The 72,089-nt window shown below is 34.9% G+C and overlaps 3 protein-coding genes across 3 annotated transcripts in view; all 3 read right to left on the reverse strand.

Annotated features, from left to right (window-relative positions):
- Positions 1–1,290: 1,290 nt before the first annotated feature.
- On the reverse strand, positions 1,291–27,260 carry LOC138328967 (synaptic vesicle glycoprotein 2C-like). The gene is made up of 13 exons (XM_069275673.1): positions 27,139–27,260; positions 20,297–20,445; positions 14,097–14,141; positions 13,715–13,876; positions 12,990–13,152; positions 12,435–12,556; positions 11,322–11,479; positions 10,980–11,060; positions 10,582–10,686; positions 10,171–10,259; positions 9,674–9,897; positions 4,392–4,551; positions 1,291–3,970 (listed from the first exon to the last, which is right to left on the reverse strand). Exons 2-13 carry the CDS (start codon positions 20,373–20,375, stop codon positions 3,787–3,789), a joined length of 1,572 nt encoding a protein of 523 aa, XP_069131774.1. The 5' UTR covers positions 20,376–20,445; positions 27,139–27,260; the 3' UTR covers positions 1,291–3,786.
- Positions 27,261–53,506: 26,246 nt separating this feature from the next.
- LOC138310539 (uncharacterized) lies at positions 53,507–58,572 on the reverse strand. The gene is made up of 3 exons (XM_069251797.1): positions 56,140–58,572; positions 55,598–55,653; positions 53,507–54,325 (listed from the first exon to the last, which is right to left on the reverse strand). The coding sequence occupies exons 1-3, from the start codon at positions 58,444–58,446 to the stop codon at positions 54,175–54,177; spliced, it is 2,514 nt and encodes an 837-aa protein (XP_069107898.1). The 5' UTR covers positions 58,447–58,572; the 3' UTR covers positions 53,507–54,174.
- A 4,227-nt stretch (positions 58,573–62,799) lies between these two features.
- LOC138329135 (large ribosomal subunit protein bL21m-like) overlaps positions 62,800–72,089 on the reverse strand; it is a 10,257-nt gene continuing 967 nt past the window's right edge. Inside the window, exons 2-7 of the mRNA XM_069275894.1 lie at positions 69,674–69,761; positions 68,952–69,004; positions 68,119–68,282; positions 67,879–67,931; positions 66,517–66,620; positions 62,800–64,416 (exon numbers count right to left, since the gene is read on the reverse strand). Of these exons, the coding sequence (XP_069131995.1) occupies positions 64,349–64,416; positions 66,517–66,620; positions 67,879–67,931; positions 68,119–68,282; positions 68,952–69,004; positions 69,674–69,761 (530 nt within the window). The 3' untranslated portion in view covers positions 62,800–64,348. The remainder of the gene's footprint in view (positions 64,417–66,516; positions 66,621–67,878; positions 67,932–68,118; positions 68,283–68,951; positions 69,005–69,673; positions 69,762–72,089) is intronic.

A 72,089-nucleotide genomic window follows, 5' to 3' on the forward strand; every position in this document is an offset into this window, starting at 1 on the left:
ATAATCTTTATAAACCGCCTATAATATACAACGGAAAATAATCTTTATAAACCGCCTATAATATACAACGGAAAATAATCTTTATAAACCGCCTATCATATACCACAGAAAATAAACATTATAAAGCGCCTATTATATACTATAGAAAAGAAAACTGTCCATAACAAAGAAAAGCACCTGTATAAAGCGTCCATCACAAAGAAAAGGACCTGTATAAAACGTCCATCACAAACGATAGGCATGTATAAAGCGTCTATCAAAAAGGATTGGACCTTTATAAAATGTCCATCACAAAGAATAGCACCTGTATAAACTGTCCATAATAATAAATAGCACCTGTATAAACCGTCCATCACAAGGGATTGGACCTTTATAAACCGTCCATAACAAAGAATAGCACCTGTATAAACAGTCCATAACAAAAAATAGCACCTGTATAAAACGTCCATCACTAAGAATAGCACCTGTACAAACCGTCCATCACAAAGAATAGGACCTGTATAAAGCGTCCATAACAAAAAATAGCACATGTATAAAACGTCCATCACAAAGAATAGGACCTGTGTAAAGCGTCCATCACAAAGAATAGGACCTGTATAAAGCGTCCATCACAAAGAATAGCACCTGTATAAAGCGTCCATCACAAAGAATGATACCTGTATAAACCGTCCATCACAAAGAATAGGACCTGTACAAACCGTCAATAGCAAAGAATAGGACCTGTACAAACCGTCCAGAGCAAAGAAAAGGACATGTATAAAGCGTCCATCACAAAGAATAGCACCTGTATAAACCGTCCATCACAAAGAATAGCACCTATACAAACCGTCCATAGCAAAGAATAGGACCTGTATAAAGCGTCCATCACAAAGAAAAGGACCTGTACAAACCGTTCATCACAAAGAATAGGACCTGTACAAACCGTCCATAGCAAAGAATAGGACCTGTACAAACCGTCCATAGCAAAGAATAAGACCTGTATAAACCGTCCATCAAAAAGAATATGACCTGTATAAACCGTCCATCACTAAGAATAGCACCTGTATAAACCGTCCATAACAAAGAATAGCACCTGTATAAACCGTCCATAACAGAGAAAAGGACCTGTATAAACCGTCCATCACAAAGGATTGGACCTTTATAAACAGTCCATAACAAAGAAAAGGACCTGTATAAACCGTCCATCACAAAGAACATGACCTGTATAAACTGTCAATAATGGATATGATCTGTATTAATGCTAGTCTTGAAATATCACTACAGGGTTCATTAAAGACACAGAAACACACATCAGGTTAAATATATGTATCAATTTATTTTATAAAAGTGTTTTATGCTTCAGTGATTGTGTTGTTTTTTTTTTAAAGTTTTTTATATAGAATATAAATCCTCAATTTCACAAAGGTGAGATAATCCAATATCACAGTCATTGTTGGTTTGGAGAGTTCCAGGGACTGTTCCTACACTACCAACACAGAGAATCCTTATGTACACTGATGAGGCACTTACAGACGTGGTGGTCATATGAGCACCATACAACAGCCATGTAAGAAACAGTCCAGTGGTTCTGATAGTGTATCTACAGATCTGAAAGAAACACCCTCCACAGTCCTGTCCCCATAGATAAATAAGTATAAATGATGCTTTAATAAGAAATATCTGGATCCTAACAAATTGGAATGTTTCAAACGAGATCTAAAAGACAAACTTACAATGTAAACCCTCCTTAAACACCATACCTGTATAGTGTCACATGTGAGGTTTGATACCACAGTAGAAGGTATAATAAAATTACATTTAGGATTATAATGACATAGAGGAAATGATTTACTGACAGCTTTCTGTGCTTTAGGATGTTATTTTAGGGAAAGTGAAACAAGAAGCCTATGAATGTTCACTGTCATCGTGAAACTTTGCAACACAAAATCATTTATACAAAGTGTAGATGGCAATGATATTGATTCCAATGAAAATCTTTGAGCAAACAATCAAAACTAATTCAAGTATGTCAGAATGAGTTCATGTAGGCAAATGAAAATTGAATCTATTGGGTAAATATGTGATTTTCAAGGTGGCAGCCATTATGATTTTGAACAGTTGAATCCCACTAGTACTGCTGCAACTTTAATACAAGTGTGAAATATATTTTGTTTTGGAAAACTTATATTGAATTTGAAAACTGTTACAAAATATTTGTTGCCATCAATCGTGTTTGCCATCTTGGATTAGAACCAACCTGAAAACGGTACTGTACTAAGGCCAAGTCAGTATCATTCCAATCAAGTTTCAGCTCAATCAAAAATATGAAACTGTAGAAGCTTGAAATGTGAAATATATGAACATCAAAGAGCTGATATCATTCAATGATGAATGAAGCACAATGACAAAAGGTCATCCTGACCCTTCTGATTTGATGACCTATAAAATGATGGCAAGCTTATTTGTCTTAATTTCTACATGTACTAGTGTACATGTACAGTGACATAATTAACCAAATACCGGACTAGAGCACCCCGGTAATAGAAGGTATAAAACAGTCATTTAAATCACAGCCACTGTAATAGAACACTTAAGTTATGTAAGACAGTTATACACACTTTTATCATACCTCCACACATAATATATAAATAGTGATTTTAAAAAAAAAATTGTTCAAAAAATTCTGTCAAAGAGAATAGTGATTATTAATATTTTGACTTATCACAAAATAAAACCATGTAGCAATGCAGTAAATTATTAAACATTTACCAACAAAACCTATATAACTGCGATGCCAAAAACAAAAAATTAACCTTAAAAGATTTAATATAGACCATACAGTGGATACAAATGACAGAATGAATTGAATGTTTCTTGTAAAATGCATAAAAAAATATCACAGAAAAGATTTATTCCAACAAAAATCAATCTATAGCTTTTCTCATTTCACCGTTAATTATTTATCATGACAAACAATCAAATTCACTCTCTTTTAACGTTTCAACCACAGTATCAATCTTCTTTCAACTAATCACAAAGTCTCTCTCTGACAACCTATCAGATCATTTAATCTGTTAACCAATCATCTCTCTTTGTATGATACAAATGCCACTATCTGATTTAAGTCACTCTCTGCCAACCACCTCGCAAACCAATGATGAAGTTTGTTATAAGCTACTAACATTGTATGCAAAATAATTCATTTTTATGGAAAGATCAGTTAAGTTATTTGCAATATAAAGTTTGTTAGAAAAATGTGCAAAATAATACAATTTTACTGAAAGATTATTCAAATTTTTTTAGGTATAAAGAAATGTGCAAACCCGAAAAAAATACATTTTTTTGTTTTACTTATTTGTACTTGAATCATAATGTGAAATTTAATACATACAAGTACATGTAATATAAAAAGCAGATATAAGATATGTTGAAAATACCAGGAAAATACTTACTGACAAAATACTTCTGCCTTGATAGAAAATCCTTACAATGAATCTGACATTGTATTTATGTCCTTAACACACACTGACCTAATTTCCCAGATCAGATAAAGATCATCCCCATAGGGGATACTATAGCCAGGTGAGGCTATGTTTATTAAACATTGCACTATCATTTCCCGTGGGGATACATACTTATGCAACAAAGGTCCATCAATGATGAGGAATAATTCAATAAGATTTGTAAAATTAGGACCTTTGAACTGATAGGGACTCAAAGTCATCTAAATAAATACTTTACAGATTTAAGGCATGACCTCACATACAGTTAGTATATATACATATACTTTAGTTTGAACACACCACGTCAGTGAATATCAACTTTGGTTGTATTAGGCAGTTTAAGGGAAGTAAGTCCACCCACGACCAAAAGTGCTGACACTAGTATCATAGGTACAGCACAGTGGACATCAACCAGTTCACCAAACGCTAGATTTCCCAGAATTGCACCTAACCTGCTGGCTGCTGAGGATAATCCCATAGCCGTTGATCTGTAAAACAAAATGGAACCAAGGATTAATCAGAAAGACTAGCTATAGGTGAATGGTCTTATCAGAGACTTGTGTCTGTCTTAATTGTGAGTAAAACTCCTGGACTTTTAATATAACAAGTATATAAACTATACAAATTAATAGATTTTTTTTTTTGATTTTTTTTGTCATACTGAAAATTTAAATTGAATGAAAAAAAAAAGAGTAAAAGCTGTCTCTAAAGACCATCCAAAGGACAAAAAAGATATGGTCTTTATATAGGCAAGTTGTCTATACACAAGTCGAATGTGTGTTAAAATGAAAGTGGTTCATCTTTAAACTTAAGTGGTCACAATATCATTACAGCTAAATATTAGCAGAAATAGAAGAATGTCCATGACATTTCATCATAGACTGAGGTAAATTCATAATTGGTACTTACCTGACTCCAGTGGGAAAGAGTTCTGCCTGAAGTACGTCTAAAGCATTCCATGCTAGTGTTGATATGAGTCCGAAGGCACAGGAGATTAATAGATTCTCCACCTTATTGTGGATCAGAGGAATGAAGAAGACGGCCAAACCTGAACCCAGCATTCCTGTCACTGTCAACACATACAATATCAGTAAATATAGGTAAACAGACTAGGATATTCACACTATTACACAGAGTAATACAAGAGCCCTATTCTTATAAACAGTTACCTGCTTCCTTTATCAATAGAGGATCTTACATGAGTGACTATGTGATATGAAATTTATCATTTATCATGAATTTTCCGACTTCCGTTCGGCAATAATCGTAACTTCTATGGCGACCAGTTTACTGCCGTTCTATCATAAGATTGCACGATTGTGTTACAGTACTAGTGTATCGACTCACTGTAGTAGATTACATCGTTACATGTTATAGGTGAAGCGTCTATGTAACATGCATTGTGATTGGCTGAGTGTGTATATGAATAAACTTTACACAACCTAATTGTACATCCCAGTTTAAAATCACAGGGACTTGTAACGTAGGTTGTGAGAAAGTCTGCTGTGTATACATGTGTACTATATACTATATAAAAGGACAAGGGAACCAACGACTCGCTTGGAAGAGGTACACCTGCCTCTACAAAAGTCGCCCGTATTCCGTCAAACATTGATAAATATGTACATATCTGACTGCATTTTCCACGTTCATAGTGAAATAAAGGTATGTTAATATATTATTTCGTGTTTGAAGTTGTGTTTTCCATGTCGAAAATTTATTTAAGAATATATTGGTATTAAATATGTACATATTTATCCATGTTTGACGGAATACGGGCGACTTTTGTAGAGGCAGGTGTACCTCTTCCAAGCGAGTCGTTGGTTCCCTTGTCCTTTTATATAGTATATAGTACACATGTATACACAGCAGACTTTCTCACAACCTACGTTACAAGTCCCTGTGTTTAAAATGGCCCCTATTTGTGCATTAGGGACGTTGTAGGTACGTCGAAACAATTACAAATGTTCAAATAGATAAACATCTGAAAAATTAATACCAGGTATTTGTAAAATAAAAGTATTACGCCGTAAAAATAAATCACGCTGATATATAGAATTCGCGCTGCAAAAATATACATGACTGTTTTGATACGGGGTGTTTTTTCCGTGGTACACCTTGTACATGTGACGAACTTGACGGACCTAGTTTCTTGAAATAGCTGTTGTAAATATATAAATAATATGATTGGAAAAAATCAAACATAGAAAGAGATAACACACAATCAGGTTATACTAGCTGTAGAAGAATACATAATATTAATTTAAACATAATAATACTGGTAATGAATAAATATGAAGGTCAAGAAGAAAGAATCTGCTAAAACATAACTGTTCAGTTTCACAATTATGGTAAGGTATATTAAAAATGTTAATTTAACTCTTAATTTGAACATTATACTGAATAATAAATGGTGGAAGTACCAAAAATCGTCGATCGCCAAGCTGTCAACACGTGCATATTATAAGTTACCGGTACATGTGTGTTTGCACATGTGTACATGTACGTTAGGCTACTATTTTGATCTCTCGCTAAAAATGCGCCAAAAGTAGAAGCCGTCCTCAACCGATCATATGTCGACGTGTCAAAGCCACGAACCGATCTAAAAGTACGCGAAAGGGTACAGAAAATGTACAATGATTGGGTGTCATATGGAAATATATATCTAAAGCCGTCGGCGTTGGTAAATCCACCTGTCGAAACATTGCAAATTTGTACGAGGAACAGCATGGTTCTCTGCTTCCACGTGTTCGGCCTATCAAGACACTAACAAAGGTCAGTGAAGAAGTTGTTAAATTCGTTGAATATCAGAAGGAAATAAAACAAAGTATTTATGGTCGTGAGAGAGAAACTTATTGGGGCAAACGTGTGTACTTGTATGTACAATGTAAATGAAAATGTGCCTGCTCTGTCGCAGGTGAGTAAATGTTAACAAATAGTCTTGAACAACGTGGACTAAATCTTGTCTTCCAACCACCATACTCTCCTCATTACAGTGTTGCCAAGTACATATTTCATCCATGAAATCCAGGCTTCGTAAAAATCCGTCATATTCATCCGAGTTCACAGAATTAGCTATCATGTGCATTGACGGCCTGTCTGACATTCCTAGTTCGGAACTAAGTCGCTATATTATGGACTGAGTGGTTATGTTTGAGATTAGGCCTAACATAAAACAGAGAAATCTCTGGTAAAAAGAACTGTTTTATATTTCGTATTTCACTGGAAAAATAGTGTTCTGTTCGCCATAAAAAGTCAAAACGAATGGCAGGCTAAACAGCTTTATTGTGTACACACGTTTTTTCTCTTCTATTTTTAGATCAACTCAGCCAATCACAATGCGTGTTACATAAACACTTCACCGGTAACATGTAGCGATGTAATCTACTACAGTGAGTCGATACACTAGAACTGTAACACAATCGTGCAATCTTATGATAGAACGGCAGTAAAATGAAGGCATGTTTACATGTATCGACTTTCAACAACTGCTGTTCCAAAGTTATTAAAACAAGAGGCCCATGGGCCTTAACGGTCACCTGAGTTAGAATATATAATGAAACAAATAATAAAACAAATTAAAGACATAAAAACACTATATGCTCTATTGCTGGGCCTTGAAGTTGGTCAGTGATTTATAAATTTGACCTTTTTAGACTATGAAGAGTATTTGCTTCCATCAAACCTGTGAACTTAGAGGTATTTTTTGAAATTTTAATCAATTTGACCCTGTTTGGTCCTGCCCCTCTGGTCCCCCAGGGGGTCATCGAGGACGGATATGGATGTTAAAATGCTATATCTTAGGCTAATAATTCTAATCAAGTTTGACTAATTTCCTACGAAAATTGGGCAAATAATGTTCACAAATATGTTTTTCCTATATAAACTATAGTAAACTTTACCCCTCCCCAGGGGGTAACGTGAGACCCCAAGGTCATATAATTCACAGTTTTTATAAAACACCTGAAGACCTTTCCATCTATAATTATTTGATTCTACTATATCCAGAATTTTAGAAGATTTTTGAAGTTTTAGCCTATTTGACCCTTTTTTAGCCCCGCCCCTCTGCCCCCTGGGGGTCGGCCAGGACCAATGTGGATATGATATTAAAATGCTATCTCAGGCTAATAATTCTAACCAAGTTTGACTCATTTCCTATGAAAATTGAGCAAAAAATGCTCATTAATGTGTTTTTCCTATATAAACTATAGTAAACTTGACCCCCTCCCCAAGGGGAAACAGGAGATCCCAGGGTCATATAATTTACAATTTTTATAAACAAACTTTAAGACCTTTTCATCTATAAAGTGTATTTGATTATACCATTTCCAGAATTTTAAAAGAATATTTTTGAAGTTTTAGCCTATTTGACCTTTTTTGGCCCCGTCCCTCTGCCCCCAGGGGGTTGGCCTGGACCAATATGGATATATTATTAAAATGCTATCTCAGGCTAATAATTCTAACTAAGTTTGACTCGTTTCCAATGAAAATGGAGCAAAACATGCTCATAAATGTGTTTTCCCTATATAAACTATACCATAGTAAACTTGACCCCCTCCCCAGGGGGAAATGTGAGACCCCAGGGTCATATAATTCACAATTTTTGTAAAGGACCTTAACACCTTTCTATTTATGAAAAGTATTTGATTCTACCATTTCCAGAATTTCAGAAGATAATTTTTGAAGTTTTAGCCTATTTGACCCTTTTTAAGCCCCGCCCCTCTGCCTCAGGGGGTCGGCAAGAACCAATGTGGATATGATATTAAAATGCTATCTCAGGCTAATAATTCTAACCAAGTTTGACTCGTTTCCAATGAAAATTGAGCAAAAAATGCTCATAAATGTGTTTTCCCTATATAAACTATAGTAAACTTGACCCCCTCCCCAGGGGGAAACGTGAGACCCCAGGGTCATATAATTCACAATATTTGTAAAGGACCTTAAGACCTTTCTATTTATGAAAAGTATTTGATTCTACCATTTCCAGAATTTCAGAAGAAGATTTTTGAAGTTTTAGCCTATTTGACCCCTTTTGACCCCGCCCCTAAGGCCCCTGGGGGTCAGTCATAGAAAATTTGTTAATAGGATTAAATGGCCATCTCATACTGATAATTCTGACAACATTTGACTCATTTCCTATTACAAATGACCAAATAATGCGCAAAAATGTGTTTTCTCAATATAAAGTATAATAAACTTAACCCCCTCCCCAGGGGGAAACTAGAGACCCTAGGGTCATATAATTCACAATTTTTGTAAAGGACCTTAAGACCTTTCTATCTATGAAGAGTATTTGATTCTACCACATCTGTGAGTAGAGAAGAAGATTTTTGAAATTTTACTCAATTTTACCCCTTTTGGCCCCTCCCACAGCCCCCTGGGGGGTGGGGACCATATAATTCACAATTTTGATTGGCCTTATGCCTTAGAAGGTTTGTGCAAAATTTCATTGAAATTGCTTCAGCAGTTTTGGAGAAGAAGTTGAAAATGTAAATTGTTTACGGACATACGACGGACGACGGACGACGCACGACGACGGACAAAAGGCGATTAGAATAGGTCACTTGAGACTTCGTCTCAGGTGACCTAAAAAACTTATAAATATTCTTTAATATATCTTAATTTCAACTACATATACAAATACTAACAATATCGGAGTCAATTTAACTTGAATTTTTGTTGATAGTTACGTATAGTGTGGCTTTAATAGTAATATATGCAAAACTTTAAATTTCTGCTTTATATAGTAGAAATCCGGCTCAGATATGATATTTCCGTCGACTGAAACAATCATGCGATGTCATATATATATTATGACGTCAAAACTACAAGTAACGTCATAATAGTGTTATTACACATGTGTCTTACGATATTTAGGACATGGTCATATGACATGGCTGGACAGGCCAGTTATGTGATAAAGAGTATTAAAGGTTATCATGTCTGGATCTTGGTTGACCTGTGGCCATGGAAGGTTTCTGTAATTTCAAGTAATATTTTTCAATGATTTCATAAAAAAAGTTAAAAAATTGTAAATGGTTTATGAATGTATGACATCAGATGAAAGGCAATTTATTAAAATATGCCACTAAAATCTTTGTCTCAGGTGACTTATAACTACCCACAGAACACCGACTGTAAACCTAGCAGTAGGCAGAGTCCTGTAAGCTGTGATCCAGTGACATACTAACCTAATATTGCCTTGCGACCCAGTTTGTCCATGAGGAATATGGTGAATAAGTTTCCAGGCAGGTTAGACAGAGCTGTGAGGAAGCCTGACTGATACGTCCAGTTATCAGGTATGGTACAGCTCTGGTCCGTGGAATTTGTCTCCTTTATATGGTCACACGGCGATCCACCATATTTTTCTACGCGAGAAAACAGCTCTGGAAACCACATCCATAGTCCGTAGTATCTGACACAGAAAATCTTCTATTATTAAAGCGATAGTCAATGAAAGTATTTCTTTCTTTGATTTTAAATTAATGTCAGACATTTGAATAAATTGATTTTACTTTCAACAATATAAAAGCAAAATCAATTTTTCTATATCTCAAAATGGATTTGGTAGCTTTGAAAGATCGACTCCCTGCTCAAGGATGCATTAACCATATAAACGTCAACTGAATAGCACAAGGGAGGTAACTTGTTAATTAGTTTGATGGCAGAGCTAGAACTAAGTATTTACCCAAAACTGATGGTGAACGAAACTGTGAGTATAATAATAGTGGAGCGACGAAGAGGGGAACGAAGGAGCTCATATGTTGTGTTTAGTAACTGAAACAAAGATTATAATTAATTATTATCCATGGGCAAAACCATCATCTAGGTCCATAAAGTATTCTGTTGGACTTTTGAACAATATCAATTACTGGTTACATTTTTTTAAGCTGTAATTTCTTATATATTTGAAATTTTCTGTTCATTGGAAACAAAGTTTAGCAAGATCTTTTTAACATGTTCTTGTCCAGTTAGAAGTTCAAATTATAATAACTTTATAACTTATAAAGCATGCTTAAATTCAGACACCCCATTTGACATTTCAGGTGGAGTCTCATACATGACACTTCTGATGGAAATATCTCTGAAATTGAATTACCTGAGTTATAGACCTTGAACCACATGTCTTGGTGATATTCTTGTGGGCATTCGATCGATGAGCAGAGTCGGATTTGTTATCTGATGATAGTACAATGGTCTCAACCTAATAAAACATCACATTAGTTAATAAATGCTTTACTGTGACAGAGCAAAATCGATAAATCACATTTAGTCAAGTATTCTGGATATGCATAATCCAGAGTTGTCTATCCCTTCAAGTAGGTTTGATTGAAATGTCATGTGTTTGTGAGCGTAACATCATATTTTTTTTAGAGAAAACGACATAAATTTCACTCACAAATCAATGATGTCACAATGGATACCTACTCACAAGGGGGATAACTTTAGAAAAGACAGAATATGCTACTAAGACAAGATACAGTAACAGATACTTACATCATAAGGCAAAATAGCATGGGGATTATTGACTTCGTAAACTTTTTTTAGCACTGCAGCAGCCTGCTCATCTTTACCAACCTGCAATGTAGAAAATATATGATGAAAGCGTATATGCATAACCTAAACAGCTTTTCACTTTTAAAATGTAATAGTTACAGCAGTTTAATTATTTTGTAGACATCTTAAAGTTATTAGCTTACTATCAATACTACACTTATCATAACTTCCTGAATAAACTTTCAATGCAAAATTTTGAATTCATGGACATCACTATTTCCTATATTGGTGGTTTTCAAGCTAAATTGAGTAGCACTTTAAAATCCCTGACAGAACACTTACACTAAGTAGGAATTTTGGACTCTCGGGCATCAAGAAGAAAAGTGCAGCTGAAGATAGACTGGGAAATGTACAGATTGCAATAAAGATTCTCCAACTGTCATAGGTAAAATCTGGTGAGGAATAGCCAATGTCCAGAGGGACAATGATCCACGCCAAACCTAAAACAACAACATAGGCAACATCAAACTCAGAACCCATGGTGATACAAGGTTTAGATTTCAAACACAGTTACCATGGTGATACAAACATAAAACAATAACCATTGTGACACAAACATAAAGTAGTTACCATGGTGACACACACATAGAACACACACATTAAACCCACAATCAGATTCCTAAGGAAGCTACATAGGAAATTTGAGACAGATCCCTTGAGTACTTTCTGAGAAATAGCAGTAACAAACTTCAAGTACCAAAATCCAAGATGGCTGCCTGTTGGTCATCTCCAAACTTCAACTAATGAAATCCAAGATGGCGGCTGATTCGGCCATCTTGTTGACTGATCAGTCCCAAAATGCAATATGCAGAACTAGGACCCTAGAGGAACCTACAAATGCAATATGCAGAACTAGGACCCTAGAGGAACCTACAAATGGTATGTAAGACAGATCCTTTCAGTACGTTTGAGAAATAGTGATACTCGAACTATCAAAATCTAAGATGACTGCCTGTTGACCATCTTATTGACTGATTGGTCCCAAAATAAAATATAAACAACTATAGGTCCTAGGGAAACCTACATATGAAACTAGAGAAAGATTCCTTCAGTATTTACTGAGAAATAGCGATTACAAGAATTGCAAATGGGCAGACAGATGGACCACGGATGAAAGGCAATATGAATAGACCATCATCTGATGATGGTGGGATAAAATGTTCAAAATGTGAAAATTAACAGTTACCAAGGTAATGCAAACATAATATTGATATTATTACAATAACTGAATTTAATTACCATGGTAAAAATACATCTGCCACAGCTGTGACACAACTAAACACAGTACATCCACAACTTATGGCCATGGTAATAATAAAAACAACATTAAAAAGAATATTTAATATTGGGCAAGTTATTTCATTTCCCAACAGAAATTCAATGCATCAGAATTACCTGCTGCAATAATGTTACCAAACATCCAGAATGTAGCTAGGACACTGATCATAGTTCCTCGTCTGTCTTTTGGCTGGAACTCGGTGAAGTATGAAAAGATTACAGGAATACTTCCCCCAACACTGAAACAGATCATACAGATGTCAGTAAGCATAGAATACCATAACAAAAGAATAATAGGGACAAAGTGATTAGTGTATTTAGAGGCAACCTTTTGTTATTATGGACATACATGCATAACAAGGAAAAGTTACAAATTGTTATTATTTTTATAATCATTTCAAATATTCAATGAAATTACTTCAATTAAATTTTGAACTATACTTTTATTTTCTTATATCATTTAAAGAATCAGATACAGATGTGTGGGTTTGGGTTTCTCTAATTCAACAGACAGCTATTTAAAGACATACATAGTTAGAAGATGGACGAAAAGTGTAGTAACCAGAGAAAAACATAAGCCTACAGTCAGAACCTGGCACTGACCCATGTGGGGTTTTTGAACTAATTGGTACAGTTGTATGGTGGGCTAAGGTCAGTAATTAGCTTCATTACCCTATCCCACTGATCAGCCTCATCAATAAGAACACCCAGAATCTTTGACAGAAACTTGAGGAAAGTGCTCCGAGGCCATTGACAGTGAGTGAGCCTAGTAAGATCTGTCTCCGACCGAAATGGTCTGCCAGGGATCCCCAGCCATAACCACCTATCATCATCCCTAGAAATAAAATGATTAATAAATAGAGGATCTTACAAGCGTCGTAAAGTGTGGCTATATGTAATATGAAATTTATCAACCAAGTTCAATGATTTGATTTGTCATGACCCATACATTATAGAAATACAAGTAAAATCCAGCTGGACTGTTATGCTGGTTGTTTCAGTGGAGTTGTTATTTCGCAGTTTTAAGGGATTTAAGGGCTTTATGGCTGCGAAAATTGTATCCATGAAAAAGGAAAAATGGACTAATTATATACTCTTAGAACCAAATCGCAAATTATTAAACCGTAAAAATATAATTTTCTCGCTTTTAATCCAAATCGCTAATATTTTAATTTGAGAAATGAATTGACTATACTGCATACAGTATATATTAAGAAAATGATAAGTAATAATGACGCAGTGTCTGAAAGTGACTGTGGATTTTCTATAGACAATCAGTCTACAGAAAAATAAAACGTACTCTATGGCCCCAGTCATTTTTTCATAGACCTGTTTTATTATCACATATTGTTACCAAAGTAAATGAAAGAAGACTACCTTAACTTTTGTGGACTTACCAACAAATATGATGGAGTTGAGCCATCCCTTGTCGTTAGAAGTGAGATTTAGATCACACTGGGCTGCTGGTAAAACAAAGGAGATGGAGAGGACTTCAATGGCGTCACTAGACACGGCCCATCCACACAAAGCCAGCACCAGATAGTGAAACTTTCCATAGCCTGGTTACAAAACACATAGGAGTATACACCATGTCATTAGAACCTGAATATGCTAAGAAAACTTTCTACTATGGCTTGTAAAATTCTGACTTCAAATCATGGCATTTAATTGTCTCCCAGCATCTACAGATATCTGAGTTTCTGTATATTTTAATTCTCACAAGCATTATGTCCATGAGCATCAAAAGCATCAATGCAAAATAGTGTATACTCTACAAACCTGTTTTGGTTATTGCCTCCTCGTAAGTAGTTACATACAGGTTCTCTGTAAAATAAAACATGCAAGTTTTTAGATGGATTTTATAAAAATTGTATAAAATACATGCATACATACTAAACACTTACAATCATAATTAAAATTTGTACCTAATCTTTATTTGATAATGCTGATAGAAAAAGTAGACATGCACACTGTATAGAAAACTTTTGTACTGTGTAATATACTTTTATACTGAATACTAGAATATAAGAAATCATTTGATGTTGTAAGTTTACAAAGTTCTTGTGCTTCTATAGAACTGGAACCTGATGAGTATTTAAAGTGCTACTGATCAGTTTCACCTCCTTCCATAGTAACACACAATACTATATAGGACACACTGACACGAACACCAACAGGTGTTGACATAACAATACATCTCTTCAACATCCATGTACAGTGTATATGATGATAATCAGTAAATATGTATGAATGCCATGGTCTAGATCTGGTAGTTACTATAACAAGTCAAATCTGAGCCAATCTGTGTTTATATAAATACATATGCCTGTATACGGTTGACCTACTTCACAAAAACTTTGTATTTTATTTACCACAGGCTTTGACTCCTATGCCATATATAGTATTTTACATACCCGTATATAATATAGATGTGATATATATATTAATGTAGCATGTACTTGTAATGGATAACAAAAATTTAACAAAAGAGTCGGATAATAATTTGTCCCACAGCTGTTACTGCTCATCAGAGTAAGTTTTTTAATTAAATTAATCTATGACAAAATTGATAAATATACTACATGTATTTTAGCTATGAAGCATTAAGTTTAGCTGTAGGAAGTCATTTCTAAACCTTTACTTAATACTTGTTATATGTCTTCAAAATTTAACTTTCTACTTTTTTTATTCATAATTTTTGGTGATTTATCATCACCTGATGAAGCATTTGGGACAATTTAAGCACAGTCGAAGCACCAATTGAAATTAGTTTTTTTTTTTATCTGAAATAAATTGGTTCTAATGAAATATATATACATGTACATTGTAGTTAGTATATCCCTGTGACATGCATGCTGATGTCCAATACAGCCAGTTTGTGCAAAGCTAAAAATAACTTGCTCTCTTCTATACACATTGGTGGTAGCTATACATGTCTTGTAGCCTTACCACAAACTGACATCAGTAGAGTAAGGCAATTTTTGTTGTATAAGGAAAATGAAAATAGCACTAACAAGTAGATCTGAAAAATCATATAACTGATCATATAAACGATAGTTATGTTAGAAAATTAACTCCAGTGATCATGTATTTTTCCTTTAATACAAATTATTTACCAATCCTATACAATTGTGATATGTTTTTATTATGTATATATTCACAGCTAGACAAACGGCTGTGGCCAAACATATACCAGATATGATATATTTGCATGCAATTTGTATAACATACATGTCTTGTAGTGTAGTGTTCTGTATATAAACTTCTCTAAATTGTTTCTCTAAAACAAAGAGTTCCATAAAACACATCTGGACCTAATTATAGGTTAATAAAAAGAATTACTGAACACAAGCTGAATATCCATAGTGAAAACTGACAAGCTTAAATCTGATATTTATTGATAGCTTAATGATAGCAGATCAAGCAGCCATCTCCAATTTCAGACTGACACTGATACTAGGCCATGGCTCAATACCATTTCAGACAGATTTCCACTCAACCTCTCCCGCCTCCCTTTGAAATGAATGTATTGCCTGTGGTGGATGCCTGGGTGATGGTTTTGGGAGGCTGTTGTATGTTGGTGTAGTGTCTTCATGTAATAGTGGTATCTTGTATGTTTTATAAAAGCACACTGTCATTAATATTGATCATGATCAGCACATTGAATTTTTATGCAGAGGCAGTTTAGAGTTACTACAACTTTTTTATCAACACTCTAGTGGAGGCTTCAGCCTTCGGCCTAACAGGGCCGGGGCAAACACTCAACTTGAGGCCAAATTGAGGCAGTAAAATGTAGTAGCCAGTAGCCTTCACCTCTGGGTTCAAGTTGGAAACACACCTAAGACACTTGTGAGGTACTGATCAAATGTCAGTGCTTTTTCTTCAGGTACTCCAACGCTAGCCTTCCTCTAACCTGGCATATCTTTATGATCAGGGTTACTAATGGGGACATACATTCAATCAGGTGTCAATATCATTACCTATGGGCCCCGTAGTACACATTAACATACAATGACTATGATTTATAAACAAAGAAACTCCAAACAGTATTACTTGTCTTCCCAAACAATTTTAATGTGATAAAAGTTTCATCAACATGTTTAGTCGAGTATCTACATATATAAGTTCTCTGTGATCACAGCCAATGAGAAGCCTATGACTCATCAGCAATCAAAAACATGTTATCAAACAAACCCATAACTGCCATATCTGGTTATGGTATCTCTAGTATTAAATATATACATTTGCAATTTACAGAGTTATCTGCCCTTTGGTAGGTATTAATTGTAATATAATGTTTAAACGAGTTTCTACCACAATAGGGGGTGTTATTCAACTCTCATGACATTGAATAAACACTGCAGCTGTTGATTAACAATTTGTTTATACCACACGTGGTATAAACTCTGTACGCATTCTGATTGGCTGACACGATGAACTTTGACCGAACTACTTCTTTCCCAGTGTCACGTCATCATTGTCACCGTCATCAATAATCGATTGACGTCATTCTATGTTGTGATGGCCGCTTGACGTCCAAAACTGCTGTTGGAAAGCGTATGCGCCGTGGTCATTGTGTCATAATACGTGACGTTTTCATACATGTTAAATTGACCTTTATTACTAATTATACATCTTGCCGGACAAGAATTTTACTGCTGAGTTTCGTAGTTTTAACGTTTATGAACGTTTATCTTGACGGTAATGGCTTGATGATTATCTGGCGGGAAATAGACGATGCCATGTCGTGCGAATGCTTTTACATGTATACATGTAGTCCGACATTGAGTTTTATTTTCTGGAAGCAATTTTGAAGATTTGAACTCAATAAGACGTTAAATGAGTATTTTTTGACCCTAAAGATTAGAAGAATTTGATATCGACGGATTCTTTATCAAACGATGACTTTTGAATACTAATTAGAGTCTTTTTGCTGATGAAAATATTACTACACCTTATTTGCATATCTCGGTAAATACATGTTACCGTATCCCTGCCGTATTTCTATCGGCTAAAACCGAATATTATTGTGGTAGAAACAGGTCACACTACTCGTGGTTGTTGAATATTGAATTTATTCCACACTCGTAAGTTATTTTTTAAAAGTTACAAAAGACACTCGCTAATTAAAGCTCGTGTCTTTTGTAACTTTTAAAAAATAACTCAATCGTGTGGAATAAATTCAATATTCAACAACCACTCATTGTGTAACCTCTATGTAACTTCGTATTATTTAGAAAAAAACAACACAATTTTCACTTACAAAATAATGATGTCATAATCAGTATACCTATCAATACACTAAGACAGCTGAATTGCTATTTCATCAAGTGCTCCATTCCTTATAGAATTTTTATTTACTGTGGCAGCTATGTAATATAATGAATACTCTTGGTTTTAACTTAGAATTCTTCAATACCATTGTAACATACTGACATGCACATATATACATATATACTTATATTCTTTTCTCTGTTATTTATTTATGTTGATTATCTCGTTTCAATATTCAATAATCGACTATTATCTTGGAACAAATGAAAGTGACCATCTGTCACCTATCATTATTTAGTTACATAATATATTACTTTAATTGCTAAATATAACGGTCGAGCCACACATACCATAAGGCAATTTAATTAGACATCTATATGTATTCATTTGTATATACAGTCTTCTATATTTATCTTTGATAATGAATATAGACAGATGGATAATTATCAATCTAATTGAATTGAATTTTCATTATATCTACTCCATAAACAATGTTGTGGAATTTCCAGAGTAAATATATATAATGGACATCAAATTTTACTTAAATTGAATATTTATCATTAAGGAAATCCAGCAGCACACATTATCTAAAGAACAACCGTACCTATTCAAATTATGAAAGTTGAATACATTGTATTTTGTCATTTAATTGCTTTTTGTTTTTAACTGAACAGGTCGAAGAATAGAAAAATAAGTCGAAAATTGATTTCATTCCGCAAATAGAAGTTGGATGCATATAAACAAAATCAGCCACATCTATGAAAGATAACTATATATCCACTCTATGATTTTGATGCAGTCTGTATAATGTAATTGTTAATAATTCATACATATTTCTCTTACAGTAATCAAAGTCAACCATTATTCTAATATTTTTGTTTCATTTCCAATGTGCATTAAGTTTATTATTTGTTATAATTCAGAATAATTGATTAGTAAATGTATGTGATCAAAATTATAAACACGTGGAACTGTTCAAACATTTTATCATTCAAACTGATGCATATCTAGCTATAGAAATTCCAGCACTTGACCTATGGACTATTTCAAGTATGAGACTTTTAAAAGTGCTAATCCCCAATTCAAGTAGTCTTCAAGCATTGACCTTATATTCAATTAACCCTCCTGTTCAAACTATGGTTGAACAAAGTTGATCATCGTGTGGCTGCATAGCTTATACCCATAATTATTAATTTGAGCACAACGGTTACCGTTTATTTCTGTAAATAGCAATTAAAACGTCACAATATCAAATTGCTATTCCTATATAATTCTATCATTAGAAGACAACAACGATAAAATTTTGAAATAATTCTTATTTACTCAAATTACTATTGGCTCTAACCAATTTTCATATATGATAGTTTATACTTTCATAAATGAAGATCAATATAGGTGCAGGCAAAGGTTAATAAATATGAGATGTGTGCTATATACATGTGATATGGGTCAACAAGTGCGAGATGTGCTTCTACATTTGTGATATTGGTCAATAAATGTGAGATGTGTGCTATATACATGTGATATTGGTCAATAAATGTAAGATGTGTGCTATATGCATGTGATATTGGTCAATAAATTTGAGATGTGTGCTATATACATGTGATATTGGTCAATAAATGCGAGATGTGTGCTATATACATGTGATATTGGTCAATAAATGTGAGATGTGTGCTATATACGTGTGATATTGGTCAATAAATGTGAGATGTGTGCTATATACATGTGATATGGGCATTATGGGTCAATAAATGTGAGATGTTTGTTAAGTGATATGGCTCTAGTCTGGCTGAATAAATATGAAATGTGTGTTATGTGAAATGGGTCAATAAATGTGAAATGTGTGTTTTGTGAAAAGGGTCAATAAATGTGAAATTTGTGTTATGTGAAATGGGTCAATAAATGTGAAATGTGTGTAATGTGAAATGGGTCAATAAATGTGAAATATGTGTTATGTGAAATGGGTCAATAAATGTGTGTTATGTGAAATGGGTTAATAAATGTGAAATGTGTGTTATGTGAAATGAGTCAATATGCAAAATATGTGTTATGTGAAATTGGTCAATAAATGTGAAATGGGTGTTTTGTGAAATGGATCAATAAATGTGAGATATGGGCTAATTAAAGTGCTATCGGGAAAATATGGCCAGAAGGCTGAAGCAACGTTGTTTTTTTTTATAAAAGCAAATGCTAAGCTGTTTAAAATGATGCACCACTCCAGATAAAATTTAGTGGTCTGTAAAAAACAGAAAATAGTGATGAATTAAATTGATTTAAAGTCTCCACATGTTCTTTGCTTGTAATGAAACTTTAAGCTTTATAGCAATAGAGAAAGCTACCAGGTACATTGTACTTAGAAAATTTGAGAAAGATTTACAGTAAAACCTGCCTTAGCGACACCCTCAATATAAAGACAATGCACTTGCCCGATAAGAATTGTGTGCGATTGATTTTTGCAAATTTCGTGATGAAGGTAAGTTCGCAACAGTTTAACTTAGAGTGTTGATATCTCCAATAATTATGTTTAAAGGCATTTCTTTTTTATTTTAAATTTGCAGAATTAAATATTCACAAGTATACATCCTGTACTTTGAAATGGAAACCTCAAAATTTTAGTAGTCATGAAATTGAGTTTACAGTAGCTAAGATAATTAAAACTACACATGCAAGCCATATAATGACTGTAACAGTTCTAGTATACTCACGTTGTCCTCTGTCTTCAGTACTATCCATCAGACGGGACCGCTCATTAGAAGGTATCTCATTATCATCCATCATTATCATTAATTGTAAGACTGAAATATACCTGGGGAATCTTTTACTGATCCAGCTAGTTCCATATCAGGATCACAACCTACAACAGATACATACAACATAGTAAATATAAGCATTGAACATCTTCCATTTGGCATTCATAGCCAATATCGCGCTTCATGGAATTTGCTACTGTCCCATTGGCATTCATATTGGCTATGAATGCAAACTGAAAAAGATATTCAATGCTACATAATTTTTAAAGAATATTTTGCTGGATACAGAACCTGGGTTGATCAGTGTTTGAGGGCGAACAGGTTTTTAAAGGAGGGAGTAATGCAGCAAAATTTAGTTGTAATAATTAATGCATATTATTATACCTCACTTTCATTTAGAATGTTCTGATTGGATCAAACTTGATAACATGACATTGAATAAGTTAGATGTTTCCCCGGAATTGGAAGGAGAGGGAAATAACCCCAGGGAAATAACCCCTTTGAAGCTCGCCACGTTATCGGAAGTTGACGTCATCTGCAACGTCAACCAACAATAGCAACGCTGTTGCTCTCTTTTTTTTACAGCTGGACTAATTTAGCAACGTTATTGTTGGGAAATATCTTCGTGAGTTATTTTACCAGAGATTTTTTCTTTTAGTTTTGTTTAGCATAATAAAATAATTTTGTCCCTATATGTTTGGATACATATTGAATTATCTCCGTGGAAATGATTATTTTCTCTCAGGCATTGCCCTCAAGAAAAATAATTCTTTCCAAGGAGACAATTCTAGAAGTATCCCTCCACAGAGGGCAATAATTGTATATTAAGGATGTTCCGAACAGTCATCGAATGCGTCGATCGTTCGGACCTCCTTGAGTCAATGAGTGCATTCGGAACTGCACATGAAAACTCTTTTGTGACTAAGATTATGAAGAATAGCGATCTATATGTTATCTGTCTAACGATATATTACCTTTTAACGTTTTAATCAGGATAGTATAGTTGATAAACGAAGTATTTGTCGATATTGTACTTAGTTCGGTTTGCCGAAAGCTTGATACTGGGTGAAAATTTAAGTTTGTACTGAAGGTGTAGGACCTAGTTTCGACAAACTAGAAAAAAATGATATCGTCATATATCATTGAATTTGGCTAGGCTAATATAACATGAAGCTACATGTATCTTTTGAGAAGCAAATTACACAACTCATACAAACGGACTGATATATATATGCCAATATGGTCTTGTACTGAATAAAATGAGATTTCATAACAATCAAGTGATTAAAACATTTTCTGTTTGACTCCATTAAACTGTGAATATTTGACACTTAATATACATGTATTTTAAGGGAGATGCATTATTAAATCAAGATACTCCAATTTTGCCGAGTAATCCTCTAGTATAAAACTACAGAAATATTTTCATCTCTACATTGCCCCAGCCCTGCTTTTTGTCCAATTTGTACAAGTCAGTATATTTCATGAATAGGTAGATGTCTATATGTATCATGTTTAGCTAATGATAAATATGATCTTCAATAAGCATAACATGTTCAATAAAAAAGACTTTATTTACTGTACGATAAGACATAAACTGTATATATAGATGATGCATGTATTTCCTGTTTTGAGAAAATGCATGGAAGTACTCATTCAGTTGATTAAATACTATCTTACGAAAAAGTACATGTAAGCTAGTGTCAACAACAGTATTATATCTGTGATATAGAAACTAAAAATGTACATGTAGGCATAGACTAATTATTTTCCTGTCTACAGTAATCAGCTGAACGTAGATCAAGGATTCAGAATAAGAGATTTTTTTTCTTAGGCATACACTTGCATTTGCAGTACAGGTAATCTTGAGGATCCAAAAATCTGTTTTAGTTTACTTTGAATAATAAATAAATATCTACATGTATTAGATATGCAGATAAATCTCCTCAAAACAACATACGAAGACATACAGTTGTGTACGAGGACATCAATTATATTGACATTTTTGTGATCAAGTTGAAGTTATCAACTTAGATCGTTGTAACGTAGACGCTTTTCAACGCTACAATTTTGGCATCAAATTCAAATTTATGCTTGAATATCTGCCTCAAACGACTATAGAAGCTAAGATTTCTTGACGATGGAAAGATAGATTTTGATAAAATATTTTTCTGCTAAAACAATATAAAATCATGGATTATCTAACGGGTAATTGAAGTGGAATCTTTACACGGAATTTTCAATAATCATTTTTCAGATATTATATCCAGGCAAAATAATGACTTAATTGTGCCATTTCTTAGCTTTGTATATCATCAAATCGTTGGCATCGTGACATAAAACAGTTACAACAATTTATATTATCAGACTATTACACATTATAATGTTGAATTTATAAGATGTTTTTTACAACAAGAGGCCCAAAGGGCCTTAACGGTCATCTGACTACCTTGACAATAGTAAAATTAATTATATATAGTGTCACTTTGTCAGGATCATGTCAGGATAATTTTCAATTTCTTACAACAAATTTTATTTCAAACAAGAGGCCCAAGGGCCTTAACATATAGGAAATTACTTAGATATAGTGTCATGGTAGTCATCTTCGATTTGGGATCAACCAGAGATGTAACAATACTTTGTCGGGACCATGTCAGGATCATTTCATGTAAGTTTCAGCCAAATCCCACCGGTAGAACTTGAGAAGAAGTTCAAAATGTGTTTTCAAGATGGCGGTTGTGGCGGCCATCTTGGATTTAGGATCGACCCGAAAAATAACAACACTTTTTCGGGACCGTGTCAGGATAATTTCATGCAAGTTTCAGCCAAATCCCAAAGGTAGAACTTGAGAAGAAGTTCAAAATGTGTTTTCAAGATGGCGGCTGTGGCGGCCATCTTGGATTTCGGATTGACCCGAAAAATAACAACACTTTGTCGGGACCATGTCAGGATCATTTCATGCAAGTTTCAGCCAAATCCCAAAGGTAGAACTTGAGAAGAAGTTCAAAATGTGTTTTCAAGATGGCGGCTGTGGCGGCCATCTTGGATTTCGGATCGACCCGAAAAATACTAACACTTTGTCGGGACCATGTCAGGATCATTTCATGCAAGTTTCAGTCAAATCGCACCGGTAGAACTTGAGAAGAAGTTCAAAATGTGTTTTCAAGATGGTGGCTGTGGCCGCCATCTTGGATTTCAGATCGACCCGAAAAATAACAACACTTTGTCGGGACCATGTAAGGATCATTTCATGCAAGTTTCAGCCAAATCCCACTGGTAGAACTTGAGAAGAAGTTCAAAATGTGTTTTCAAGATGGCGGTTGTGACGGCCATGTTGGATTTCAGATCGACCCGAAAAATAACAACACTTTGTCGGGACCGTGTCAGGATCATTTCATGCAAGTTTCAGCCAAATCCCACTGGTAGAACTTGAGAAGAAGTTCAAAATGTGTTTTCAAGATGGCGGCTGTGGCGGCCATCTTGGATTTCGGATTGACCCGAAAAATAACAACACTTTGTCAGGACCATGTCAGGATCATTTCATGCAAGTTTCAGCCAAATCCCAAAGGTAGAACTTGAGAAGAAGTTCAAAATGTGTTTTCAAGATGGCGGCTGTGGCGGCCATGTTGGATTTCGGATCGACCCGAAAAATAACAACACTTTGTCGGGACCGTGTCAGGATCATTTCATGCAAGTTTCAGCCAAATCCCACCGGTAGAACTTGAGAAGAAGTTCAAAATGTGTTTTCAAGATAGCGGCTGTGGCGGCCATGTTGGATTTCAGATCGACCCAAAAAATAACAACACTTTGTCGGAACCGTGTCAGGATCATTTCATGCAAGTTTAAGCCAAATCCCACTGGTAGAACTTGAGAAGAAGTTCAAAATGTGTTTTCAAGATGGCGGCTGTGGCGGCCATCTTGGATTTCGGATCGACCTGAAAAATAACAACACTTTGTCGGGACCATGTCAGGATCATTTCATGCAAGTTTCAGCCAAATCCCACTGGTAGAACTTGAGAAGAAGTTCAAAATGTGTTTTCAAGATGGCGGTTGTGGCGGCCATGTTGGATTTCAGATCGACCCGAAAAATAACAACACTTTGTTGGGACCGTGTCAGGATCATTTCATGCAAGTTTCAGCCAAATCCCACTGGTAGAACTTGAGAAGAAGTTCAAAATGTGTTTTCAAGATGACGGCTCTCTGGCGGCCATCTTGGATTTCGGATTGACCCGAAAAATAACAACACTTTGTTGGGACCGTGTCAGGATCATTTCATGCAAGTTTCAGCCAAATCCCACCGGTAGAACTTGAGAAGAAGTTCAAAATGTGTTTTCAAGATAGCGGCTGTGGCGGCCATCTTGGATTTCAGATCGACCCAAAAAATAACAACACTTTGTCGGAACCGTGTCAGGATCATTTCATGCAAGTTTAAGCCAAATCCCACTGGTAGAACTTGAGAAGAAGTTCAAAATGTGTTTTCAAGATGGCGGCTGTGGCGGCCATCTTGGATTTCGGATCGACCCGAAAAATAACAACACTTTGTCGGGACCGTGTCAGGAACATTTCATGCAAGTTTCAGCCAAATCCCACTGGTAGAACTTGAGAAGAAGTTCAAAATGTGAAAAAGTTTATAAGACGGCGCACGTTTTTATACTGACCCTTCGGGTCAATGATAAAAATACTGCTCGATTTTTGTTCTAATATATAATTGTGAAAAAGGTCATTTTTAGGGGGTAGGGGTATAGAAAGGCTAATTACCGGTACTCAAAAATTCCACGGTCAATTTTTTTTTATATTCTTTCATTATAACACATATAACTGTCTTATTATGTGGACAAAAAATAAAGAAAATTAAACAACACAATTTTTTGAAATTAGGTATTTAAGTTGGAATTCAAATGCGAAAATTGATCCTTTTTAGGCCTCATCTATACGCATTCACGTAAAAAAATCACAATTAATGTATTTGTAAGAGTGGAAATGACATTGAGGTCATTGATAGTCATATAAACTTACATATTAAAGATAAAATCAAAGTACTCAAAGTACTGCAAATACAACGCAGCAGAAACAGAAAAATAGAATGAAATCAAATGAATTTCCAAATCAAAATATATCAACCATATTATAAAGACTTTAATATCAATTATTTCAAGAACATTCAACTGATCACAGAAAATGCATATGTTATGTTTGACATTTTTCTTAATTAAAGTTCCTACATGAAAATTAAAAAGAAAACAAAAGTCTTCATTAAAATGAGTTTTTATCCTTAATACACTCTTGTTTCTTATGTTGCATATACACTTATTTTGGTAAAACCATGTACATATGAGGGCAGCCTTATAAGTTATTTTGCCTTTACCTCAGATCTGTGTTTAACATTCATTTAAAAACATTATTTTAAAGTACACAAAAAGGGCATATGATTAGTTTACTTTAAAACTCTTATGTCTATAAGCCTTAGATAGTAAGTCCAATTTGAATTATCATTAACAGAGATTATGTAAGTTGGACAGAGGAGTCACCAGCAGGCAACAGTTGACCTAGATGGGCTGTGTATTATATAACACTCTGTGTATTCTATACACACTCTGTTTTACCAATCAGAAGGTAGTCTTCCGATGACTACTGATTGTTCCAAAGGAATATTATTCAATGAATAGGAAATTTATGAATGGAAGTTTATGAATGAAATGGTTCAAGAGGTCACCACTAGATGTCATTGTAGGGCAAGTCCAACTCAGTCCTACACATCAATAGTAAACCGGATAGCATTAATACAAACGCTAGTCGCATTGTATTAAAAATGTTGTTTGTAATATTTCAGTCAATAACCAAGCTTCGAAGATAAATGTGTAAAATTGTATTTTGAGAAAAACAGACGGTAAAATATGGTAATTGAGAGTACAATATTACCAAAACCACTTGGTCAAATTTCAAATAAAAGCCTTAATAAACAGTTTATCAACTAATCTTTCAGTCAGCAAATTTTAAATAAAATTAAACAAGGTGAAATTTTTAGGCCTAACTGTATGGAACCACCTTAATACATGAACAGTTACCTTCTACAATTTAAATTGGCCTAGAGGGAATTCCCCTTTAGAGATGTGACCCATTAAGTTCGGGGTCGTGGGTTCAACTGTATAAAACTTATTGATATATATACATGTATCATATAATGCAGCTGCATCAAATCAGTTCCCGTTCAGGTCCATTCAATTTTTACATTTGTATAGCCATTGTTATATTGTTGTAAATACGCTGCACTGTAATATTCTATCAGTGACCACTTTTCCGGTCTCTTTTTCGCTACAACAACAGCTAGGCCTAATCATTAATTTTTCAAATGACCTGGGTCTAAATTCAATCGAGGCTATAACAAGGTTGAAAAATGTAAGACTTTTTGCATAACACACACTGACACAGAAAACTGACCAAAGCTTACTGTATACAAACGATGATAAATACAAACCGATACTGTAACATTGTAAGCTTAGAAATAGTATTACTAATCAAACACACAAAGACGTAGACATACTTTTTTTTACAAAATAGTTTATCTACGTCAGAAGTTTTTAAGGACGCGTTGCAAGATACGTTACATATAAGCTCGAGGTCGATAATTAGAACTGTCAATCACTGTTAAGTTTTGTTTTGTATTTTTTAGTTTCTCCGATACAAAACAAGACACTAGTGACTATAGTACTCATATACCTAGATTCGACCATACATCCCAACCAGTAAAATATCCGTACGCTAAACAGAATTTGGGATACCAGGACACATCTATTTACCTTTCGACCAAAAGCAAGCACAGCTGAGTTTCTTCAACGTCAAATCATATGATCAGGGTCGATGAACTTATGATGTAAACGTGTTCTCCCTGCAAGACCTCTAGCTACCTTGATTTTGAAAGTTATAATAAGATGGTCGGTTTCCGGAGAATTTATTTCCGTCAATTAAATAAAAAGCGCAATATGACATGATATCATAGAAAATAACAAAAAAATAATCTACAATGTAAAAAAACACCAAGTAATTTGAAATTAAGCCTGAGCATAATCAATAATTTCTTGAACTTTGTCAAAAATTCATCATCTCTGTTTTTCATATTATTCTCCATAGGAAAGCATTACGGATTTTAGGAAGCGCTCCTTCAGATATTTTGTAACTGTAACTAAAAAATAAAATATGTAAAAATATTAAATATGCATAGGGAAATAATTGCAGTTACGAAACACGTACATGTAGTTTACAGTTTATAGTGTACATGTACGTCATATATCATGTAGACCACTACATAGAGCACGGGCATTTGCAGACCAAAACATAATCGCTATGTTACAGAGCTCTGGTAGTGGTAATAAGAGATTTAAATAGACTTCATTTGGCTATCTAAATCTCTGTGGTACATGCAATTAATAAAGCCATAGATCATACATAAACTGTTATATATGCAATGTGGCTATTTGGTAATGTTCAATATCTGGACATATGTTGCATTTGTCAATCTACCACTTTTGAATAAATAAATCTACTCTTCCATTAATGAACTCATATCCAGTTCATTTTTTGAAATCAAACTATACTATTCAAATAGCCTTGTCACAAGAGGTACATAACGGCGATAGTCGAATTGGAACATATCCATAACCATAGCACACTTGTTAAACATCTTTGTTGAATTCCAAACGGCAATTCTCATCACTATTGTTTTAACTTTATGATTGTTGAATAGACTAACTCCTTCATATTTGAAACATCGTACGCGTACAGACTACATTGTAGTTATATTTTCTACATGGAGAAATAATATTCCCTATAAAAATAATTTTAATGCACTTGATGCGTGTCCATTTTATTCGAGAATTTACGAAACGAGAACTAGATGCTAGGTTGTTAATTTATTTATGCGAGCCTTAATTAACTGGCAAAATGCGTTATCAAACAAATTAAATCCAGCGGAAGCAGACATGCGTCACGCCATTTTTTCTGTCCCCAGGTCGTTGTATCATGATCATGGATTTTCATGTACGGCCATTGAAAATTGCTCCAATTACACTTTAACAAGAGGCAGTGAGGGCTTGTATCACTCATCTACTTTTATTTTCTAAATAGTTAAAAAAGTTACTGGTAATTTCCACGTAGCGAATGAAAGGATTGATTACTTTTTTACTCTATTGAGAGATGCACCTCCTGGCCTTGGGAAATCAGGGTCAAGATTTATACAAACCCTGATCCCTTTCCTACAAGGATGTTCTCTGCCAAATTTGGTTGTAATCCATACATAACACTGTGACTAGTAGCGATTTGAAGAATTGCTCACTGTTTACCACTATTGGGCCCTGTCCCTCCTGCCCCGTAACAATTTAAAAGATTTACCACTGTTTACCCGTATCAGGCACCACCCCTTCTGTCCCTGGGGGTCAGAGCCAAGAATTATACAAACACTGTTCCCATTCACCCAATGGTATTTCTGGCAAAATTTGGTAACAATCCACGAAGAGCTCTATGACTAGTAGCGATTTAAAGCCTTTACCACCGTTTACCATTATTGGGTCTTGCCACTCCTGTCCCATTCTTTCCACAGGTATGTTTGCTTGTTTGTTTGATTAATTAACGTCCTATTATCAGCTAGGGTTATGTAAGGACGACCTCCCATGTATGCGGTGCGTAGCGTGTACATGTATGTAGTGCGAGGTGCGTGTTTTGGGAGACTGCGGTATTTTTGTGTTGTGTAGTACATAGTGTAGTAGAACTCTTTACCGTTTTATAGTGCTATGTCACTGAAGCATGCTGGTGAAGACACCAAGCAACACACACCACCCGGTCACATAATTCTGACAACGGGCGAACCAGTCATCCCAATCCCTTTATTTTGAGCGCTAAACAAGAGCAGAAACTACCACTTTTATACAATTTTTATAGACTTTGGCTTGTCTCGGCCAGGGGACAGAACCAAGGGCCTACCTCAAAGGGGTGAGCGCTCTTGAAACAGAAGGCCAAAAGTAATGCGGTGTCAAAGAAGACGTTATGAATAAGAAAGTAAGTGAGGAAAGAAGAAAAGATAACATCTTAAATTTAGTCGCCCTTTACAATCCTTCTTATGCCCTTACTGCTTGGCAGGATCTTCATGACTAGACCAAATTTAATCATTGGAACACACCTCGTCAATCAGTTGGTAATTTATAATTGACTGACACGGTGAACATCGAGGCTTGTAGCCAATGCTATGGCGGGGGCGGGGGCCTCTAGATCTACGGCGACCTCCCGCAAAAAAAAAAAAAAAAAAAAAACCCAACATATCCATGTACTTCGGTACAATTTATTACATAAAAATGCATGTGTTCGTGTCAAATGACAGGTTGTTATAGACTTATAGCGATACGATGATCAATATATTGCAAATATTCCAGTTGTGAATATCAGAAAATAAATTACAGCCAATTTATTCAAGATGCTCCACCGCCGACAGAGTATAAACGATACTCACCATTTGAACTATAATTGGTGTTTAATCGCGTATGTATATACATGTATCTAATTAACACAAATGATAAATTAATTTGATTTGGTGCATACGTATTCAGTACTTCATTGCATATAGGACATAGTGCCACAGATTTTTTCGGGATGCAATTATTTTTTTTTATATCTTTATCTTGAAAGAGGTAGTGTAATGTGGAAGCAAACCTTAAATAAAATCATTGATTAACCATAAAAAATACTATAACACGAAGCAAAAAATTTTCCGGTGCGTCATTTCACATATAAAAGGCGTAAAAGTAATCTCCGTTCAAAAACATACCTTTAGAATTTTCAACTTTAGGGAATTCCCCTTTTTACCGGAAGTGACGTACTGTGAGCAACAGATTACGTCTGTGTGTGACAACACGATGGCTTCGTGCTCGATGCGTATCCATTTGAAAACATTGTATTATAACTCATCGCCTTTTTATATTTGAATTTATCTTTTTACGTACGTATACAGTTTTTTGTATGCCTAAGCTGAAGTTTTTTTTCATGTAAATGTGATAAAAATGGCAAGTTTTCGGCACAAAGGATGACGGTGCATTGTTGCAGCAGGCTGCAGCGGTATCAGGACATCTCGCACTTGGAGACCTCGGTACTTGGGTTTTTTTCACCTCGACATTTTCCCGATATCTCGGAACTTGTCGGTATCTTTGTCGGTATAATGATATAAAGATACATCATTGGCCTAATATTTAATGCCTCAACTATAAATCCTTGTTATATGAAATACTGCAGTAGATTCTACCCCTTTTATAATTAACAGAATACGAACATAAATTGTAAAAATTAAGATTGATTATAATTTTCGACACTTGTTTATACATGTACAAGAATAGTTCTCTTTTCTTTTAAAACTCTAACCAACGACGAAGATCTAAATCTTATGTCATAAACACACGTGTTTCATGGTACAATAATAATGTACATTGTAGTTCAGACTTCCGAATGTGTCAATTTACGATATATTTATACATATAAATATTCATTAACAACCTTAATGCATGTTATCATTTTTCTTTCAAGTCGGTTAATTATAAGCTCTGCAGTTATCTTTCATATCATACAATAATTAGTTTACGGCAAATTAAATCCTTAAAAGTATCTGTCAGTGATTAATGGTAAAAGATACATGGAATGTAAATTATGCTGTCGACAGACTTTTGAAGCGTGTAGTAACTTACAAAATATCGACTTAATCCCGATCTTAAGTACTAGTTAATCGGTAAGAGAATGAAATATGCTTCAATTTCTTGATTTCAGCATTTTTGAAGATGACCTCTGACAAGTGGTATTTTTTTCTCTATCAAAAACAAGAGAAGACGACTTTACACTTAGTATTACAAAAGTTACTTGCTTTACATCATTACCACCATTGAAAAGTTTGAGCTTCTAATTATACTTCAAGATAAAGATATAAAAAAAAAATAATTGCATCCCGAAAAAATCTGTTGCACTATGTCCTATATGCAATGAAGTACTGAATAAGTATGCACCAAATCAAATTAATTTATCATTTGTGTTAATTAGATACATGTATATACATACGCGATTAAACACCAATTATAGTTCAAATGGTGAGTATCGTTTATACTCTGTCGGCGGTGGAGCATCTTGAATAAAATTGGCTGTAATTTATTTTTCTGATATTCACAACTGGAATATTTGCAATATATTGATCATCGTATCGCTATAAGTCTATACAATGTAACAACCTGTCATTTGACACGAACACATGCATTTTTATGTAATAAATCTTGTACCGAAGTACATGTATATGTTGGGTATTTTTTTTTTGCGGGAGGTCGCCGTAGATCTAGAGGTCCCGCCCCCGCCATAGCATTGGCTACAAGCCTCGATGTTCACGTGTCAGTCAATTATAATTACCAACTGATTGACGAGGTGTGTTCCATTGGTTACTGAATCATTTATTTCTGCAACCAAACCGAAGCATATGATATGAAATGTGTCGCTATACAGAAATCTTCAAGTATATGTTGCAAAAAACTTTAATTTACGTTCCGGGACTTGTATTTTGCATAACCAGAATAAAATACCTATCACTGTAAAATCTACTAAATTTGATGTATACGCCGTAAACTCCCTATGAACGGAGTAAATAGTGAACAGCTAACTTTAATTTGATTGCTGTAAAATCTTGCGATATTGGAAATTAAAGCTCAGATATGTCAATGTCTGAGGCACGTTCATGTCTTCTCAGTAACAACTTACAAATGTACCTAGCTTCAGTTAACATTTTATGCAGAGAGAACGTGGTAAACTTTCTTGTACATATATGTTTTGTGGTTAAAAAAAACTGAAAAGTTACGTGTATTTGGCCTATGACATTGTCGAAATCAATTCTTTACGTTTGCAAATTGCAATTAATTGTAAAATCAGATTTCCTGGTATTGTATAATTTTTTTTAATATATTTCATGCCTTTTGACATATTTTTAGTTGATTGTCACAGTTTCGTTATTTAACCAAATTTAATTAAATTCCGTATGATCGTAGATAAAAATTTGCAGATTCCATAATAATGGTATGATTTTTCGTGGTCTATTTAATTTATATTTTAATGTTACATGCATTTTTATCGCCAGCGGAACATGATATTGACGTCAATTTTTTGTTAAGCACTAACACAGAATTTATGGAAAATTCGTTGAAAAACGAACGTGAAATTCGACTGAAAATTAGTCAAAATGCATTAAATATCATATATAAGAAAAGTATCAATAATATACTAAAACGAACATTCTTAAAAGTGTGCAATATAGCGATTCCCCCTAATAAAAAGCTATTCCTTCGTTCGCGGTACCGCCAGGTGGTCGCTCTCACTGCCTTGAATGTTGCTCATATGACGTCACAATGCTTCGAAGCCAAACCGGAAGTTGCGTTGATTGTTTTTCAAACAGGTGCAAATGAGCAAATTTCGATCTTAAATATCTCGAAGATTTCTGGATCGATTTTCATAATTATTTTTTTGTTTTTGTTGGATTGAAATTTTCTTTCTGAATAAAGGAAGGAACATTTCCATTACACTACCTCTTGAAGTAAAATTAGAAGCTCAAACTTTTCAATGGTGGTAATGATGTAAAGCAAGTAACTTTTGTAATACTAAGTGTAAAGTCGTCTTCTCTTGTTTTTGATAGAGAAAAAAATACCACTTGTCAGAGGTCATCTTCAAAAATGCTGAAATCAAGAAATTGAAGCATATTTCATTCTCTTACCGCTTAACTAGTACTTAAGATCGGGATTAAGTCGATATTTTGTAAGTTACTACACGCTTCAAAAGTCTGTCGACAGCATAATTTACATTCCATGTATCTTTTACCATTAATCACTGACAGATACTTTTAAGGATTTAATTTGCCGTAAACTAATTATTGTATGATATGAAAGATAACTGCAGAGCTTATAATTAACCGACTTGAAAGAAAAATGATAACATGCATTAAGGTTGTTAATGAATATTTATATGTATAAATATATCGTAAATTGACACATTCGGAAGTCTGAACTACAATGTACATTATTATTGTACCATGGAACACGTGTGTTTATGACATAAGATTTAGATCTTCGTCGTTGGTTAGAGTTTTAAAAGAAAAGAGAACTATTCTTGTACATGTATAAACAAGTGTCGAAAATTATAATCAATCTTAATTTTTACAATTTATGTTCGTATTCTGTAAATTATAAAAGGGGTAGAATCTACTGCAGTATTTCATATAACAAGGATTTATAGTTGAGGCATTAAAGATTAGGCCAATGATGTATCTTTATATCATTAAACCGACAAAGATACCGACAAGTACCGAGATATCGGGAAAATGTCGAGGTGAAAAAAAACCAAGTACCGAGGTCTCCAAGTGCGAGATGTCCTGATACCGCTGCAGCCTGCTGCAACAATGCATCTCAAGATGAAAACATCAGCTTAGGAATACAAAAAACTGTATACGTACATTCAAATATAAAGAATGAGTTTATAAATTGATACGTATCGAGCACGAAAATCTGTTGTACGTAGTAAAAAGGGGAATTCCCTAAAGTTGAAAATTCTAAAGGTATGTTTTTATTACTTTTTATGTGAAATCCACCGCCGACAAATAGATACAACTTGAATGACTTTATATACATTAAAGATGCTCCACCGCCAACAAATAGTATTTTTTCACTATCAAGAACAGGAGCAGATGATTTAGTATTTTTCTTCAGTTACAAAAATTACTTTCTGTACACCATTACCACCATTGAAAAGTTTGAGCTTCTAATTCTACGTCAAGTTAAAAACATGGAAAATAATTAATTGCATCCCGAAAAAATTCCGTCGCACTATATCCTATATGGAATGAAGTACTGATTGGGCATGCACCTAAGGCAAAATGAAAAAAAAATATATATTATTTTTGTGTTAATTAGACATACATACACACGATTGAACATCAATTATTGTTCAAATAATGAATATCATTCATGCTCTGTCGACGGTTGAGCATCTTTAATGTAAATATATATTATCAATGGGTCATTGGTTCCCTGTTACTTGTTGCTGCATATCATTTTTCTCTTGAAATCCGTATCCATTACTTCGTCTTCCTGTTCTTCACGTGATTCAATCATGACATATGATATGATTCCACGACATGCTTTAAAGCTGTCGATAAATATGTATCCATTTAAAAAACTAAGAGAGTCAATACGAAGAAGATGTCTTGGGTGTTTGCTGTATCCATGATAACATTAAAATAGCTGAGTTTCCCGGACTGATAATTCCCAATTTATGGGGGTTTAATAAGGAGAACATTACTGTGTATGATTTTGTCTGAAGAATCCCTGTCGACGATGTCCTTTGTAATTTTGTATAGTTGTTTGTGGTGATTGAACTTTTTACCTTAATTACTGAGATAGCATGCCAGTGCCCTGATTTGACTTCTTCATTGTCGTCACTACATATATTCCATCTTCCAAGTTTCCGTCCATGATTGTATACTTATAATTGTATAGCGTGATGACTTTGTGAACAAACTGGGAGCTTCCGCCACCTTCCTCATATAGTAATACTGGTCTGGTGATGTAGAGCAATCTCCAGATCACCAGTGACTACTTATTCATTACTATAAGTCCTCTTACTGTGGATCTTGCTGTCTATGTGATACTGAGTTTTTACATGCAGTTGATTTGTTGTTGCTATTATTGCTTCCTATTGGAGGTTTTATATAGTTTCATCAATATTCCTTAACGTTAAGGAATTCCTTTACAACTTCAAATTCTCCATTGGAAAGCATTACAAAAGTTGTTCTTTCACTTTTTACTTATACGTGTATTATGCATTTTCTATGGAAATGTTAGCTAATATAGTTTATGAATTCATGAAAGATGTGATGAAACTCGACCCCGATTCTCTGTTTGCATTGTTTTCTTTTCTGTTCTCTTCATTTTCCCCTTTTGTCATTCTTACATTCATTCCATCTGCTGTTATTTTGCTCTTCTAATTGTTGCGATGTTGTCACTAGTTACTATCATATCGTTCAGATGTAAGTCATATAGACCCGTTACTCACCAGTTTCCCCCCTTTTCACTTTTAAGGTTACCTGAGACGAAGTCTCAAGTGAACTATTCTAATCGCCTTTTGTTCGTCGTCGTGCATCGTCCGTCGTATGCCGTAAACAATTAACATTTTTGACTTTTTTTAAAACTGCTGAAGCAATTTCAATGAAATTTTGCTCAAACCTTCTAAGGCATAAGGCAAATCAAAATTGTTAATTATATGGTCCCCGTCCACCCCAGGCGGCTGTGGGAGAGGTCAAAAGGGGTAAAATTGACTAAAATTTCCAAATTCTTCTTCTCCACTCACAGATGTTAGAAAGGTATTAAAGTCCTCTACAAATGTTGTCAGAATCATCAGTATGAGATGGCCATTGAATCCTATTAACAAATTGTCAATGACTGACCCCCAGGGGCCTTAGGGGCGGGGTCAAATAGGCGAAAAATTCAAATATCTTTTTCTGAAATTCTGGAAATGGTAGAATCAAATACTGTTTATAGATGGAAAGGTCTTAAGGGTTTTATAAAAAAAAAGTGAATTATATGGGTCTCACGTTTCCACCTGAGGAGGGGGTCAAGTTTACTTTAGTTTATATAGTGAAAACACATTTATAAAATTTATTTTGCTCAATCTTCATAGAATATGAGTCAAATTTGGTTAGAATTATTAGCCTGAGATATAGCATTTTAACATCCATATCGGTCCTCGCTGACCCCCTGGGGGACCAGAGGGGCGGGACCAAACAGGGTGAAAATGACTAAAATTTCAAAAAATCTTCTGAGTTTACAGGTTTGATGGAAGCAAATATTCTTCATAGATTCAAAAAGTAAAATTTATAAAATCACTGACCGACTTCAAGGGCTTTGTCTTTGTTTCATTCTACATTTTGTATATTCGAACTCAGGTGATCGTTAAGACCCATGGGCCTCTTGGTATTTCAAACACTGACATTATTAGCTTATAGTCTTCCATTTCAATTTGAATTTTTCTCATCCTCATCAACAGACGTTTTTTCCCCTTTGTTAATTTCATTTCAAAAACATTTATTTACAGATGGTCTGTAAGAAACAATACAATAACAGACACGTCTATGTAAAGTCTTTCCATCTGTGGGTCGAGTATTAATGCTTTCTTGATATTTTTTTCATTTTGCCTTGATCTATTGCATGCAGTTCCTAATTACTCAAAGGCCCACTACCTTTCCAAATGGCTTTTAATTTTAGAATGAGAATGTAAAACGAGATTGAAAGTTTTGCAAAAGTTATTAACTTACTTTTAATGCTACACTTATCATCACCTTCTAAACATTTTGATTAAATTAAATACAATGTTAATGAAACAGCGAAATGACTCTCCACTGTTATCATATATTACGCAGGAAAACTTGCATTTGTTTGGTGTTGAAACCTCATTTTAGGCCATCGATAGATATTTTCTAATGTTATCAAACCTTTTTGTTTTGGTACGGAAAGTTAGTTGGCCTTTAACTAAATATCATCATACACCATCGTGTTTTCAAATATTGGTTCCTTATATAAGACAAATAACATAACTTTCTTTGCTCCCAATAACTCTTCAAACGCAACATTTTATCCTTTTTATTTTGCTGGGAATTCATGCTTGATCTCCTTATTTTTTGCCTAACTTCTGTCAACCTGCCATAAATATTATTGTCCTGCATTTGTCGCACCCCTGAGAATAAGGGGACACTATCCTTACATACCCTGCATTCACTGTTATTTCGTCGGAAACATTTGATTGAAGACGACCATCCACCCGCCGTTTGCTTCAAGTAGTTGTAGATTATACAGATGTAGACAGTACATATAAAACGCACACCCCATACTGAATTTTGTTCTATTTGATTTGGATATCACCTTTTGGACAAATCCGTCTGCCAATTTATTTTCCCATTTAGTTATCTGCACAATTTTACATCATAGAATAACTGATGCTTTATGGTTCACTTGACCATAAATGAAATTGAAAATAAATCATATAAGCTTTTTATGTTATTTTTTTTTAAATATTGAGAAGGCATATGCTAAGGAATATATTTTTATTATTCACAGAAAAGAATAAAGAGCATTTTTGTTGCAAAATTTTGCATTTCTAATATCCCATAAGTTTAATTAAAACGTCTGAAAAATATATCGTCTGTTGGAAGATGGACTTTTTTTAAATATCAACTATCTAAATTTATTGCGAAAATCATGTCCAATTACTGATGGAGCACAAAAGAAACATAGTGATATAAGGACAAACATTACTGAGGGCATTTGATAACGTCTGGGGTGTTAAGATTGAGATAAGATGGCCTCTCTGTAACCATGACGACAGAGGGGTTTTGTAAAATAATGTACTCTACATTTGGAAAGCCTCATTTGATTACGACTGTTGATCAAATGTGTCTTAATTCTTTTAACAAGATTCCATCAACTGATGTCTTTCATACACCAATCCGAAGACACATACCAAGCCTGCATAGTTCAGAACATTAGATGAAGAGAAAATGTTAGAAAGATGTTTTGATACCGGATATGGTGTCCCGCTAAAAGTTATGCACGTAAGATACTATGTCTTCTTTATTCCCTAATTGGTAAACCATGTTCTAACGTGAAAATGATTTCATTTTAAGTGATTCATAACACATTGAAAACGCCAAAAATGACATCAGATATGGCTTTCACTAAATGTTCAATCAAGATTAGAACTTGATAATGCAGTAAACAGAAAACAGAACAGCAGAGATAAAACAATGTGTGAATATTTTCGAGGTATTTTATTCTTCCGGATTAAAATTTAAACCTAGTTTGTTTTTCTTGCACTCTTGTTAATTTAAATGTTTAAAAACAATCTTTCAAGTTGCTAATGAGATACAATGATCCGATTACATCGAAGTATGTTTACGATACCTACATGTACTTTACTTATAGATAGGATGGTTTGGTTGGCTTAACTCCCTTTTTACAGCTGAAGAAGGTTAACAATGAACGACACCTTCACTGCATGTCCAAAAAGGCGACTATAAATAAGGGATCTTTAGTATTCTCCCTAAAACTGACTTTCGTCTTCCTAACGTCTCCGTTGTGCCATTACCGGGTGCTCTTGTTCCGTGTCTCTATCAGTAGGTTTAGATAGCACTATACAAAAGACAAGAGTTCCACTGTAACAAAGAGTCACAACACAAACATATTGCATTCTCCCAAAACACACACGAAAGTCACACTCGCAACATATATTAATCAGCCAATAAACCAAGGTATGTCAGAGACAGAGCCTAGAGTCTATAGGCTCATCTAAAAGCCAACAGTGACTCGCGAGACAGTGTCACATATATAATAGTAGAAGTGATTTTGATGCTGATTTTGAATTTTAAAAAAAATGATTAGACTCAAAATTTAGTCGCCTATTATAATTCAATGCAATGGGAGAACTACCAGTGCAGTTCCCTTTAGCCGAATAAACCAAACTTCGTGCACTTACCGAAAGTATTTGTTCGGGATTGCATTAAAATGAAATTTCTAGCCCAAAACTAAAATATTATATCAGGTAATGAGAAGCATAATATTAGTAGTTATAATTTAAACATTGTTTTCTTCTTCACTCTCCGTATCAAAAGACTCCGTCAATCCATGCAGTACATAGGATAAACACAGAGTCGACATTCACGTTTAAATGTGAAATAGAAAAGGTAGACCTACATAACAGTTTACAAACACTGACACATATATCGGCCAATGGTGTATGGTGCCTAGAAAAACGAGAAAAAACCCCTCCAAATCTACAATTGTCGTTGGATCATCAAACAGACTCGACTTCCATGTGGCAAAGCACTCTGATGTACCTGGTCATAGTTGGAGCGATTGTGAACAAGATAACAATCTGATACATATTGAACGGGAAAAACGTAACTCGATGAAAAAAATAATAAATTACCAATTTGCAGACCAGCTATCCTCACATATAGTGCGACGACTGGTTGGCTAATTACTAGTATAAACTAACTGGTTAGGATGTGCTCCACAATAGATTTAATTTTCCAATCTCTTAAAACACACAGGCTGTCGCAATATGCAACACATTTACTGCATACAGAAAGACCGCCCGTTAATGGCATCAGCTGACACCAATTACTGTAATTCCTGATTTTTATCATTACATTGCCATTCTTTGGAACTGGAATTATGTTAGCATTTCGACGTTACAGATCAACAACCCCAGTTTTCTAGTTTCACCAGCCCTAATGATTTTTTTAAGGTTTTTTTCAGAATTTAATCGCATACAAACTGAGTTTTTCATACTTTGCAGGTTAATTATACTGATCAGTTTGCGGCCAACTTTGTATCTAGATTGTTTGACCTTCGTCGTCTGCAAAGGAGAAGAAGGATAGTGCAATGATCACTGTGGTAGGTATGTAGAGGGTTACGCATTTCCAATGGAAGTAGCATTTAATTTTATTTCGTTTTATTGTAGATACTGTACAACATAATGGACAAAAAACAACGAAGTTGAAGACAACCGGTTGTTGTGGCGTTTATCCTTTACGGATATATCATATTCTTGGTGTCTTGAAAAGGGAAACATTTTCACGCTGTTGAAATTGTCCTCTTCTCACTAACCATGGATATCAAAATGCAATAAATTTTTCAAAAATAGGTACATTTGTAGGTAAAAGATTTTGATTTATTTCAATCTTGCTATAAACAAGTATTTCAATCCCATAACGTAACTAAAATGCTTATGATCAGCGTACACTTTGATTTTGTTGTGTGTATCTCCATAGCATTGAAGTTAAAGTTCTAATATAGAAACAAATGTTAATGTTATCAAATGAGAATGTAAATGAATTTTACTTCACATTTAAAAAAATTGTTTAGCTTGTGTGTATACTAGAAGTTAAAAAAATGAAAATTCCCGTTTAACCACAAAAGCACACAACTATACGACATTTATTCTATTGTCAACTATAGTGTGCCCTGACTCCAATTTCCAATAATCTATATTAAAAATACTTTAGATCCTTATGCGAATAGATAATGTTCAGACAATAAATAGAACTTGTGTCTACTGCGTCATAATTTTTCTTCTTTATTTAGAAACCAAGGTCTGAATGCGCATGTCGATTTTTATGACGTAGATAGTTAATCCCCAATAATCTGTTGTACTGCAGACATGCTTTGTTTGATAACATTTATTGACATTTTGTTTGCTAGTCTGGATTACTAACCCAATGGTCACTACCAAATGGTCATGAATCGGAGAGATAAAATATTAATGTTTTGTCAGCTTTTTAGATACTGTAAAGAACACAGTAACATGAGTAAACATTATACTATAATGTTATTACAAGACTCAACAGACAAGTCTAATGAGGTTTTTTACTTACAGTACCTAACAGTGTATGTTTATAAATTGAAAGTACTTCCTATGATTGAACAAGATACTTTATTTTCCACTCGACTCAGGTGTAGATCCTTTGTAACAGTTAAATTGCGAATATCCATATGTTTTTACGATATCACGTCTAAGAATCTTCTTTACTATTTTCATTTAGTAGTTGATCTCTAATTCAATTGCAATGGTTTTTGTACATACATGTTAGTTTCCTTTATTGCACGCATATTTATACTTGACGCTCATAACTGTACTACATGTGAACTTATACCATCATACAATATTGCATTGGGATCATTTTACACTTCACATCGTTTCCACGATTGTTCATCTTGCTATATCACGTCTTTGAGTAAACGACCATGCAGATTCAGAAATGTAATTTTTATCGAGATAAAGGATAAACAAATATTTTAATCACGTGAGTAGTTGATCACGTGTTATGTCAAGGAAATGTAATCCACGCGCTCTTTCCATTCCTGGTTAAACGCGCAATTGTTTTATCTGCACGTGATGTACGAAGACTGGTGGGCAGAAAATGAGGAGTGGCTTATCATTGGACCAATAAAAAGAGGCTTACAAACCTTGTCAGCAGCCTGTCAACAACGAAGAACAGACGACTCCGTGCGGACAGTGACGGAACTCTTGAATCACAGGTAGATACATTTCTTTTTTGATAATGTCGTTAATTTATCTAATGCAGATCTCTTTTTTATCTTTTTTACATGTGCTTGAAGATCTTCTTGTGAATCATGGGTGCTTTGAACAAAAAATATATATGTTTTGGTAATAGAATTGTGAAAATATAACTAAATCAAATGATTAATACTAACACAATTGGTTTTATTCATTAGAGTAATGGTAATCCATGAAGACAATAACGTTGTAGAATTGGTATAAACTTCAATGTGTATGATATTTTTTTATGTTCTGTATACCATAGTGATATAAATGTACATTTTTCTTACTATGATACTTTTAAATTTGAAACTTAGGGAACAATGTTTAAAATGATAATCTTGCTGCTCTGCTCTATTTAGTATGTTTATGTCTCAGGGATGAACAGAGACAATTGATACACGATGAATGTTTAAGGTGTTTCATATATATAGAATTTTACATTGGTGTTTGCTTTTGGAATCTTGAGAAAAAATAGCTTGCAAAGAGCTCGGAAGCATGGATTATGTAACATTCAAATACTAAAGTTACAAAAACCACGTGTCGGTCCATTCGTACTGTGCATTTATGTATACAACTCTACATACGTATACAAGATCAACCACCTTCGTTTCTTCTTTTTTCTCTCTTTTGCTTCAAACATAACAATATAAATGTAGTAATTTGACCAGAGAGCATGTCAACAAATTCTCAAAAAACTTTCATTTTATTCAGCATGATTTATGGCGAAGTTAGCAAGGGTTTTAGTAAGTAATGTATGTAAATATGTAAAACTGAAGTTTCCCTATATTTTATCTTAACACATTTTGTCTAAATGGGTTGGTTCAACATTTCTCCTCTTATCTTCCTCGTTTTTTGTGTGGAAAATTGCTTCATTGCACTATGTATGTGCCTCCTTGAAGGTGCTCATTGTATGGCAATGTCAAATTTTGTGAAGGAAAGATGAATATTTTATTGCTTGTTATACATTTTTACATTGCTTATATACACACTTTTGAGAACTTCTATCCACAAACGACGATTTTTAGAGTTCAAGGTATTGGAAATAAGCGCAAGGAGTTGATATTGCGATTGTCCACTGCAATTTTTTTAACCTGCGAAATAAACACGTATAACAGTAAGTTTCATGTATATGACAAAGACAGAACTAATTTATTTGATAATTGGGCTGGTTGGTGGGCTGTTAGACAGAACTAATTTATTTGATAATTGGGCTGGTTGGTGGGCTGGTTGGGATGTGTCTTCATTTAACAATGAACATTCTAAAGGGTTCATTGTTAATTGAAGACACATCAAAATGACCTTTCATTAATGTTCCCTTTTGGTTGCCCAAAGACATCACAGTCTTTGCTTCACATCTAAAGATGAAAAACAGAAATAGAAGACTACATAATACAACAGATGGTAACTTAAAATGCGAAATAAAATGTCTGCATTTAAAATTATTATCGTTTAATAAAAGAAAAATAATGCAATAATATACAATGTTTCCATTGCTTATCGACATCATGCCTGCATGTAAAAGAAGTATAAATATTTTACCCACGTTTGTTTTGACATGAATGCTGTGATACTTAGTAAATTCCGTAGTGCATGGACCAAATCCACGGTCGCTTGTTCTGGGAAAGCCTCGCGTGTTGGTGTTCTGAAGTCATTATGAAAAGCTGTGTAGAATCAATTACGGTTAGTTTACAATATAGATCCGCTATAAGACACTCGTTAGTGATGTGTTCAGATTTTATTGACCAATAAATGTACTTAGAATTGCCTGGAGTGCCTTGGATCATTACCAAAGGTAGGCACCAAATAAAAGCAGTCTTAAACATATTCTATTAGATATACATATGTAATCGTCAAATGTGTACCCTTGAACGTATAAAGAATGTATTAAATAATGGATAGTTTGCTTCTTGTGTCGAGGTTTTGATTTCGTCAACCCATTCCGTAACACTTTAAACACTACCACCGCGTCGTAAGGCATGCAACTGTTGCATAGTTTGGTTAAAGTTTTAAGAACTGATATTTTGTGTTTGGACAATTACTAAATGTATGATAACGGCATTTGCTACATTAGTAACCAGTAGTATAACGTGTACGCTGTCAATGAGGAAAAGCAAATTCCACCTAATATCCCCCGCCACACACTGACATTACGGAAGCAAAACTGTCCATTATTGGAAGATCCGTCTACCGAAGCATCAGGGTTTCCAACGTGTTTCTAAAACATGTGAGTAAAGAACACCGGAAACATTATCACAGTATGACAACAGCATGGTGCCACTCATAAACACGGTCCAGGGATTAAGGGAAAATGGGGAATGATACAACATTGGATATTGTCATTACTGCTCCCAGTATCGAGAACGCATTATATTCACAGCAGTGGTCAATAATGGTGTCACTTAGAAATACGTCACAGTGGTAAGTGAGGCGACAAACGGAGATGTTCAAAACACACACTTCACCGCGACAAATACAGAAGACGTAAACATGCAGAACTTGAGATAACTTATTCGGAATCAAAATACGTATAGTGTAATAGAGTTATGTAAAAATCGTATTTTAAAGCTTTCTCTTCATGTCGTCATCGCGACATTTTCTACGCGATAGAGCGGCAGCACAACGTCAAGGAATGACATTTTGATATCGCGTGGTCGTTTTTTGTGACATGTTACTCGCATAGGACGGTGCGCGAGATGACCACTAACGGACATTATATACTATATAATCTACAGAATGAGTTTGTGCCTATCATCCACGTACTTATCATTTAAGCTAGTATGTCTGACTATCTACGTTTGTGGCATCATTTATCTAATTTGTGAGAATACGAAGTATTCAGTAACTTTTGACGGAAACTAAAGACGCGATATAAATACCAGTACATGCTTATATACGCGATAAAAAAAGAAAATATAAAGATATCACCATCTTAAACACCACATCTTTAGCAGATTGTATTGATTCCATGCAGACACCATGTTCGAAACTATCTGATTAAGTGACCTTGACATTAATTTACGTTTATTTTACAATAACTCCTTTATATAGAGTGAATCGGAGTTGGGATAGGACGTAAATTACTCGTGGTGAATTATTTACGAAACAAAACTGTGATAATAAATACACTCGCTCGCTAAAACCGCTTACTCTAACATTACAGGATATAATTTGATGTGTTTCCTATGTTTAAAGTGCGGTGTTTGTACAGTCACCGTCCCTAAGGGATTGTTGATAGATGATACCCCCGACAAGGTGTGAATCCCCCACTATCTCTATAGTGTACTCAGAGATATCAATCAAATTCGTCACCCTGTGTGGTTACTCTATATAGTGAGATATGATTTCATACGGATGATTTAGTAAAGGCGCTTTGTCATCCACGCCAATATCAGCAATTTTGTCACATTTTGTTAAATTATTTTTTTTGGAGATCCGACGCTTCTATAATGATAAAAATATCAAAATATACTAAACAGAAAGATATTTTTCACTCTGAAATTTTGTAAGTGTTTTCTAAACATCAATTTTGACCTTTTCGATTTACAAATAAAATGTGATACTTTGATTGATACGAATATCATCTGAACGAATTGTAAGCGAAGTGCAATGGCCGGTGTCGTATTTTCCCCTTTGTACGATGGATTCCTGGTGTCCTAATTAGCGTTTATGAATTCTAGTTTCTCGCAATTAGCGTGTATGGATGTTAAAAAATTCTGAATCCAAATCTATATCCCACAGTTAATTAGAAGTCCGAAACATGTTAACTTCCTGGTACATCAAGACTTTAAAATGAATTACAGTGGTTCCATCATTTGTTTTAAATGTATCGAAAGTTAAAATTGATTTTTTTTTCAAACACGTCCTCTTCTACAACAGGAGTGACATTTTATTTCTAAAAGCGTTATTAAAATATAAATAGATTTTAAAACATTCCCACCGGTTCCAGATCAGTATATAGAATCCATCATTCCGCCCATGATATACATTAAATTCTGAAAGAAAATGCTGGAATGTATTTGCGTAAAATGAAATTTTTTAGATGAACAATTTTACAATTTAATGTAAATTACATTTATATTCTCAATCAATCATGATAATGGAAGTAAATTAAGAGCAGATATACAAAGATAAAAAGGCTTTGCACTATTCAGCACAATTCTTCCTTCCCACTTTTAGATTAAAAAAACGATTTTTATATTATGTTTCCTGCATTCTTCCTACTTAATCTAGCTATTGACTGCTGCCTAAATTACTTATTCCTAATAGAAATGGCTCTCAGTATTTTAATGACGATATAAATAACATTTCTTGTGTCCTGATGAATACCAGTTATACTTCATCGAGTGAGGTGGAAACTTTGATAATGTTCACGACCATCACTACTAGTTCCGTCAAAGGTATTCTTTTATTGTATTGTACAGAGTTATTTGCCCTTGCGATTATTATGTCATATTTCTGACGTATAAATGTCACACCTGTTTTCACTGGAGTGAAGTATATCGCCTTTATGTTCACAGTAAAAACCTTATATTTCACTACGAAAAATGTAATAGAGCACAAGATTAGATGGTGATTCCAGAATTTGGAAATGTTCTAGATAGTGGCCATTTAATATAAATAGGTTTATCAAGTATGGTTTTTCATACCTTTCTAGCGTCTTCATTTGTAGAAGACAATAAAAAGCCAAAACGGTTTTAATTTTCTGAATTTGCTATCTGTGTCCAAGTTTTTCGATTATATACACATTGTCTATGTCATCAAGCTATTTACAATAGAACTTATTTTAGAAGTGTCTGATTCTATTATTCTACATTATCTAAAATCTGAATTTATTATCGTAAATACATGCGTAAATATTGATAACTAGAAAATGGATATAAATAAATATGTATCAATTCAACAAAGGAAAGAAATCTATCCTTATTAATGTAAAATATCTAAGCTTCTCCGTCTTCTAATAATTCGCCAACTAGAACCGATTACATAAAATCGTGCCCGTTTAACATTATCCAAAGTATTCCTGTTTGTCGGTCGTAAACAGCTAATGTGTTTAGCTGCAACTCATTTCACCAGTTTCCATTTAACATGATTCCACTAACCCATATCGAAATTAGTGGTTTTTTGGGGTCATTCTCTAACATAAAGATGTCATTTATTATAATGTCATTTAATAACAGAGATGATTAAGGATTGCTCTTTTGTTCCTCTTAATTATGATTTTTAAAAAATTTAATGAAGCTATAGAAAACTCGTAGCGGTTTCCGCATGTATGAAGTGTCAATTCCTTAAATGTCAGTGAACTGAGCAAGGTGGAAATAGGGCGGGGAGGAAAAGATACTATAATGAACCTTATGGCCTGTTATGTCTTAAAAATGCAATATTCTGAAATAATATACTATTTCTTTTATTAATCAACATACGTCAGTAAAAAAAATATTGTTCACTAAATACCATGGATCCAGAGCCCTTATAAAATGGTGAGTTAGATGGTAACTTAACACAAAGTTCGCCTATCTTTGTACCCCAGAAATACAAAAGTATGCATATTACCTCGTGTATGTTGAAGTACATTCTTCTATTTTATAAATTACTGATTCAGTTTTAAGTTCATTTCCGTATGGTAGCTGTAAGGCCGAAATCCTTAATTTCCTGCTTAGTCTCTTCAAACGGACATTCATTTTCTTGTGCAGGAAGTAAGTTGTGGACACGAAGGACTCGGCGTCAATCGAAGATCTTATTATGAAAACTGCTTTCAAAGTGTCAGAGGGATAATGTGTTACCTATTCACGATAAACTAACGCTATTTGTGGCAGCATTGAAGGATTAAATATATGTTCTTGTGCATGTTCGTTAATAGAGATAAATAAGACAACATCAATGGTTATAGTAGGGATATGTGTCTAGGTGATGTTCTGGGGTGTAGTGAATTGTACTGGATGAAAACCCAGGGCCTTCAGCGTGTGTCGGCTAAATCTTCATTAATAAAGTACAGTTATATAGATATAACAGTGATAGGTTTATAAAACCACTTTCGGTTGCGCACATTAAACAAAAAAATGACTTTAACAAAGGGTGGCAAATGTTGTAACAAAATTTCAAATAATTTTTGGACATGTTTTTATAGATCGGTGAGTGTTGCGGAATATCAAAATAGGCTTGAATAAGATGTTCAAGATAAATGAAATACTTTTTCCTGCTTAAATTGGAAAATAAAAAGGAAATTATAAGTTGACGGATTTTGCCCGAGATTGGCAATGACTCCACTCTTGCAGGCAATCGATCATTCAAAAGCATTTTACAAATTAATTATATTTTCTTCTTGAATATAATAGCAACGTTTTACACTATGCATATCAACAAATACTTTCGGTATATATTATATTTGGTCCGTTGGAACCTTCTGTATTCTATTCCGTATACACTATACTGTGTAAATCTTTGTAAATGTTTAATATTTGTCTTTATATTTGAACACATTTGCTAATAATGTTAGGGATCTTAAAAGTTTCTATCGTGAAGGGCTATGAGAAAAATGAAAAGTAACAAAAGTAATAATTTTTATCTTTAAATTTTCAGAAAACAATACAGAAAAGAATATGGGCGTGACGACGAATTTTCTTTTGTGCCTAATTAGTTTCTCACTGTATATATCCCTATCACATAGTCAGAGGTTCCCTTTCATTCGGTACCTTCGAACAGGAGGTGGCTTCCCTATAATGGAACCGATGGAGCCGGTAAGTTATAACCATATTTGCGTATTGATGATCGAGAGGGTTCACTATATATAAACTGGGAGGTTGTGTTGACCAATGGTTATCTGGAACGGAATTGGGTAGTTTTGACCAATGTTGTTGTCTATAACAAAATTCGGTCTTATTGATCGAGGGTTGTTTTTTCTTGAATGTAATTTGGTTGTCTCTTTATCAGAATTGGGTAGTGTTGACCAAAAAGGTTCTTTAAAATGGAATGGAGTAGTGCTGGTGTAGGATTTCAATACCTAGCCAACATGTATTTTTTTAATTGTAGAATTCCAATAACTTTGAACATCTCTTTACACGACGTTATCGACTCCATATTCATGGATGTGATCTTCGTATTGCGATATTTTCTGTGAAAAAGAAACAAAATTGAAAAGTTGTTTTTGGTAGATTGAGATAAATTGAGGAAAATTTCAATTAAATCATAAGCAAAGAATATAATTTTCCTTATGCGATATGATTCATTCGTGCTTATTAATGGTTATCACTTGAATAACCTCTTAAGACTTTTGCATACCTCGTCAATACCCTATATTTGTATAGACCATTCGATTCTTTTGCCACTGAATCGTTTTATTAGTTTATGAATTTACATACAAATTATTCTTATTTCTTTAGTTGTCTTCGATAATTATGCCGTAATATATGTCGTAATATTTTGGCAATTATGTGACTTTTTGTGCAATTTACGGTCACTGGAATAAGTCTTTTTTTCTGCACTAAAAAAGTTAATGTTCTATCATTACTTTCAAGGCATATGTGAAATCATCCGAAGAGCAGACAGAAGCGGAGCCAGAAGTAAGTAATTTAAATCTTGCACCTTAGTAGTGCATTTATTTTGATGACGATTTGCTCAGACTTGTGGCAATTTACCAATTCGTACCCTGTTTCGTTAAGCCTTTTCTCTCGTCAAAACCTGGCATAACGCTTTACAGCATAGAGCAATGTTGTGATTATTTCATTTTACGTATAGTAAACCAGTTGTACCGCCTCCGAATCCCTGTATTATACCCCCTGGTAACCGTTATGCAGGTATGGCATTTATTTGTTCTAATTACAATGTACATTCGTAAATCACCATGTTTAGTTTTTAATAGCTCTTGGTTGGTATAGCAATTACATATCTTTAAAACATGAACGCTTTAGACATGTTTCTGCTCCGTCGAACGTTATGGCTTGATGGAGATCAGTTTGCCTATGATAAAGCATGGAATATGTTTTGAAGTTTTGCTATTGATACTGGCAGATATTCCCTAATGTCACAGCGATATAGTGGCATCCGAAACTAATGTCCGAATGGTAGCGCGTGACGTATGTATGAGTGTTTAAACAGGCCAAATCTCGCCCATACATCATTGCTGGACGACTGGTGATGTGACACGTGGGTTATAGAAAACTAATCTGACCAAAACAATGGTAGCACTTTTTCACACTTCGGTGATCACTTAGACATTTCCATGACAACTAAAGCCGAACCTCGAAATAATCTGATACCATTCCAGCCCTACTACATTAAGGAAATGATGTGCCCGTCAAGCAATTTAATAATCGAAACCATCTTTTATGTCACTTCAGTGTTATTAGAAAATCATTTTTGCCGTAGTTTTGGTATCCTAAATCAATTACCATGGGATCGGACCAACAAAATGACGGTAATATTTGCGTCACCGTAACGTAATAAGAATTTCCGGATGCTTAATTGTAATATAACATTACTTGTAGAAAGATAATTATTTATGTCCATCACACAATCTTAATAGCCTCATTAAGAAAAAAAATGATAATCCCTTTTCCATTCATTTATCAGGTTTATACGTGCTGTAACAAGAGTTCTGTATCCAATGAAATCGCCAGCAGATTTCCCACTCTAAATATACTAGTATTTAGTCTCTGAGACATACATGTACCATAGTAGATTTATAGTATTAAGAAAGCTGAATGACATGTTTACTAGTTATCAGTGTAATATGATAGGGGTGGGTGTGTTGTTGAATGAATTTGACTGTTTTCTTCAGTGAGATAGCACTATGAAAATAGTAAGGGCTCGATTATTACAATATAAAATATCTTTAAACAAACCTGCAAAGTAGCTTTATATTAAGATATATTTTGGTTTAAATTTTGCACCTAGGGTTACATTCAAAAGATTAACTGGTATTCAGGTTAAGCAATGACTTGTAATATATGCAAGTTTATATGTATAAGACTCCTTGAATATTTTCTGAAGCTAAGTTATTTTCTGTGACAAGGTGTCTTTATTGGTGTGTTTCAGAAGTGTGGCAGACCAATGGATTCCTGTATACCGGATGTGACGGAATGCTGTAACAACATGCAGTGTTTAAACAGGGCCCACAGTTACTGTCTCTATCCGTTAGAGCAGTGTCTGTGTATTTCTCCCACATCGCATAACATGGACATGCAGAAGTAAATTTTGTGATAACTAACTTATTCGTAGTGAAACTGTATTGAACAGGGAGATTACTTAATCATTAAAGAAATTGTGTTTTATGTCTCAAACATTTTTAATTTCAATCAAATAATCATTATTAGGTAACAACACCACACTTCTCCCTTTACATGTGGTCAGTGTTTGGAAATGAAACCATGTAAGTAATTATTTCTTTCTGTCTATATTTGAATTTAAAACGATTTGAATTATTAAGTTTGCATTATACTTATTTATCATTTAATTACTAAGTGGATGAAGATCCTGGACGCTGATTTCTAACAAAGAACTCATTACTGTTGTAACTTACATATAGCTGAAGGCAATGTCGGGGTAATTTTAAACTAAAACAATAAATGTTTATTATCTGTAGAAAGTGTTGCCGTTAAAATCCAACAAAATACTGTTATATAATGTACTAACAGCTAACCACAAATATTTCATTCCATGAAGTAAACTCAAGTCATCAGACGACAAAAGATATTTTGTGAGATTCGGTAGATCTAGTATTGTCAGAGTCCAGATGGTCCCACGGTAGTCACAACTAAGAAGCAGTTGGCTACAACATGTGTGTCTAAGACAGTACTTGTTGTAATATGTACAATAGCAGTTCTTTATAACAAAGATGACTGTGATCGTTCATCAGTGTTTATTAACGACTTTTATGGGGAGAAGTCTCTAGGTATAAACTTCGAGACAAGTGTCATTCAATCCCCTATGAAATGACCACAAAACGACATTTATTATATCGAATAACTAACACTATCAATAATCCCGTCTTAAAAACATACTTTGAAAGAAGGAAAGTAAAGAAAGTATTTTCAGGATTTGAATTGATGGAAGTACATACGACAGTTACAGAACGCCAATGCTAACCTACAGATTAATGTACCCTTGTGATTGGTTTGGATCACATTTACACATCGTAGATTCTTTGCTGGGCCAGTAATGATAACCATTTTACATTGTTTATCCGCCCGGAAAGTGTTACTTTAGCTACAGGAATTTGTTTCGAGATACAATCAAAGGTAGATTCCAACAGAGCTCCTTCCCCTTTAACTAAGAAAACAAGTCAAAATAGATATCAGTGTTAAATGATCCAAGATCATTCGGAAGATGTTGTTGTTGTGTGAGGATAATAATGAATACACTAAAACTACTCGTTATAGCTATTGTATTCTTCTTCCTCCAACAAAACACGCCCACTCCCTCAGTACGAATTCCCATGATAACGAAGCTGTTCATCACTGAAATTAGGTACACATACTCCTTTTAGCACAATGATATTTTAGCATATATATTTATTTAATAATACTCTGGCGAGGTTTTAGTCTCGTCGAAATCTCGTTTCAATCTTTATTTTATTTTATTTCATATTTTTCTGTGTGTGATTTTCTAAAGAAGCAACCATGTTTATGGCATATTATATATTAATGTGACAAAAATCAGATTGAGAATTTGTTATACCATGATTTGGTGTCAATTTTTGTTATATTGTGTTTTGAGTGCCTAAAGAATTGTTGTTATGGAGAGAAATTGGTTGCTATGGTGTAACTATGAGCTTTGAAAGGATTAAGTTTTCTGATATGTGACGTGCTTTGACGATTTCTTAAGGACAATACATAAAGCACACTCTTCCACTAAATATTCCAGATGAAAAATCTTGATAGTGACTAAATGCATTTTAGCATGAATACAGTATACTGGTTGCCAGGCCTGTTGCTAGGCAACCGCATATCAGAATGCTTTGAAATAGTGGTGATTTTGTATAATTCTCATATATTGGTGAAAATATGTTATGAAAATAAAAGGAATCTATATTGGGGCAGAAAATCGCCCTTATTGCACCTGCTCCTTTCACTTACTCGCTTAAAAATTTCCACTTACATCGACGACATTTTTAGATTCTAAATTCATTTCTGCTGTAAATCTTGACAGCCTTAGAAACCTTAAACTCTCCTTTTTTCAGCAGATTCAAAATAGTTCAAAATCGAGTACACCGCCATATGATTTTCGACTTACATGGTATTAACTCATTATCTTTGAAAATTCTATATTTAGAAAAAAAAATGTTAGTCATAGGAAAAATGAAGTGAAAGACGCCAAACTACCTATATTTGAAAGACTAAATTCATGACATTGAATGAGGACATTACATCATAACAGCATTTTAAGAAAAGTTTGAGGTCGATGACTTATAAGATAAGCGGGAAGCTATCAGAAAGCTACAAAGCATCCTCAAGGTGTAGACATGTTTCCGGCATCACGTGTGACCCCAGGCTCTACTTCCGGAAATCATAGTGACAAATATCGACCATTCGCTTTCTCGGGATCAAGGCGACACTGGTTGTAATAAAACACATTCCCAGAATTTTCAGTTGATTTGCTAATTAGTTAAGTTAGGTTTATTTGGGCCCTGGTTGTGTCAAACACAAACCATCAAATAATGGCCGTTCAGTTTTGACCAATCAGTGTAGCTTTATTGAGACGTAAAATAATATGGAATGGTCGGTCATCTCTTCCCTAGTTAAGGAGGAATCGATAAGAATATTATGTTCGCCAAACTGATAAAGCATGTGGACTTTTTAAAAAGCCATTACATTAACATTACAACAAATCCATTTTTTACGAATGATTCTACGGTAAACCATCATTGAAGAAGGCAAATAGCAGTGTATTTAGTGAAATAAAGAATACTAATATGTTACATATAGAATTGTCGTTGAAAGAAAATTTCATTCTAGAGATCATGAAATGGCTTTTTCACTAGAAAAGATTTCTAACAATATCGATAAAAAAGCAATTCATCAATCATATGACCAGTATTTATTTTTACTTATTAATTTACATACCACCAACAGTTTCTCTGGGGGAAATGTGACTTTTTCTGACATACATAATGTATTGAAGTACACACGACGATCTAGTTAACGAGTAGTTTACCGAACATGCCAAATATGATATATTTTATATATATTTCATGGTATATATATAACTTTAGGACGGTACTATTCAGTGGGTCAACGTGACAGTTCAGTTAGATTACATATGTCAGTGCTGACTGCAATATACTTTAATAACTTGGCAACACAATTCAGTTCTGACGATTACAAAAGGTGGTACTGATGACGACATACTTTATTGTTGATGACGACATAGATTTGTGCTGATGACGACGATAGCAGATATTATGACGACATAATTCAGGTGACAAACAGAAAAATCATAAAATAACATAGAACTACAATAATATAGAATCACTATATTCAATAAATAATAAGCATATGACATATAAATTACATATAACTAGTCTACATTATTTTCAAATGCAAAAAAAATCAAATTAAAATATATATATATAAAAAATGGTTAAACTATACCATTACTCAAAAGATAAAGTTTCAATTGCTTATCTCCACATAAAATCATGTGATCGTATTTATATGGTTGGTCAGTATTTGTTGCTAGGCAATTAAATTCTGTCTGATCTGTCCCAAAGACAACGCTGGCGCGGAAATTGTGTGGATCATCTGGGAACTCAAGATCGCAGCCACCCCTAGTATCACACCGCGGGTATAGCCGTTCATTTCCTCGGTGGCATTCCCAGACAAAGAGCTGTTGAAAAAGGAAAATCACTCAAACCAACGGAATGCGATAATAAATATACATTGTTTATATAAGATAAACGACTAACATAGAAACGAAACAAGGGACATGACAAACACACAGGGCAAACACACAGGGCAAATAATAATGATTCATGAAAAATCACGAAGCAGTTGGGCGGATCGGAGTCCCCATTCCAATCTAGGTCAAATTCGACTTGAGATACAATTTTAAATGAGAACCGGAATGAAAACGAAAATCTAAACATACCAATATACCACTAATAGTTATAATACCATGTCTTATTAACCGTGTTTTGGGATTTTCTGTTACCTCGACCTAACATGTCAAGTGTTATGTTTTTCACGGTCACCAAAACGTGGCACTCTATAAAATGTTTTTATATCGATTTTTTTATAACCATAGAGCTCCGATGGCAGGGCGTGCTAAAAACACATATAAGGATCAAACATGGCGGATATTCTAAATTAAGTTATTTCAACAATGTGTCAATGTTAAAATGATATATGTTGTTAATTTACTATTGAGTCAATTTCGCATCGCATTGCCTCATATGTACATGTTGTTGCTTAAAGTTATATGTGAGGTAACTGGCCGAAAATTTGGACATGCAATTTTTCTTCAATTACCTATTAAGTTTTAATGAATAAAGCTGTGAAAATCATTCAAATGGACAGACAAACATATATGATGCCTTATAAACGTTAGTTAGAACACATAGGTTATGCACTGTTAAATTCTTGTTTTTTATGCCTTATACATGTTTAGATGGAAACATACCTTCAGAAATCCCTTTGCAATTACAAATAATACTGTAAAAATGCGCATGAAATTGAGGACAACAATATGGTTTCATGGTCTGACCGTATGTTCTTAGTTCACTTCACTGAAGATGTTAATATAATGTTTTTTGCAGTAATGCCAAAAATGATTTTCATCTCTTTTTTATACTTGTATAAATAAAAACCTATCCATTGAACGTATTGTAATTCTCATAACATTGGTAACTTTTGAAGTTGAATAACATATGAAAAGCTCGTCTTGATTCGCGAGTATGAAAAATACGGCACATATAACTTAAAAGTTTCTTTGACATGTACATATTCAGTCTATTTTGGCATGTTACGTCTTGTAAAAGCTATTGCTATTTAATGGCGAGCTGAAGTGTGATAAAATCAGAAGCATCAATATATTCTAACTATACATTGCAATTTAGTCACCAATAAAACCAATAAACTATAGGTATACATCAATACTCACCTTTCATTGGCCCGGTGGATATTCTGGTAATCTTTTGCACACAACAGCATGTAGTTCTGTTGAGAAAAAAAATAGCATTACATGTCAGTAGACTTCTGGAAAACGTCATGATTATTGTATTCGATTATAAAAGTAAATAAATGATGCATTAGAAGCTTGATGTTGCTATTTACAATGTCTTATAATCTAAATGGATTTAAATACATTGAAATGTCACTTATCATGCCTAATTAAGATACCGACAATAAAACTGTAATCCTAATCAATGTCGATTAAACAAGTGTAAATGCAAAGCTAATATGTGGTTTCATAAGAGGATCGTGAAAATAAAAATATCAAATGGGATCCGGAAGGATGAGCGATCTCTCCTTCATTGACGAAACACGTCAGTCAAATTCAGGTTAAATGATTACTTTACAACTGAATCGGAATCGAGCAATGAAACAAAAAGGCAAAACAAATATAGTATCGAAATAAAACTTCTAAAGTGAATTTACAAAGCTAGAGATTTAAACACCTCACATTTTCTAGACCACACTTACCACAATACTGTTGACAATGCCCGTCTTAGATTGGTATTCAGGAACATGTTTAATCATGTCATCACCATCGGCTTTGTTAGGATACTGGAGTTCTGCAACCTTCGTTGTTACAATCATGGCCTTAGTAGAGAGTGAAGGCAGACTTCTATGTTTGTCTGTGCGTCGGTTATAACGTCTTGATCCACTCATTCGTCTTGACATCGGTCTTGAATTTTGTAAATCAATGTGATTTTCAACTGTATATGTATCATGATGTTCAAATTGTGATGTCCTTTCCTCCTGAAGTCCATGGCGCTGACGACGAGATCTTACTTCCCTTCTTCGACGTCCCCTGACTGAGTTTCGTCGTGATCTTGTTGAGGGTTCCCTTAATTGTTCGCTACTGGAAATAAGCTGAGACGATTGTTCTTCCAATAATGGCCTTTGTTCTCTGATCATGCTAGAACGCGAAATTCTTACTTCAGCCCGCGCTATCCGGCGAGTTTCTCTTGCAGGTCGAGCCACACGTTGTAATCGTCTGCTACGAATAACGCGTCTAGTACTAATCTGAAAGGAGTCCGTGACAACATTACGTTCAATGGCAGAAAGATTACTATTATCGGATCTGCGAGTTGATCGACGTGCAGACGACCTTCGAACGATGGGTTGATTAAAATTTCCCAGCGACAACCTGCGATGCTGAAGGCGCACGTTCCTTTCACGACGTGTGCCCAAACGGACGGTAGATTGTCTTGCTCCTTGGCGACTACCTGAACGGCTTTCCACCCTTCTATTTCGCCTAGATCTACTTTCTACACGGCGACTTCTACTTTGGCGTGTTTTCGGCATATTCAATATGGCATGATCGTTTCTGTCATTTGCCGGATTATTATTAGTGGTTATTTTCTCATTAACATCACACATAGTTTGTAAATCATCCTTAACATCTGTTTGTTCTGCAGTTTGTTGGGTGGTGTTGGGTTGCACCACATCACATTGCAAGGGATTATCCGCCTGTGCTATATTTTCCGTTCCCTTACTCCCTCCAAAACCATCGCTTGTAAGTCCATTGAAGAAATCATCTTCACTGTTTTCTTTCTTAAAACCATATCTATAGGAGAAACGTGTGTAACCTCGCGTCTGTCTCGCTCTGCGGGTGACTCTCCTACCACTCCGATGATTTCTAGTTTGCATAGTTAACTGATCATAGGAATCTCGAGGTACTTCATCACGTGTTACACTCCTTTGACCTATATTGACGCTGTGCCGGATTCGACGGCGAACGTCAACCCGACTTCTGCGCTCACCAGAAGTTGCTGGTAAATATCGATGAGATACTGCTTGACGCCTTGTCTCTGAAGCGAGACGCTGTCTGCTGGCAATTCTGTTTCTCCGAGAGTGACGCACTTCTCGTCTAGTAGATCTACTCCTTGTTGATGCTGTTGATATTTGCATCAGCTCTCGTTTAGCAGATATTGACCTTGATAGTTTGAATAACCTTTGTCGATTACTACGACGAGAGTCTAAAGAAATTGTTCGTCTGGCACGTCTAGTTTCTATATCCGTTTGTCTATGTCTTCTAGCAGTAGTTTGCCCTACTACATTCCTTGCCAAGGTATCCCTCCGTCTGTCTATCCTAGCAGATCTTTTCCTGACAAGGGTTCTTGCAGGTGTATCAGTCCGCCTGTCTATTCTAGCAGTTCTTTGTCTACCAAGACTTTTTGCTGTTGTATCCCTTTGTCTATCTATTCTAGCAGTTCTTTGTCTGACAAGATTTCTTGTAGTTGAATCCCTCCGCCGGTCTACTCTAGCAGTTCTTTGTCTGACAAGGTTTCTTGCAGTTGCATCCCTTCGCCTGTCCATTCTAGCAATTCTTTGCCTGACAATATTTCTCCGCCTATTTCTGCGAGTAGTTCTTTGTCTGTCATCCTGTCTGACATTCCTCTGTCGACTTATCCTAGTAGACTTCTGTTTGCTATCTCCTTTCTTCTGTGACAGAGGTTCTCCGGGAGTATCAGCGACATTCTCAGTTGTTTTCGCTGATTCTACTCCAGCGTCGATCTTTATTGGACACATTCCATCTTTGTCGGATAGAGTTATCGGCAGCTTTGCGGAAACAATAGGTTTGTTATATTTATCGGCGTCGTTTTCTACAACATTTGGTGGTCGATCGTTCTGACGAAAGGCGTGCTCTGACCGGGCCCCCTGTATCAGGATTAGCATGGAGGCCACCAGCACACAGAATGACGTCACGCGTCGCATGGCTGTAACAGAATAACATTCATTTAGGGATCTATTATAATAACAACAACCGCTTTGAAGTTGCATTAGCTTTATGATTTCCAATAAAATTTCGCACACACTAATTTACTTTGAAAATAGCATATAATAGGCTACGATAGGGAAAATAATTTAAAGAAAATAATTGTCGTTGCTAGACATTATGAAATGTCAAGTTTGCAAAAGTGCACGTGCTGAGCTACGAAGGCTAGTTCTAGAACCTTCAAATGGCTCTATGCAAACATGCCAAATTTGTGTAAAAGTGGCGAACCTATTTTCTGATTTCTTTATATCTTATGAAAATATCATCAAAATTGAAAAGTCAATCATCCCAAATGAACACAATTAAAAGGTACGTGTCATATACAGTTAATATAAACGTTTTCTATATTTAGATGTGAAGATGCTTTACTCCCGACAGAGCAAAATTCAAAGTTAATAATTGGATTGTAAATGACATTGATTCATTTATTGGTCTAACAAACACCTACAAATAATAGAAACGAGTTTGGTTTCGGCGCATATACAATTAGTATTTCATGCAATGTACTTGAGATCAGAGCGCAACATGTTTTTTTTTTTCTGGATGCAATTATTATTTTCATATTTAAAGATAAATGGGAAATCGGAACTTTTCAATGGTTGTAAAAGTGTAAATTATGTAACTTTTTAACCGTAAGAAAATACATATGCATTTGTTAGCGGTGTAGCACTTTTAAACGTGTTCAGTGAAATTGCCGATTACTTGTATCAAACTCTTCTTCATTGACTTCACTCAACTACAAAATGTATAAGAAACACACGATGACTATTTAAAACATGATCTGTTATTTAAAGTATATATGGAATGTGCCACAATTCCTGACAGTAGCTCGTGACTTCCCATGTATTTCCCCGTCTTAATTGCAAGGCTAATATTGCATTTCATTCACTGATATCGTCATTTGAAAGTTAATTATATCAGTAAGCTTTTTTTTACATTAGAAATATTACAAAAACAGCATAACGAACACCATTGGATACTGATGTAAGAAAAGAAGACTTACCTGTGTGTGACGGAAGGCGAGAATAGTCGGATACAAACGGTTGTACGTGATAACGGTGTTATATACCGGGATTATTTCTTATCATTTCGCGGTTCAGTGAACGGCATTACATTCAATTTGGGATTCCATCTCGCAGGTAATTATAACTATCTATTAACACGGCCTGCACATTCATCTCCTCTGACGGGCCTTCTCCCCGCTGTAATTGACTCCTCCAAAATAATATTTCTTGTCCCTGGTCAATCTTTGTTAATCTTGTAATGTTGCCGTTTTAAGAATCGGTATTTTCCGCTCCGTTGACAGTTTTTGTTCAAATGACGTCACTTAATATTAGAAGCCCTCAAGGCTGACCAGAGAAAGTGCAGAATTTAGTCAGGATATCGGTATCAACAATAAATTGTTATTTGTCAACATATTTCTCTACCAAAGCTGTTTGTGAATACGAAATTCCATTTTCTGATTTAAAAGTTTATTCTATAATACAGTAACTGTGGCTAAAAAGAATGTTTTATTTCAACTTCCATTACCCTGTTTCCATTTTTCACTCAGTACAATGTACTCCTTTTATTTCAGTTTAATATCATATGGATGATATGCAAAAATATAAAAAATATACAAAAATTGACCTGTCAACACTGTTAAATTTTTCTTTTGCTTAATTTTAACATAATTATTGAATAACAGTATGTAAGTCCCCCTATCGGTGAACTCGCTTTGTTTGTCTGCGCGAAAATTAGTCAGCATCCTAGTGATTACATTTCTTTATCAAGGATATTTCATGAAATTACAAATGTGGAGAGAATATTAACATTTGGGACAAGTTTAAGAGTGTAACGTAACCCTTGGCTAGCGGAGATGGCGGTTTTGTGGCATACACTTGTATAGAGTTTTTGTTTTCTTATGAACTTAACTCGCTGTATCGGTACACCTGATTTGAGATTTTATATACATCTATCGTGACCTATTTCTATATTATGACCACTCGAAGTGAAAGGTCCTGATAAAAGGAATGGGAGACAATAGTAATTTCACTTTATTGAAATAGTAGGAAGTTGCATACAGTGGTGTCACCAAAAGGCCTTGAAACACTTGGCCTAGTTTCGTTCGAGGTCTCACTGTCACACCCATATTTTGACTGTTCAGTAGCCTTAATAGTTGTTTTGTCACGGACAGCTGATTTTAAGTTCACATACATTGTATGTAAAATATCGTGACCTGTATTTTCGCTGGAAAGCAAGACCCAATACTACGAATCAGCATTTTAAAAGTATTGCATAACGTATCGGAAAATGGTGAAATACGCCTGAGTATAAAAAAGTCCGTTTGGTCTTGGTTATTCTCACAAGTGATCAGGATCATTCCGACTGTGCACATGTGTAGGTCTCTGAACGATCACTGTTCTTCTAGGGATATATAGTGTTTTGTGCTGCCAACAGATCACAGCTCTTCAGAGTAAAGAAGGATAAACAAAAAGGTCATAATGAGGAAAAACGGTATAAAGCTAGTATATTAATAATCCGAAATAAAAGGCCAAAATAAATTCAAAGTAAAATCAAAATCATTTCTATGGAGTATATATTCAGCCACTATAGGGCCTTCTTCAGTCCGAAATAGGTAAAATGGTTTTGACTTATTTGTCTATTACATGCCAACAAATCGTTGGCAAAAAGAATTACCTACACATATATTCACACACGCAAATATAACACGGGAAATAAACAAAGCCAATTATATACGCTAAAGTAAAGCTTAATTAAGGATAAAATTCAAGGTCGGATTAAAAAACGAAGATCGCTAGGTAAAGGGATGTAATATAATAGTTACAACGGTTTCATGGCGGCACCACCAAATGCAATGAGACGGTAATTGTAGGCGGTACCGACACAGCTGGCAGCTGGTACCAATGAAACTTTGGTACACGTACCCACCACAAGCGTTTAGTTCTATACACAGGGACCTGGCCCCGATTTCTCGAAGCAAACTTCAGTCAAAACCCGATTTACTTAAGTAAGAAATTTTCATATAAGTTACATAAGGAGAAAAAAACGTAAGATTTGACCGAAGTCTGCACTTTTGGTTCTAGAAATCGGGGCCTGGTCCCCGTTGTTCTATAGATATTTTTTTATATGCGGTATATATGTTAATACTGTGTCAGGGTCTATAAATACATGTAGGCTAGCTGCAATATTGTAGCTCAAAAGGCTTTTAGACAGATAACTGTGTCGTCTTTAAACCACAATACACTACCTAGTTTCAGAAAAAAAAAAGTATGATTATTAACAAACTGTATAAGATGTGACAATTTGCAAGGGGAATATTGTCAAGCAATTGCAACAGACACAGCTTTTGATATATCTATGTAACCAAACACCTGTGTACCAACGAAAGTAGAATCTCCCAAACAGCTGGGAACAATTGATTATGATGTGTCATTTAAATATGATTTTTTTAATAAGCTTGAGATAATTCATTATAAGGATTCAGTATCACTTGCTTGGAAATCATTGGGTTCCAGGTATGCTACTGGCTGAAAATCAAGTACTGATGATGCAAGCATCATTTATTTCCAGTTGAAAAGTTAGCTATGTTGGGATTTTATATGAATGTAAATCCGTTCAGGGATATATACCACCACAGATCTGGTCCCAGTAACTTTATATATATTAAACAATATAATTTCTTTTAACTTATTTGATAGCCATATATACATCTAGATCTCCATTAAAAGATGCACAGCATATTTCAATTTGACCCTGACCTTGAATAAAGATCAATTTGATATACAAATGTATTTGAACTAATTCTGTAACTTTATATATACCAATATGGCTTAACATAAGTTTGATAATAATTTAGATGTTTATTAGTCATTTTTTTCGTTCTTAATCTCTTTGACATAGAATGAAGGTCAATGCTATGAAACGTATTTGAAACCCTAGGCCTCAATATTTCAGAATATACACTTGAAGGTCAGGGTCATTTATCAACACACTGCTTTCCAAACACCAGGCCTTTGAGCCTTATGGTTAAGGAGAGGTCATTTAAAAGGAAAAATTTATGACCCTTTGGCCTAATTTAGATGTATGCAGAGATAGGAACAAGTAAACAATGTGTTGATGTCCGAGTTTCATACAGAACATTAAGGTATTCCATCTTTGTATATTTCACAATTAACTTCCTTGCGGGTAGGTATCCATTGTGATATAATTATTTTGTGAACGAAATTCACATCCCTTTCTCTGGAAAGTACCTGTATATATGATGTTATGCATGCAAACAATTAATACCTACCCACAAGGGCAGATAACTATGTAATATGCAAATAGAGAATAACTGAGTAACCAAAACATCTGAAGCCTTTGAGTAATGTTTTGTTTTATTACATAATACTCATGAAACAAGAGGCCCATGGGCCTTAACGGTCATCTGACTATTAGTACAATACAACATAGTCGTTTAAAGATTTTAGCCTATTTGACCTCTGTGACCTTGATTGAAGGTCAAGGTAATTCATTTGAACAAACTTGGTAGCCCTTCATCCAAGCATGCTACATGCCCAATATCAGTACCCTTGGCCTTCTAGTTCTTGAGAAGAAGTCATTTAAAGATTTTAGCCTATTTGACCCCTGTGACCTTAAATGAAGGTCAAGGTCATTTATTTGAACAAACTTGGTAGCCCTTCATCCCAGCATGCTACATGCCCAATATCAGTACCCTGGGCCTTCTGGTTCTGAAGAAGAAGTCATTTAAAGATTTTAGCCTATTTGACCCCTGTGACCTTGAATGAAGATCAAGGTCATTCATTTGAACAAACTTGGTAGCCCTCCATCCCATCAACCTACAGGCCAAATATGAGTACCCTGGGCCTTCCGGTTATTGAGAAGAAGTCGTTTGAATAAAAAGTTTACGCACGGCGCACGACGACGGACGGTGCATGATGACAATAGGTCATCCTGACCCTTCGGGTCAGATGACCTAAAAAGGCAGAAGTTTAATAACTTCCAATTGTTGACACCTATCACACAATCCTGTGGTCAATTTTTCAGGAACCAGTCCAGAGTGGAGTCCTATCAATCTTTTATAAACATGTCACAGTGAAAGATTGCAGAGACATTGAATGCACTTCTCAAAACAAACTTATTAAAATTGCATACCTCTATAAAACAAAGACCTGTGTCGATCAAATAATTAATCCCGTTCCACTGTTTCATATAAAGTTCTCAATCTACTTAGGATTGATGTTAAATCCCACAATCATTGTGAATGTCATGAAAGTCAATTTTATTGTGTCATAGCTATAGGTAACCACATAACCTTGAGTTTCAAAGGAATTACCAATAAATAAGTAATCACATTTTCAAAGGTGACCAGCTTCCCAGGTAACCAAAGGTATCCATAGTTTTCCAGGTAATCATATGTAACCAGCTTCCCAGGTAATCACAGGTAAACTCAATTTCCCAGGCATTCATATGTAACCAGTTTCCCAGGTAACCACAGGTATCCATAGTTTTCCAGGTAATCATATGTAACCAATTTCCCAGGTAACCACTGGTATTCAGAGTTTTCCAGGTCATCATATGTAACCAGTTTCCCAGGTAACCACAGGTAACCACAGTTTTCCAGGTAATCATATGTAACCAGTTTCCCAGGTAACCACAGTTTTCCAGGTAATCATATGTAACCAGTTTCCCAGGTAACCACTGGTATCCCTAGTTTTCCATGTAAATACTTGTAACCACCTGCACACATAGCCACAGGTAGCCAAACAACCTCAAGTTACCAGATAACCATTATAGCCTTGTTGTCGGACACAATTTTTCTCAGTTAATTCCAGGAAGCCACAGGACCAAGGTAATCATAGGTAGTTACAGGTTTCCACAGTTAATACACAGTTTCCAGATATTCTATAATTCCATATTTCTGTTCACCTCTATACTGTTAATTAGTAGAACTGCCTGCTGGTTCCTACTCACTGTTCAAATGAGAAAAGAAAACACAAAAATCATTTATATGAGAAAACAAACAAGAGGCCCAGAGGGCCTGTATCGCTTACCTGGATTTTTTTGTGAGTAATTCTGTAATTTAGTTGTTAGTGATTCAAAAATCACAAAGACTCTTACAATTAGAAAAAATAGCAAAATTGTCTTCATGATTTGTTTAATTTTGAATCCCAACCATATAATGATGCTATAGATACCATACGAATATGATATCCAATACATATTTCAGAGAGTAAGTAATTTATATGAAAATAGTAGCCTTATTAACCTTTTTGGCCCCGCGCCTAAGGCCCCCGGGGTCAGCACCATCATTTGTACAATTTTGAATCATCACCCTATAAGGATGCTACCATTGCATTATGAGTGCTCTCCCATGATTATAGTTGCAGAGAAGTCGTTTTTTTTGGGGGGGGGGGGGGGGGGGGGGGGTTTCAGCCCCATCATTTGTACAATTTTGAATCATCACCCCATAAGGATGCTACCATTGCATTATGAGTGCTATCCCATGCTTAGTTTCAGAGAAGAAGGCGTTTATATGGAAATAGCCAAATTGACCCCTTTTGACCCCGTCCCTCAGGACCCCGGGGGGGTCAGCCGCATCATTTGTACCATTTCAAATCTCCACCCTATACGGATGCTACCATTGCATTATGAGTGCTACCCCATGCTTAGTTTCAGAGAAGAAGTCGTTTGTATGGAAATAGCCAAATTGGCTCTTTTTGGCCCCGCCCTCAGGCCCCTGGGGGGGGGGGGGGGGGTCAGCCCCATTATTTGTACAGTTTTCAGTCAGTAACCCATCAGGATGCTACCAATTAAAATTTTGTTGAATTCCGAACTGCGGTTATTGAGAAGAAGTCAATTGTTGACGGACGCTGGACGCCACGGTATGGCATAAGCTCACCTAACCAGGTGAGCTAAAAATTGTGACTTCAATGAAAACAAAACTGTTTCATTCTCATCATCTATGACTGGTCCATAGGCTTTTCCTCATTATAGCACATTAGAAATTATCCAGTGCTTAGTGCCTACCACTTAATTATCTTTATCAGTAAAAAATCTTAAAATATCTTTTCTTTTCTTCTTTTGTCATTCTTATTCATTTGAAACATTGAAAAATGTGATAAACTATCTAAATAAAAGTGGATATCTACCTGATGAATATGTTTTGTTTTAATCAATCTCACAATGGAATACAGTAAAACATGTTTATAACGTACACTTATGACAAATTCATGCTCTGTCAAGGTCCCTGGGAGACATTTGTAAAATGTGTATAACAAACTCTGCTTATAAATAGGTCCCTAGAGGTGTGTTTTATTATGGTTTACTGAATGTGCACTATTAAATGGGATCAAAAGGAACCTTCAAATTTTGAGAAAAATCCATTAAGTTTTGCTAAAGAGATATTGGTGGAACAACCTTCAATTGTCAAATTCAATGTTGGCAGTCTGTTGCTTATATGTAGAATTTTGATCGGTCAGAAAATTCAATATGAACAACGTTAACTAGGTGACCAAGACTGATTATGAATATGAAATTTGAAAGATAACTTCAGCACAAATAAACGCTATAATATGAACTGCTTATGCCAATACAAACGAAGGGATGGAAGGAAGGATGAATCATGGATAAAAGGGGGTTCATATCTGTCAATGGTGGGCTCCAATTTATATACAGAGGTTTTACCAAATGTTAAAGTTGAAACAGGATCTAAAACCTAGATACATTCTACCAGTTTGATAGAAGTCATAAACACCTACAACAAAGGATAGCAAAACAAGCAATAGACTGCCTGATATTCTATCTTTGCATATTACAGAGTTATCTGTCCTTGTGGGTATGTATTGATTGTTATGTCATTATTTTGTGAGCACAATTCACATTGTTTTCTCCGAAATTCACATTGTTTTCTCTGAAAAGTATAATGCTACACTCACAAAAATCTGTCGTCACAATCAATATCTACCTGCAAAGGCAGACAACTCTATAATATGCAAAAACAGAATAGGCATAAACTCATTAACATTATCTGATATGTAATATCAAATTTACATTGTGATAGAAACACTTACAACTGAAAAAAGAGCATCGACGTCTTGGTCTGTACCCAAAGTTGACCTTATAATGTGATAATGTTTTCTCTATTACTGTTGCCTCCACACAAACTTGTTGTCGACTGTAATAAAAAAAATAAAGATTTAAGCAAAATTAAATAATAGTGTATGCTTCTCCTTTCCCTGCTGACTCTCTTCAGTCTTTGCCACTCAAAATATTTTAGCACTTTTCCCAGTATAAATCCGATAATATCTGCAATCCAGAATTCATATGTATGAACTAGCCCGAGATATTCTGGCACTGACACCAGACTTAGACATTATGACAGGTAGATGTGTGGTGTAGCCCGAGATAAACTTGCCCTGACACCAGACTTAGATATCATGACAGATAGATGTCTGGTGTAGCCCGAAATACTCTGGTCCTGACACCAGACTTAGATATCATGACAGACAGATGTCTGGTGTAGCCCGAAATACTCTGGTCCTGACACCAGACTTAGAAATATGACAGGTAGATGTCTGGTGTAGCCCAAGATACTCTGGTCCTGACACCAGACTTAGACATTATGATAGGTAGATGTCTGGTGTAGCCTGAAATACTCTGGTCCGACCACAGACTTAGATATCATGACAGACAGATAGATGTCTGGTGTAGCCCGAAATACTCTGGTCCTGACACCAGACTTAGAAATATGACAGGTAGATGTCTGGTGTAGCCCGAAATACTCTGGTCCTGACACCAGACTTAGATATCATGACAGATAGATGTCTGGTGTAGCCCGAAATACTCTGGTCCTGACACCAGACTTAGAAATATGATAGGTAGATGTCTGGTGTAGCCTGAAATACTCTGGCACTGACACCAGACTTAGATATCATATGACAAATAGATGTCTGGTGTAGCCCGAGATACTCTGGTCCTGACACCAGACTTAGATATCATGACAGATAGATGTCTGGTATAGTCGGAGATACTCTGGCTATGTAACACCAAATTGTCTTTAACATCTGACAATAAAATATTTTGAAATGAAAAAGGCTTTGTAACAAAAGATATTTTTGTCTGCCTATTCTGTCTAAGTGTTCTCAGTTATTATATTATTGTGTTTACAAATTATATTATTGTGTTTACAAATCCTATCCTCTGCCATATTTTTAGAATATTTGATTTATCCAGCAGGAAGTAGTTCCATAGACTTTATTTTACAAACAGATTAATATGTACCAAAATATTAAATTATTTTCCTTTCACTTATCTGAACTACCACTGTGATCTATACTTTATGTTAAATCATTTATTGAATCACATTGATTGTGTGATGGAAAACCTGTCTCTGCATCATTACAACTGTGTATACTGAATGTTATTACACTCACCTTAGGAGTGGCGTCCCTAACAAGGTGAAATCTTTCCCACCTACCAATATCACCTGGTAAAAGAAACAAATGCTTTTAAACAAATAGCAGGCAATACTTGATAATAAGGGAATGTATATGTACAATATCATAAAAACTGACGTAAGGATTAGACGTTTGTTCTTTCAATATCATTTATATCTATGATCAGTTGTAAGACCACTATTACCTGGATCATCATACCCAGCACTTGAAACTTACTTTTTCTAGCCTGATTCGATCACCAACATTAGGTGGGAAGTCTGCCTCTACTATGATAACATCCTCTGTAGTGACCTTCCGCTGCTTCCCTGCCACTTGTACTACAGCAAACAGTCGGCCAAGGTCCTCTGTCTCTAACGCCTCATTTACAAAGTCTACAGCATCTTTACACACAAACACATATAATATTAGACAATTATTGACCTATTTTCAGGTGGATTCAGTGAGTTATCAACTCAAGAAAGTGATATCACCTGAAGGCGCATGATGAATACTTCTGAGAAACGTCTCGGTCAATAAAAAAACACTAGTCATACAATAATAAACATTTTGATGCCATTTCAGTACAGGTAATTGTTCTTCAACTTTAGCATCACATATGTTTATTTTTTCTTTTATGCCTCTGTGACAAAGGGAGAAAAGAAAGGGAGCATAACGATAGTGTTATTCCACCATGCAGTGACATGGCGGAGTCATATCCAGTCGAGTGCTGTTCTGATATGTATTTGGAGACAAGGGCATTTATTACAATACACTGTATACACATGTACCTACTGGTAGTTTGAATATGTAGAAGTGGAAATTTATGCAACAGAGAAAAATACAATAATCACAAAGGTAATTTTCTAGGAAAATCCCTTGTGGTTATCACTTTGTACTTTTTGAGCTATGCAGCAAAAGTCTTCAATCCAGAAAACAAAATATCACAAAGCAACTAATTTTACAACCTTTTGACACTAAAATGGAAGGACTACAAAGTTATAGAAGAACTATAGTGACAAAAACAGCAGTCTAAAAACCTTGCTATAGGATTTTTCACATTAAACACTTACTTTTATTCTCTTCTGGAGAACACTTCAACTCAGCAGCTGTACTAAATCTTCGACTACAAAGAAAAACATCAAGATTATACCTGGAATCATAATCAGTAGATTTCAGTATATGTGGATATTCATAATTTATGATGACATATAAAATTTAAAAAAAAAAAAATGTATGATTAGTATTTTATGCTGTAAGCGCAGTGTGTGACCAGCATGTTACTTGAGGTGGTCAGGTGATTAAAGTTTTCCTGCATCCTGCCACAAGCAATGGCTCCACCTCTGTGTTTTTGTAAATTCCACGTGGAGTAATGACCAGGTACAGTGAATACAGGTCAGGGTTTTTACTACTAGTAATACTCTGAATTTTCTCCACCTCCTTAACCTCACACATACTTGAATTACCTGACTATAAATAGAATATAAAACAAAAACAAACAAACATGAAACTGAATTACTGTATGTGAAGTTTGCTGTTAATGTATATAAAACAGGGAATGCAATGACAAAATAAAACAATACTATATTTGAACCAATAAGCACCTAGGGTGTTTAGAAAATTGAAAAAAAAATGAAAAAGTGTTTAATACATGAAATTATTGCAAACTGATTGAATTTCAATAGTCTTTATCTATGCCTGGGCAATTGGAATTGAGGACTAAAAAAGGAGGAGGCCATGGATGCTTGTAGGGACATGGTCACTTATTGAGTCGAATATGGTAAGTCCATATTACCTTTGAACACTGTTTGATGTGTGGAGGTGCCTATTGATGCTGAATGAGCCAATGGGGTACTTTCCTCTTAAAATGCAGGTAGCAGTTTCTGTAACAAAGGATAGAAATGAATAATATTTTCATAAAAATTCATTTTTTTCTGCAACGTTTTGGTCCATTTTGAAATTTAGATTAGAGTATTAGTACTGTCTGCTCTTGATTTTGCTGGCATTATCATTCATTTTCTCCAACTTTCATGAAGATATAACAATTCTTCCATCATCGTTTCCTTTTGCTAAGATTTCTAAGATATGCTGGTCTAAGATTACTGTCTTTGAACTGTGGTCAGGCTACAAAATTGATGAGCCAGCTGCCAACCCCTGTTCCAAGCATGGGCAGTAAGGCCAAAAAAATAATATGTCCGTTTAGGGTTACCCTACCGACCCTAATTTTTTACCCCCGAGTGAAAGATACTAAAAAAACCAAACCTCCCGACCGACCGACTCTATTTTTTTTGCCAATGTAACCCTCAACAGATAAATTTTTTTGGGCCTAAGCTTAGCAGGAACTATGCAAACTTGGAAGTAATTGTGTCTTGTGGTGCAGACATTCTGATTGAGAAAGTAGAGAGGTTATGCCCAAGAGTGTAGGACTGGTTCGATCATCAGTAACTGCAGCACCATCAATAGCGCTCGTAGTCATGGATTTGAATCCTAGTCTGGCCTTTAAATTTAGTCATCATTGATTTTCTCTCTCCTGTGAATCCAGGACCGTTTTTGATTATATGGTTTGACTGGTTGGACATAGTTGTTCCTCTATGAATTAAAGATGGATCTGGTGATTTTAATATTAAGCTATATCAAAGAATATTTAAATACAATAATTTCTAGAAGATAAGATTGTTGCCGAACGGGAGTCAGAAAGTTCATGACCTGTTCTAGGAAGAGTTCTAAGAGATGTTACATAGTAACAGTAGTCACATAGTGTTCTCTGCATTCAGTAAGGAGGATAGAATTAATGTCTGCTAACTTTGGCTTGTTTGAAAAGTGGGGCCCACTTATATAATTAGCTGTACCGAATAAATATCATCCACCTTTTTTGCGATTTAGTCCTATCTCTGGATAATTTACAGCATGATTATTTTTCGTTATTCTTGTAAAACACGAAAAAAAATATGGATACGGATATTAGGACTTTTTAAAAAGAGATGGGTCAAGGGACGTAACTCTTGTAAGTTGTGTTGTAAATACAAGCGACGTGACAGCGGGCAACTCTCGATCCTTTAGTATAGTGACAATATATACTAACAGTTTATTGCTAAATAAAAAGGAAATAGTTGACCAGCTGCTGGCCTTTGAAATAGGCTTTGCCTAAATGTTATTAGGATTTAGCTTGCGATTTAGTAAGAGCACAGCTCTCTACACGGGCGAAGGCCATGTAGAGCAAAGCTCTACTAACCATAACACATATGTGAGCATATAGAATCAAATACGTTCCAGTACCCCTTGGACTTTGAAATCGTGTCCCGCGGAAAAAGTCTCGCGCCTCCATGCAGGCAGCCATGTTTTAATTCTTGTTATCAGCACAATGAGATTTTAAATTTTCTCTGTAGGCAAAACATATCACCAGGATACACTTTGAAATTACTGTAAGTAGTTTTAGATAAATACACAAAGATAAGAACGACACAATAAATGTACTGGTCAAAATGATATACTGTCTGTGTGTTGTCAAGCGCACGGCACCGTCAGCCCTGACGTCAGGAAGCTTGGTGCTAAAGATGACTCCACATATTCCCGCGCTTTTTTGATACATGGCATGTTGCCAAGTTTTCCGCATTGGAAAGAAAAAAGATTTAAAAAAATGAATTAATCCAGTTGAATATTTCTTTCTGACCTGTATATGACGACTGCTAGACACAAATATTCAAGAATAGCATTTACTAAAAATTAATGATCGGACTACAAGTTAAAACAGTTTTAGTGAGCGCAGCGAACTCTTGTGATAGAGGTGTCTCGGTAACGTTATTCTATGTAAATCATACAACATATGTAGAGTTGGAAAACTTTCTCAAAAACCGGAAACAGGAAGTCAACACAAGATCCAGCTCCGCGCAAGACAGTATCCAAAGTCACGCTCTCGCGTTATTAAAAAATCACACTCTCCCGCGATTACAAACAAGTAACACTTGGAAAAATTCAAAACGAAAACATTAGTGAAAGATAAACCTTCCAATTCATTCTAACCTGAATCTAACAATTACATTTTGTCCTGAATCTTAACTGGATGATAAGCCGTTTAACGCAAGCGGTTGCTTCGGAATTTTCCGCCCGGCAAGGGAGAAAGACGTTGAGATATAATCAGGTTGGGAAAAACCACTAACTTGCGTATTATACGCAAACTGGAGTATTATACCCCAATTGGAGTATGGATTTGT

This window comes from Argopecten irradians, chromosome 1 (assembly GCF_041381155.1).
Source record: "Argopecten irradians isolate NY chromosome 1, Ai_NY, whole genome shotgun sequence".
Lineage (NCBI taxonomy): Eukaryota > Metazoa > Mollusca > Bivalvia > Pectinida > Pectinidae > Argopecten > Argopecten irradians.

Bases quoted from the DNA above. Each gene is read 5' to 3' on its own strand.
- LOC138328967 (XM_069275673.1), bottom strand. From the start codon at position 20,375: ATGATAATGATGGATGATAATGAGATACCTTCTAATGAGCGGTCCCGT. The intron at 10,687-10,979 runs GTAAGTATCTGT...ATGTTTTATTAG, and splicing joins ATGCTATTTTGCCTTATGAT to GTTGAGACCATTGTACTATC. The intron at 3,971-4,391 runs GTAAGTACCAAT...TTTGTTTTACAG, and splicing joins CTCTTTCCCACTGGAGTCAG to ATCAACGGCTATGGGATTAT.
- LOC138310539 (XM_069251797.1), bottom strand. From the start codon at position 58,446: ATGCAACTTCAAAGCGGTTGTTGTTATTATAATAGATCCCTAAATGAA. The intron at 55,654-56,139 runs GTAAGTGTGGTC...TTTTCTCAACAG, and splicing joins GCATTGTCAACAGTATTGTG to AACTACATGCTGTTGTGTGC. The intron at 54,326-55,597 runs GTGAGTATTGAT...CTTTTTCAACAG, and splicing joins ATCCACCGGGCCAATGAAAG to CTCTTTGTCTGGGAATGCCA.